Here is a 72089-nt window from a genome sequence, read left to right as displayed (position 1 = left end):
CTGCTTTATTTAAGGTGCTTAGTGAAGGTGGGTCATTTTTTACCCTTAGGACAAGTGTTGAATACACAAAGTTAAGACAACACAAGGGTTAAAGCAGCCAGAAGTAACTTTCATTGGGTGTTGACTTGAGCACTTTGATGTCTTTGCATTTTCTTCTTCATTGTTGGTTTCTTATTTTTGCAGGAGTTTTATTCACGCTTGTTCGGTCAAAGCACTTTGTGAACGTTGTTTTTAAAGGTGCTATATAAATAAAGGTATTATTATTATTATTATTGACAATATTACACTGAGACTATTTCATAATCAGTAAAAATAAAAATCCTTGGAGCTGCTTTTAACATATTCCACAACACATTGTTATTTTAAGGCTGGTATGTTGAGAAACCAGATCCTTCTTTGTTAGAGGAGGGGGTGTTTATTATGCTACGAGCTTGGAGGTTATTCTACATGTTCTCACTTGTAGAGTCAACTGCAACCGAGAGTTCCCACCCCCCCCCCCCCACCCCCCACACACACACACTTTTGGAGGACAACTTTATTTTTTATTTACAGAACAAGAAAAGGTCAAACAACTTAAACAGAAAATAAGGTAAATAAAAAAAATAAAAATACAGAGTAGATATTTACAACACCAGTTGTTTAAACGTTGATTTCTGATAGGTAGTTAATAGGTAGGAGGAGGGTTGTTGTGTGGCCAAAGAGCTGGATCTTTTAAGTTAAGATTAAAGTTAAGTTAAGAGACGTGACAATGACAGAAATAATATAATATAATATAATATAATATATAATTAGTCTTCCTCAATACCAATATGCCCTGAAAAAACTAATAAAAAATGACAGTTAGATAGATGATGGTGGTTAGTTCATAGAGACACCTAAAACTGTTGGATGCTACTGTTTTGCACATTATGTTTATTTTTATTTTGTTGTTTATTTATTATTATTTTTACTCTATACCAAAACTTTTTTTGTCCAGATGTCAGTAGTTGGCATTAATAAAGCACATTTATTTGATTGCTGTATTTTTTCAGTACTTTACTTGTTTTGTTAGGTGTGTGTGTGTGCTTAAAAAATAATAATTTCTATGCTTAGGTTTTTATAGGCATTTTCTATCTGCTTTGTGTAGCAGAGTGATTCTTCAAGCAGGTTAGAGAGTTAACAAGGGATTTTACAACTGTAAATACAATTGGCTACAGCAATTTGTTGAAATGTAAGTGATATATGTGTTAAGTGGTAAAATGAAGAGCCATTTGGGAGCCGAAAGAGCCGGATCTTCTTGGTGAGCTGAGCCAAATGATCCGGATCACTAAAAAGAGCCCAAATCCCCATCACTACTGTAGAGTCAACTTCACTGTTTACACCAAACAGCAGTCATTTCAGCAGCTTCTTTCTGCCAAACGGCCAGAGGAGGGCAATAGTGAGCAACATGAGTATAAATACAGTTCACAAGAAATCTATAATAATGATTTATATAATAGATGGTAGGTTATGCCGATTTAATCTACAGGTTCAGCTGATTCAGTAAAGCAATAAAAAATATAAATGTTTCATAGTGGCTGTGCGTGGAGAGGTATTACCTTTAAAAGTGAGATATTTTGAATCAGGTTTGGCGGGGTGATATGTGACCGCAGTGAGAAAACCACCAAGCATCTGACTCTATCACACTATGATGCATTCATGAACAGTGGTTAAAAACACATGCTGCAGCAGTGTGTGTGGTGTTTGCCACGGTGGCCGACAGATCCCGGTAGGTTCCTCTCTGCTGTCGCGGGGACGCGCTCGAGAGCGGCTGGCAGCTTCGTGAACGCGCGCCGTCCTTTTGCATGGATGGGATCAGCAAGAGGGACGCGAATGAAAGGTAACCAGCTTTACAGGCTTTTCCTCCGTCACAGCAGCAGCGAGACGGTGCAGCAGGCTCGTGTATGAGACAGCAGCGAGCATCGATTATTGATTTATATCGGCGTTTAGTTAAACGGAGGCCTGAAGGGCACTCAGACACACGGACCGCCCCATAAATCAGTTCGCCACGAGTCACTTTAAACTGTATTTTGCACCAGTGGAGGCAAGAATTCTCCTCTATTTATCAATGCATTGCTTTCTGTAATGTATGCATTATATCTGTCTCAGGCCTGAGTCTAACTTGTGGTGGCAGAAGTGTTTGCATACAGTCGAGCATGTATATAGGCTACCATCTAATGTTTCTGACTTCTGCCTGGAGAGGATACTTACCGGTCACTTGAGGTCCTCATACTTCCTCCTAACTTTAAACTAAATATTTCTAAAAATAGGCTCCAACATCTGATATATTCAGGGTTGCTGACTTGACTGGTGACCTCCAAACAGCCAATTTAAAGGGGCCACATGTATAAGTGAACTAAGCTGAGCTGCAGGTCCAGAATGTCACTATTATATATATTGAACCTGCACACAAATAAGCTAAAAACACTAAATCTGAAGGAAATTATCTTGCTGCATTTACAGATAATTTCACTTGAGAAGATTTCTTGAATTAAGATTGTTAAATCTAGAAAAAGGCATGTTAACTCTTAAAACAAGATACATTATCTAACGCTTAGTTATTTTATCTTGGTAAGAAACAAATAATTTGCAGTGCATTTATACAGACTATTAGAGCTGTAGTTTTTTATTTATTACAGAGCTTGATGAACATGATCTCAAAAATAGGCTCCAACATCTGATATATTCAGGGTTGCTGACTTGACTGGTGACCTCCAAACAGCCAATTTAAAGGGGCCACATTTACAAGTGAACTAAGCGGAGCTGCAGGTCCAGAATGTCCCTTTAATATATATTGATCCTGCACCAGGACTTGTGACAGTTGAGGGTCTTTGAGGTATTTCAGGTAAACTGACCAACACACATCTGCAGATATTGTTATGAGAAGGAAGTGTGTAGCCAAAAGTTTCTTCATAAAACTTGTCTCCACACACTGCAAAATGCATGAAGCTTACCAAGTATTTTCTTCTTATATATAGCAAAAGTATCTTAATTGTCTTGTTTTGGGTATATTTTACCTACTGACCATAGCTTCATGTACTTATTTTAAGAGCATGTGTCTTTTTGTAACAAAAATGAGTGAATAAACTCTTCACAGGGATTTCAGTCTTGTGTAAAGACTTATTTTTAGGATTGTCATTGTGAGCTTTTTCATGATTTTCAAGCTATTCAACTGTTGAATATGGTGAGTTGTTACCTAAAATATTGGCTCCAATAGAGAGTTTTAGTTGCTAGATGCTATTTCAAAAGCATTTTCTACCCACCAGTATCTACCCACAGATACTGAAATGAGAAAAATGAGCCCTACAGTTGGGCTTTTCAGGCCACAATTGCTTGAAATAAGTATTTTTGGACTTATTTTAAGACATCATTGATTTTCCAGTTTCTAGATATTTTTTACTTACTTAAAGAAGTCTTACTTCTTTAAGCATGCATTTGCTTACTTCTAGTTATTTCAAATTTTTTGTCAGTTGTTTTTTGCAGTGCATTAAATGTTACATACAGTATCAAGTTTCTCTGTCAAACATTATGTCATTATATTATTTTTATGTGTCCATTTAGCCAAGTGTCAACGTGCTAAATATTCTGACATTCTAGAATGAGCAGTAATTACTTCTGTTATTTATAATGTTGTTTTCATTTCCAGGTCGGTGTAAGGTTTCCTTCCTCTGTCCTCGTCCCTACAAGCCTCACAGATAGACACACCGCTCCTCCTGACACTCTGAGGACTCTGAGGTCTCCCTTCCCCTCGTCATCCCTGGAGTTCTGCTGCTTTTTCCTCTTCTTCTTCTCTGTTTTTATCCAACCTGAGAGCAACCATGGGGGCCACAGGATACGGCTACTATCGCACAGCGATCTTCCTGTGCATGTTCATCGGCTACTCGCTGTACTTCTTCAACAGGAAGACCTTCTCCTTCGTCATGCCGTCTGTGATGGAGGAGATCCACCTGGACAAAGATGACTTAGGTGAGGTTCATTTGTTTGGTTAAGCATATCCTTACATCAGGGATGGGCAATTGGAGGCTCGGGGGCCACATACGGCCCACACCCTCACTTGAAGTGGCCCTCAGTACAACTACATGCATTTCAGCATGAAATCTTAAAAGTGCAGTGTAAAAATGCACAAAATTACTTCTTGCAATTAATGTTGGTCTGCTGTTCATGCACTGAAAAAAAAGAAATCACAGTAAGTGGTTATTTTTTATTTGCTTCAAACCTTTTGTATTCCTGTTTATACTGTTATACATGCATTTGAGCATGAAATATGTTAAGTTACTGCACTGTAAACAAATAGACACAAAATAAACAAATACACACAAAATGACCAAAAAAGACACAAAATTAACAAAATGACCAAAAAAAGACACAAAATGACCAAAAAAAGACAAAGACACGCCAAAAAAATCCCCCCAATGTTACATTTTGTATTCCTATTTACACTGTTATACATGCATTTGAGCATGAAATAAGTTAAGTTACTGCACTGTAAACAAATAGACACAATATGACCAAAAAAGACAAAAAAATTACACAAAATGACCAAAAAAGACAAAAAATTACACAAAATGACCAAAAAAAGACACAAAATGACCAAAAAAGACACAAAATTAACAAAAAAAGACACAAAAAGACAAAAACACGCCAAAAAAATCCCCCCAATGTTACCTTTTGTATTCCTATTTATACTGTTATACATGTATTTGAGCATGAAATATGTTAAGTTACTGCACTGTAAACATATTTAAAATTCCAGTTACATCATATCTGATTAAGTGCACGGTCCTATATGTGGCCCTGTGGTCGTGTCCATGAAAAATTGTGGCCCCCTGCAGCATTTAAGTTGCCCATCCCTGGTCTACACATTCATTAGGTCTGTAATGAAGCTATTGTTTGACAAAGACATTGTGCAGTAAATCTTAAATCTGGCTCAGGTCGCTTGCCAAACATGCACAGTGAAGGCATTAGCATGCACTGTGGAAAACTGAACACTGCTTCAGTCTGTTTAAGCTTATTCACCCGCTCTTTGATGTTTTATATTGTGACCTGCACCCAGATCACCCCCACCACCTTCTGTCTGCACATGCACATGAGATGTGTTGGTGTCTAATACAACACTTTGCTATGTGAAGTGTCTGTTTAGTGTTACACCCCGCCTCCTCATGTTTCTCATCACCACACTTGACCTCAATGAATGGTTGCAGCATTTTTTCTAATAGCTCAACAGATGAATAGTCAAGTGTATACGCTGGTTTTTAACCCTCTGGGGTATGATGGTGCCGTCCTGATCAGATCATGTGACGTTTAACAAAAAAACGAGGTCACATGGAGTGCTGCTATCAACTTCACTCCAAAGAACAGACTTGAAACTTTCTCCCAGTTTTTGTTTGACATTCCTAAGTCATGTAAAACCAAAGATATGATTGTTTTATCTTGATAGTACAGAAATATTTGAGCGTTGGTGGAGCTCTCTGTGTAATTTCACACATAGTTTGTTTTGAAGAGTTGCAGCTAACAAGGGGAAAAAAGCCTATAAATAGACATGTTTTCATGGGACTTTTTGGTATATAGTTTTATTATATTTAAATTTTTACCTTTTTATATGTTCATATTTGTATCCTATGTTTACATTTTCAAGTTCCAAAACAGTTCATTGAGCACATTTGTGGTTTTATTGTAGTAAATAGTATAATTTTTCAACTCAATATGTTGATAAAGTAGGTTAAAGTTAAAATGGATACCAAATATGGGTATAGTAAACAATTTTTATGTGGTACATGAAGGGCAGAATCAAAAGTATTCAAAAACGGCCAAAATAGACTCAGACCCCAGAGGGTTGAACTGCCAAAGAAAAAGAGACAAAGAAACAAGACATAAGCTCTGTAAGCTCTTGCTGGCTTGCATGCTGCAAAATTTGATCAGATGCAGTAGGAAATCCTGATAATTTTTACATACTATGCCAAAAAAAACCTCCCAACACATAGTATGTCACATGCAGTATGCCAAAAAATACCAGGATGTCGTACTGCATCTGGTCACATTTTACAGTGTGCTAGCATGCTTTTCTGGTTATTCTGACTCCCAGTCCTCTGGAATGCTGTGTAAATGTAAATGAAAACATAAAATGCATCAAATTCCGAGTGTATATTTACAAAAACAAAAGTTTATCAGTTTGAACATAATATATATACTCTCTTTGTGCCATTTTCAACTAAATATATGTCAAAGTTTAGTTTTTTTATGGGTTAGACGACATCACAACTTTTTTGGAATCAGGGCTGTTCATGAGCCAGTGGGTCAAAGTTCAAGGCGCTATGTTATAATGAAATAGCATTTCCCAATTATATGCATCCTGCATCCTGCATACTGAACACTGCATGCAAAGGTACATACTCTTTAAAGGCAGTACATGCTGAAAGTTAGATTAGACACAGTGGTGCTGTTAGCTAAATGCTAAGGTCGGCGTGCTAACATGCTCATGTTAAAAATGCTAACATGTTGATGTTTAGCAGGTATAATATTTACTACATACATTTTCAAGTTCCAAACAGTTCATTGAGCACATTTTTGGTTTTTATTGTAATAAATTGTATACTTTTTCAACTCAATATGTTGATAAAGTACACTGTAAAAAAAGTTAAACAATAACTACTCAATAAAATTGAGGCAACAGATTGCATGCAATATTATTTATTAATTCTAACTACGTGACAAGTTGAGTTAATAACAACTTAACAGGAAGTGTTAAGTGTCAATTAAAAACAGACTAATTCTATTGTGTTGGATTCATTCAAAATTCTCTTGATTTAGAATTACATACACACAAAGATTATATTTAATATGATCAAAATAAGTAGATTCTTCTTCTTATTATTATTATTATTATCTCATTTTCATATTAAAGTTACTTGAACACCTGCCTCAAAATAAAGGACACATTTATATTTAATACATTTTATCAAATATATTAAGTAAAATGAAATGACTACAGAATAATGTATTACAGTGTAGGTTAAAGTTAAAATGGATACCAAATATGGGTATAGTAAACATTTTTTATGTGGTACATGAAGGGCAAAATCAAAAGTATTCAAAAATGGGCTCAGAGCCCAGAGGGTTAAGATAAGGCAGGGGTGTCAAACTCTGTTTGGCCCCCAGTGTAATTTTAGTTGGCCCGTGAGGCAATACCAAATTATTATATTATTATTGTAAATTAATGACATTGATGTGTTTTTTATTTGAAATTTGATTTTGCATGTCTGCACTATTTAGTTATATATTGTATGTTTATAAGCGTTGCTGGTTCCATATTTAAAGTTAAAGCAAAACATTTTTGTTTGGTATATGTTTGGTATATACAGTACAGGCCAAAAGTTTGGACACACCTTCTCATTCAATGTTTTTCCTTTATTTTCATGACTATTGACATTGTAAATTCATCAAAACTATTAATGAACACATGTGGAATTATGTACTTAACAAAAAAGTGTGAAATAACTGAAAACATGTCTTATATTCTAGTAAGCAAAGGGTGGTTACTTTGAGGAATCTAAAATACAAGACATGTTTTCAGTTATTTCACACTTTTTTTGTTAAGTACATAATTCCATATGTGTTCATTCATAGTTTTGATGCCTTCAGTGAGAATCTACAATGTCAATAGTCATGAAAATAAAGAAAACGCATTGAATGAGAAGGTGTGTCCAAACTTTTGGCCTGTACTGTATTAAAAAGTTTATTTGTTCAATGTTGGCCCGCAATTTTATTCAAGTTTTAAATTTTGGCCCATTGTGTATTTGAGTTTGACACCCCTGAGATAAGGTATTGATACTTTTGAAAATTAGTATCGTATCCGGATACTTTTTTGAGTATCGATACTTTTGACAACCCTACATTCTATATATTTGCTTTAATAGTGACTTCATGGTGTCGTTGCAGGTCTGATCACCAGCAGCCAGACTATGGCTTACGCCATCAGTAAGTTTATCAGCGGGGTTCTGTCGGATCAGATCAGCGCCCGCTGGCTCTTCTCCATCGGCCTGTTCGTGGTGGGGGGCATCAACGTGGCGTTCTCCTGGTCCTCCACGGTCCCCATGTTCTCCCTGCTCTGGTTCATCAACGGCCTGGGACAGGGTTGTGGCTGGCCGCCGTGTGGGAAAGTGCTGCGCAAGGTAACACCGTCCTGTCTGCCACCTCATGCAGGGTAACGTTCAGAGCTGGTGGGAGTCCCGCTCTCAGCACGCAGGCCGCTCGTGACGGGATTATTCTGGGCAGCCAGTGAAAGGGTGTAACCTCGGAGCGGGGCCACCTGCTGGGAGACATTTCTGTTTTTTTCCTCTGGACTGTGAGAGACGAGATGACCCGATCCTGTTTGGAGGAATCCTGTTTCTCTCTGTCACACCAACTGTAAAAACCAACTGACAAAAAATAAGAAATACATAACTAGGATTAAGCAAATACATGCTCGAAACAAGTAAAATTATCTGCCAGTGCAGAAAGTAAATTTTTCTTTGTAAGAATTATTGAAATAAGTAAAAAATATCTAGGCGCTGGAAAAACCAATGATGTCTTTTCAAAATATTTTTTATTGAAAAATACAATAAGGAAATTCCAATTACAGGAATAAAATTATCCTTTTCTTATTTTTTTATACATATTTTTTAATTTTTTAATGTTGTTTGCACTTAAAAAAAAGTCATACAATCATAAAGAAAGAACAGTACAAGAAACGGTTAAAAAAATGCAGGAAAGATAAAAAAGCCCAAAGGGCCTCCCTCTTAAACCTATAAATAACTATACTATATATATATATATATATATATATATATATATATATAAATTACATATACATATATACATATATGTACATGTAAACATATACACATACACAAACGAAAATGAACAAAAACACACTGATAAAATTGTTGAGGAAAAATAATTAAATTAAATTAAATTACAGAGTGCAGTGTAACCCCCCCCCCCCCCCCCCACCCCCACCCCAAACAAAAAAAACACACACAAAATAACAACAACACACCAATGATGTCTTGAAATAAATCCAAATATACTTATTTTTGACCAATTGTGGCTTGAATAGCCCGACTGTAGTGACATTAAAATAAGCCAGAAATACTTGAAACAAGCACGTTTTGGTGGTAGAAAATACTTTTGAAATAACATTCAAACTAAATGCAACTTAAAACTCTCAATTGGAGCCAATATTTTAGGTAAAAACTCACCATATTCAACAGTTGAACAGCTTGAAAAGCATGAAAAAGCTCACAATGACAATCCTAAAAACAAGTCTTTAAACAATAAGATAATTAAATAAGCATATAAAGCTATGGTCAGTAGGTAAATTATACTCAAAACAATATAATTAAGATACTATTGCTAGATATAAGAAGAAAATACTTGGTAGGCTTCATGTTTTTTGCAGTGCAGTGGTGACCTTTGGGCCAGAAGCAGCACGGCCTGGTTTGAGGAGTCCAAACTAGTGATACTGGCAGTGGTGGTAGTTTGAATTGGCATTTGGATCACAGCTGTCTGCTGAATGTTTTGCTTTACAAGCAGGACTTGGAAGGCACATTTCCTTTAGCTAACACGTTCTGCTTTCTATGCTCAAAGACTACTTGAGGCTTGTGAGAAGCTGCCTTAAAAGTAGCAAAGTGTTCCAAAGGTGGGGAATAAATAGGCTTTGGCATGTGTTGAGCGCACTGAAGGGGATCAGATTACAGGGGAAAGTATTTATAGGAAATCCTCAGTAGATCTTGCCAAAAGTAAAACAATGTTGACCAAAGATGTTTTCCTTGTCTTGAGAGTGTTTAAAGGTCCTCTATTAGAAAAAGCTGTTTTTACAAGCCTTTTTTTGATTATAAAAACAGGTCTAGCTGCCATATAAATACTGTCAAAGTATCAAAATGCTAAGTCCACAGAGAAATGCACACAGCCCATATTCAGAAGCTGTGACTTTAAACCATCAGGACTTCTGTAAGATAAACTACTACACTATATATAGATCAGGCGGCAACCTCCGGGTCTGAGCAGGGAGGCAAACCAGGAAGTCCTTTAAGCTGCATTCTACTGAAAATTCCAGCAGGGGGCACTAAGTTTAGCTGCAAAAGCATTTCTGTCCATTCATTTCAATGCAAAATGAGAAAACCTCACTTGGTGTATTACCTCATAATGTTTTTTAGGACAACACTATGTTCTCAATCACTAGTAAAAAAACTTCACAAAAAATTCGATGTTAATAGTTCTAATAATGGCCCCATTTAGAAGGAAATAGAAGATAAAGAATTGTCTGATTTGGGGCGTGGCTACCTTTGATTGACAGGTGGCTAACAAGGCGAGCCGTCATCAGGAGAGAAGCAGAACAATGTGTATCCATGGCAACGTGTCAATAAAGTTATATATAATGTTATATAGATATAAAAAAGGACGTTTAGCGGTTTGGTCTCATAACTTTGACCCTTTCACTGTATTTTCACTTAATGACAGTTTATTTGAACGTTTTGTTCACTAAAAATGTCTTGTTCAGCGGTTGGTTGGACTAACTAACAGATGTACATTTGGTTTGTAAATAATGCAGGTTAAGGATCTTCCACATTAGCTTCACTTTTCAGGTCTAGAACTTGCTGCTTTTGACCAATCAGAGCAGACTGGGCTTTTTGAGGAGGGGGGTCTTAAAGGTACAGGCGCTAAAATGAGGGTGTTTCAGACAAAGGTTGAGTCCAGGTATTCTATATGATTTTTTTAATAGCATAAAGCATGTAAACATCATCTAAACAACAGCTCCATGTGTTATCAGTCTGCTCCAGCTCTGTAGCTCCTGTTCCACAGCTGAGTTAACGTCCACACACTGAATCAACATGGTGCTGAATCAGCCTGTGGACTGCCTTAAGTGTTTGCCCAGTGGATTCTCAAGTTACTGGTTACTCTGTTGGGTGTGCTGGGTAAGGAATGCTTATAGTGGCATTACATCATGAAGGGTGTGTGGCTCTGATGGCATTCTTCAGCAGCAGTAAAATTTAAAAAAAGGATCTGAAAAGTGTTGTACTGTGGAAAAAGAAAAGTGCTCTACAGTCATGGGGAAAAAAATTAGACCACTGTTTTCTTCAATTTCTTGTTTATTTTAATGGCTGGTACAACTAAAGGTACATTTGTTTGGACAAATATAATGATAACAGCAAAGATATCACATAAGAGTTTAATTTCAGAGCTGATATCTAGACATTTTCCATGGTTTTCTTAATAATAACCAAAATCATTATGAATAAAACGAAGAAAAAATGTCTAGATATCAGCTCTTAAATTAAAGTCTTATCAGCTATTTTTGTTCTTATCATTATATTTGTCCAAACAAATGCACATTTAGTTGTACCAGGCATTAAATGAACAAGAATTCAAGGAGAAAACAAGGGTGGTCTAATCATTTTTTCCATGACTATAAATGCATTGTTAATTATAAGGACAAATTTCTGCAAACTTTCTGCTTTAAAAGATAATTAAATTATGTGGATACTAGGACCTGTGCTGATTGAGGAAGGTATAGAGCATGGGTCTCAAACTCGCGGCCCGCGGGCCAATTGCAGCCTTCGTGACGATATTTTGTGGCCCCCACCTTGATATGAAAGTTTACAAATGTCGTGTGTGGAAGGTCCCTTTAATTACTTTTTTTGGGTAATTTTGTGTCTTTTTTAAATAATTTTGTGTCTTTTTAAAAAAATAATTGTGTGTTATTTTTGCTAATTCTGTGTCTTTTTTGGTCATTTTGTGTCTTTTTTTAAATAATTTTGTGTCATTTTTGGTAACGGCTTTTTTCCATCTTTAGTCCCTTTGGCAGGTTGATGTCAATACCATAAACATAACAATAAAATCAATAAAACAACAGTAACAACAAGTAGAACAGTTGGCCTTCATGGCCAGAATGAGCAGGAGGAATAATTACCGAGAGAGAAAACACAATAGAACAGAAAATAAAAATAAAAGCAAGAAAAATGAAAAGTATAGTGGCTGATGGAACATACAGGCCAAGGGTCAGGGCTCATATTTCACTAGTGTTAAAGGCTGAATTTACATATCAAAGAGCTGATTAACCCATTTAAGCCGGGAAAGCGGATACGTCGTTTTGTAGTATTTTATTATTTTGTCGTTTTTTCCACCTATTTTCGGTCTCTTGGCCAGTGAAATGCATCAGAATACATGTGGGAGTGTCGCAATGCAACACCTTGATTTAAAAAAAAAAAAAAAAAAAAAAAAAAAAAAAAGTTTATTGAAGGTTTTGACAAATAAACTCAACTTCTTATAAAAGCCACATGTATAAGCTCCCAAATATAGGTTTTCCAGGCATTTTTCCAGGCATTTTAGGCCTAAATGGGTTAAAGTGCAGTTTATTCTCTGTCTGCATCGTTGAATTTTATAATATTGAATTTCTTTTCTCCCGTCTGTTCCCCATCAGTGGTTTGAGCCGTCCCAGTTTGGAACATGGTGGTCTGTGCTGTCCTGCAGCATGAACCTGGCTGGGAGTCTGGGGCCCATCCTGGTGACGGTGCTGCTGCAGTACTACGACTGGAGGACCATCCTCACCATGTCCGGCATCTTCTGCGCTTCCTTCTCATTCGTTTGTGTGGTGTTTGTGAAGAACGAGCCCAAGGATGTGGGCCTGCCCAGCATCGAGCCGGCAGCCAAGAAAGGAGCTAAGGGAGGTGAGTAAAGAGAGGAGGAGGTGAGTAAAGAGAGGAGGTGGTGAGTAAAGAGAGGAGGTGGTGAGTAGAGAGAGGAGGTGGTGAGTAGAGAGAGGAGGTGGTGAGTAAAGAGAGGAGGTGGTGAGTAAAGAGAGGAGGTGGTGAGCAGGGTTACAGTTGGTAGAGAGGCTCCACTTCCTGTCTAGCTCAACTTTCCTCAGAGCACATGGTGAGTCACGTGGTGCCGTTAGTTCCCTTTTGGTTATAACGTCCCAACAATTCGTCTGCCCCGACACACACACTTGTGATCTTTGATTAACCCTTTGATGCACAACATGGTCTAAATCAGGGGTGTCAAACTCAAATACACAATGGGCCAAAATTTAAAACTTGAATAAAATCACGGGCCAACATTGAACAAATAAACCTTTTAATATATACCAAACATGTTTTGCTTTAACATTAAATATGGAACCAGCAACGCTTATAAACATACAATATATAACTAAATAGTGCAGACATGCAAAATCAAATTTCAAATAAAAAACACATCAATGTCATTAATTTATAAAATAAAAATCGTATGCCTCTTTTCTATTTGCATCCTTCTGATTTAAATATCAAAATAAAGTTTTTCAACAGGTTAATACATTTAAAAATAAAATAACAATAATAAATCTAGTATAAGCGGTAAATGCGCCATATAGCTTTTATAGTACAATAATAATATAATAATTTGCTATTGCCTCGCGGGCCAAATAAAATTACACTGCGGGCCAAATTTGCCAGAGTTTGACATCCCTGGTCTAAAGTGACCCGACTGAGTTTTATATTCTATATCTTTGTAATAAATTAATTTCATCATTCAGAATTGCAGGTTTTCCTCAATTAACTTGATTTTAATCATCATATGTCCTAATTTTTTGTTTTAATTTCTTCTTTTTGAATAAAACCCCTTTTTTTTTTTATCACTACGCTTCTAATGCACGGTAATTAATCTAATGCAAGGTCATTTTTGACCCATGTGTGAAAACTTGATGTAATAATAGAAAAACTATTTTTCTTCATAAAGTATGAAAGGAAAAATGGATATATGATCTGTTGTAATAAAAAAAAAAGATATTCAAACACACATCATTTCACTTTTTGACCCATGTTGTGCATTAGAAGGTGTTTATATGTTGTGCATCAAAGGGTTAATGAGGACATCTGATGGCTCGCACTAGAACAAATACAGGCACAAGTGCTTGAGTATTGAGTATCAAGTGTTTTTAATTTAATCAACAAATAAGTAGGACTGATACTGCAGTACAGATACAATCAGATGAGAGAGAAAAACAAACATTCAGGAGCTGGGAGGAGTAGACTCATACAATCAGTGAAACAATTCAATCAAGTTATCTAGACGCAGGTTGGCCTTTTATACTGCCCTACAAAGTCTAACTGCAGTAACTACGCAAAAGGTAAAACTGAAAAAAAATGCTTTAAATATACAAGAGAAGACTGGGCCTATTCTCCCAAAAAGTAACCATGATGACTGTGTAACCACCTGAGTCAAAAGGATTAACAAATGAACGCACTCTGTTGTAGACCATTTGATTTGTTTAATTCACAGTCAAACTGTGGCTATTTTTAGGAGTGATAAAATACCACAGCACCACATGTTTTTATTTTCAGATGTAAAAATCACAAAAGCTCACCAGATGAAGTTCATAGTTTGGTTAGTTAATGTCAAGCTACTGGTAGAAATTGTGAAATTGAGGGAATCAGAATTTTAAATTATGAATATAGTGGAAAAAAAATGTCTAAATCACAACTGTGCACTGAGATCAGTCACTGCCATTTCTTCCATTAATACAGACATTTATTTTGTGTGCAGAATTCTCAAGTTATTGGTAAATGTTACGACCTTAGTGTCTGGGTGTCACAGGAAGTAACATACTTAGTAAACCCAAAACTATGCAGAAAAATGGCTATTGGGACTCTATGTTGAACAATTATCATATTTATTTACAGGCAAAGGAATAAACAGAGATAAGCCAACTGAGTAACACAGAAAAGGGAAGCAGCTAAATCTTCAGGGTCTTCAAAGCCAAAATAACAAAGTCAATCCCTATCTGGAAAATAAGATTCAGCTAAACCTACCAAACAAAACAGACAATGCTAAGCTCCCTAAATAAGCAAAAAAGAGGAGAAAAAATTCACTGGGAAAAAAATAAATGAAAACAAAATATAAAAGCTGTAAGAAGACAACATTGTAGTTACTGCACTCTGTTTCTGCATTACTATTAGAACCTTTTACAGCAAAACCAGAGTGCAGTAACTACATTTTTGGGGTCAAAGGTCAAATAAATCATCATGATTTTGAGCATAAAAATTACATCTTCAACACATGTAGAAATAAGTGTCATATCACTTATCTACATATAACCCATTTGGCTGGCCAATTAAAAAACCTTAAAAAACTTAAAAGCAGTTTTTCTCAGTTTTACCTTTTGCGTAGTTACTGCAGTTAGACTTTGGAGGACAGAATACATAAGACTTGTATTTGAGCACCTCTGTTCAAGAGTATGCCACCTCTGCATGTTCCTGAACACATCATAACTATCAGTTTTCAGTCTGTTGCCAGCAGAAGGTGGCTGTGTGGGCGGTTCGAGTTTTAACAGATCTGTGTGACCGGTGTCTCAGACTGGATCTTTTATAACTGTTGAATAGTCAGATAGCCACATTAGCATATACCTCCAGGACACCATCTATATATATAATACTGATTTACATGGGACTTGGCTGCACCAATTGATTAGCATGCTCTATAGAATAAGTCATTCAAATAGTTTTATAACTCATAGATTCTACTGCACTGTCTGTACACTGTGCTATACATGTTTACATATTATATATTATGTTATGTATGTATAGACACACAAGATATTATATAATATCTGGAAAATATAATATATACATATAAATACTTGACTATATACTAAGCCAGGGATGGGCAACTGGAGGCCCGGGGGCCACATACGGCCCGCACCCTCACTTGAAGTGGCCCTCAGTACAACTACATGCATTTGAGCATTAAATCTTAAAAGTGCAATATAAAAATGCGCAAAATTACTTCTTGCAATTAATGTTGGTCTGCTGTTCTTGCACTGAAAAAAAAAGAAATCACAGTAAGTGGTTATTTTTTATTTGCTTCAAACCTTTTGTATTCCTATTTATACTGTTCTACATGCATTTGAGCATGAAATATGTTAAGTTACTGCACTGTAAACATATTTAAAATAGCAGTTTCATCATATCTGGTTAAGTGCACGCTCCTATATGTGGCCCTGTGGTAGTGTCCATGAAAAATTGTGGCCCCCTCCAGCATTTAAGTTGCCCATCTCTGTACTAAGCCTTTTATTAGCCTAGTTAGTTAATTTGAGCATGTAACCGATCTCCCGTTTTGTCCTTGAACTCCTCAGGCAGCAGTGGGAGCACCCTGAGTGAGTTCCTGCTCTCCCCCTTCCTGTGGGTGCTGTCTCTGGGCTACTTGGTGGTGTTCGGGGTGAAGACGGCTGCCACCGACTGGGGACAGCTGTTCCTCATGCAGGAGAAAGGCCAGACTGTTCTCATGGGTATGCACTCGAATTGTCCATCACTTCTCACAGATGTTTTTTCAAACTTCTAGCACTTCTCACTGGTCATTGGTGCTGTGTTGTCCACAGGCAGTACCTACATGAGTGCCTTGGAGGTGGGAGGTTTCGTGGGCAGCCTCGCATCAGGCTTCATCTCTGACAGAGCCGTAGCTCGGGTGAGTAACAGGCAGGGAGATTAGACAAAAATGACTGGATTATTGAGGAGGGTTCAGTGTTAAAAATCTTTTTTTATTTTTTTATTTCCTCCAGCAAGGCTTGGGCACCCACGGGAACCCTCGCCATGGCCTGCTCATTGTCATGATGGCCGGTATGTACGTGTCCATGTACCTCTTCAGAGTCACCATCACACCCGAAATCCCAGAGGTAATGGCAACTGAAAAGTCCCATATTGTTAAAAGAAAAGTAAGCGGCTGTAGCTCAGTTGGTAGAACGGTCATCTTCTGATTGGATGGTTGGTAGTTCAATCCCTGACCATGGCAGCCTACATGTCGAAGTATCCTTGAGCAAGATACTGAACCCCAAATTGCTCCCGATGCTGCGTTCATCGGTGTGTGAATGAATTCCCAATGGTGGCAGGTGGCACCAGTGTGCCACCAGTATGAATGTGTGTGTGAACGGGTGAATGAACGTAGTGTGTAGTGTAAAGCGCTTTGGATGAAAGCGCTATATAACTGCACTCCATTTACCATAATCAGAATCAGAATCACCTTAATTCAAGTCATTGCACAGAGTACAACAAAATTAGCCATCAACCCGTCCAAACATATAGTTAAAACACACATACAATATGACAGAGGTGGACAGGACAGGGAGACAGGGATGAAAGAAAAAGAAAGACAGCAAAACGTGAGGAGAGGAAAGGAGGAAAAACCAATGAAGAAAACTTTGGCAACATAAGCACATACACAATACACTTCACAACATGAACAGACTTATGACATGTCACAGGGGAGGAGAAAGCTACATAGTCAAGCAGCCATCCGGTCCTGCAGTTATTACAGCAATGTTTGCATATCTGTGTATATGTGGGAGTTTGAGTGTGTAAGCCTGAGACCCGCCTTGCCCAGTACCTAATCAGTCCCCGTCTCAGCTCACTGGAATGTCAAAAAAGCGATAACATAGCGGTTGCTATGGAGACAACCTTGCTTAGGCCCCAGACAGCAGCAGACAGTCAACAGGTGTCTGTAGGAGGTTGAGGGGGGCAGGGGAAGTAGAGTTTGCTGCAGTGCTCATCCAGGGGAATTTAATTTTTAAATGTATTTTTATGATTATCAAAGGGGTTTATGTGCCATATAAATACTGTAAAAGTATTAAAACACTCAATCCACGGAGAAAGTTGCGATGTCACAGCTATACTATACAGGTGCATCTCAATAAATTAGAATATGATAGAAAAGTTTATTTATGTCAGTAATTCAATTCAAAAAGTGGAAATAACACATTATATAGATCCATTACACACAGAATGAAGCATTTCACGTCCTTATTTAATTTCTTCTAATTATAATGATTATGACTTACATTTAATGAAGACCTACAATTCAGTGTCAAAAGACCAATTTTAAAAAGTATTTTTTATATGGAAATGTTGGCCTCTGAAAAGTATGTCCATCTATAATGACTCAATACTCAGAGTGTGTGTGAGGCTTCTCTCATTGACATGCATGCACATGAATCATGGTCACATGCATGTGGCTTCTCTATTTCTACTGTAGCAGTCAGGTTGGGTTCCACAAGGGTGCAAAAGCATGCATAACATCCTCTGTTGAATATTTTGCACCCTCTTCTGAAATTTGAATAATAAATGCCAAGGGCAAGGCGGTAGGTCTCGGGCCCACGGACCGTGTGGGCGTCACAATGAACACCTTCTATTTTGGTTCACGTATGTGCAGCACAACAGTGTGTAAAAGGGCTGGGGGAAGGTGAGCATAGCTCAGCAGGTGTGGTGATTTTATTAAAAACTCAGCCAGTCACATCACTGCTCTCACAGCTCTGAATCACTGTTAAACGTGATAACGACACTTTACAAATGTAGAGCTTTTCCTCAGGAAACGTCTGGATGGTTACAACATGAATACCACAAATCGGCAGCTAAATACAGATGCAGTGTGATTTTCCATTAGGTAGTAATTACAAACTGAAATAAATAAAAATAAAGAATTGATCATTGAAACCATCAATATGATTAGATTGCACTATTTTTTAGCAGTACGTGTAATGCATCTCAAGTCGTACATTAACTCTTGTGCACCCCTAGGTACATTTTTTTGCACATTTCAATTTGAAATACTCAATAACTTTGCTAATGCTAGTGGGACAAAATTTTGCAGGACATATTTTGCACCATTGACTCCCATTCAAACTTTTGTTTCTAGTCTAATTTGAGCATAAAATTATGTTTTACAAATGAATACCTTTTCAATCTAAGCTTTTGGCTTGAAAACATTTTTTTTTTTCAATTATCCATCATTTGACGTCATTTTCCACTATATGGCTGAGGGCTCCATTATGTGCTGTTTCAATGAGGCTTTGTCCTGTTGCATTTCTGACTATTGCTTGGCAACAGAATACATGATTACAACTAAAATGGTCTGGATGTGTTGGTATTGATGTATAGAAGTATGGTATGAATGTGTGTATTGAGAAAACCACCAATATGATTAGATTGCACTATTTTTTAGAAGTAAGTGTAATGCATCTCAACTCGTACATTAACTCTTGTGCACCCCTAGGTACATTTTTTGCACATTTCTATTTTAAATACTCAATAATTTTGCCTGTGTTAATGCTAGTGGGACACAATTTTGCAAGGATATCAGTTTGCTATCAACTTTTAAAATTTCGACCTTGGATCAATTGATAGCGATATTTCACTGTGTAAAATAAATAGTTCCTTTGAGTACCCTTAGGACATTTTTTGCACCATTGACTCCCATTCAAACATACATTTTTGCTCCTAGTCTAATTTGAGCATACAATTATGTTTTACAAATGAATACCTTTTCAATCTAAGCTTTTGGCTTGGAAACATTTTTTCTTTCAATTATCCATCATATGACGTCATTTTCCACTATATGTCTGAGGGCTCCATTATATGCTGTTTCAATGAGGCTTTGTCCTGTTGAATATCTGACTATTGCTTGGCAACAGAATACATGATTACAACTAAAATGGTCTGGATGATGGTATTGATGTATAGAAGTATGGTATGAATGTGTGTATTGAGAAAAATATTTGTGTGTGTGTGTTCTTGTACTTCCTACATAGTGAGGACCAGAACACATTTTTTAACCAACTGAGTGAGGACATTTTTGCAAAGTGAGGACATTTCGGCCGGTCCTCACTTCTTTAAAGGCTCTTTTGAGAGTTCAGACTTTGTTTAAGGTTATATTAGGTTTTAGGAGAGTTTAAAAAAAAAAAAGATAACTAACTGAAACTGTATTGTGTAGTTACAAAACTAACTAAAAATAGCTAAAATTATAGGGAAAATGTCCTTCGTTTTCGTCTTTGTCAACTTTTTTCATACATAATGTGTTTGTTTCCAGGGAAACAGTCTTTTTTGCTCATCACATTTTCCACATCTCCGTCCCAATAAAATTATTTAAGAAATGCATGTAAATTTTATAGTTATGATCAGGACTGAAGTTGGTCAAAAGAATTAATGCATTGAAAGTGAAAAAAAAAATTCATATATAATATTTTTGTAGCACTTTTTAAGAAGTGAACATTATTTTGCACCAAGGGTACTTACATTAGCATTTTCTAAAGAGGTGCACAAGGGTTAAAGCATGCAGACATGTTCAAGTGGAAATCCAAAGTATAGAACTATAGAGAATAGGTATACAAGTAAAATATTAATGATTTGTCCTCTTTCATTTCTAAAATACTTTAAGTGAACGTGAATAGGTATCATAACTAGAGTTTATTTTCTTCACTCAGGAGGCTCCTCTTTGGGTCCAAGTCATTCATCCTGTCTCTGTCCTTATTGGTGTATCAGAAAAGGAGGTAAGTTAAAATGTTATGGTGTTCATGGGTATTAAAATGTCCTTTATTGAATCTTTGGAAAGCTTTTGAGAACACAGAGTTCCACGTTTCCTCCTTGTCGTACACAGATCTGGATCCTGTTCCTCGGTGCTATGTTTGGATTTTCTTCTTACGGACCAATTGCCTTGTTTGGGGTGATAGCCAGTGAAAGTGCTCCTTCAAATTTCTGTGGAACCTCTCATGCTGTTGTAGCTCTGATGGCAAACGGTAAGAGCAGATCCACAAGACCAGCAGAAACATGCATATATGAAGAAAAAAAACAATTAACCCTAAAAAAAACTCTAACAAAAGGTTTCTCAGCTGTTTTTGTAGTATTAGATGTACTTATTAACATACTTAAAGTTTACCAAAATCTGACCACTAGAAAGGTGTCATTTTCAAGATGGCGTCCAAGAAGCCACCAGCACTAGGCAACGCAATATGAAAAAGGAGAAATATGCAATATTGCATTACTTAAAGGACATTTTACTTATTTTTTGCATAGATATGCTTGTAACTAATTGCTTTAATATTTCAATATGATGATTCTTCAATATTTGTACTTGTAATCACTTATCTATCATGCAAATATGCTAATTAAAACTGTAAATGTATATAACTGTTAAATGTATCAGGCTCCAGCATTTCTGGTCTAGGAGGAACATAAAAGGCGTAATTAGGGCTGTTTCCACTACAGCCCAATACCCGGAATGAGTTGGGTTTCACTCTCCAAAACGCCCCTAATATGAATGTGAGTTGCTCTAGCGGTCTTTTGACTGGACTTTTTTAGTCCCTGTCGAGGAGCAGGTCTGTTTTTCTCCCCTGAAAAAGCCTGGTTGCTGATTGGATAGAACGCTAAGCAGGATGTGACGTAGTACTCGACGTCACAACAACACACGCCATTTGTAAAAGCCGGCGAAACAGTGTTGCCAACTTAGTAACTTTGCCACAGAGCCGGAGGGGATGTTAACCCCTTAGCGTCCAGTCTACAAATTGCTAACAGGCTAACAGTTATCTCTGTAGCAGTACAGTGTGTATGTGCTAACAGGCAAACAGTTAGCTCTGTAGCAGTACAGTGTGTATGTGCTGCTGCTGCAGGAGGTGTTCACTTAGTGATCTTTGTTTGTTTACAACAAGCACCGGACACTCTGTGCACAGTTAGTGATGCCGGTTAATTCACAATCACGATGTTTATGATCAGCGAAGACGCTGTGCATAATTAGCCATGCTGCTTTGTTTATGATCAGCTGCTGACATGCACAGTTAGCAACGGCGGCCACAGTTGCGTTTCCCGTGTTTAATTTGTTTACGCGACGACTGAAAACCATACGTCACCTCCAGAGTCTCATAAATCCCTCCGGGGGCTTTTTTGTCATGGAGACATGCAGAGTGAGCGCACATTTGAGAGGGCGTGGCCTGACACTTTCCTGGTGGCCACTCTTCCCTCTAAAGGAAACACGGCTATAGTCATTTTAAAGACATGGCGGCCACCATTTTGAAAATTGGGCATTTCTTGGAGTAAAAAATTGGTCAACTTTTAGTATGCTTTTAAGTACATCTGATACTACTATAAACCACTGAGAAACATTTTGTTATAATTTTTTTTAGGGTTAAACCATATATGCACCTGACTAATGACTGAACAAGCTTTCTTTTTGTTGCAGTGGGGGCTTTTATGGCGGGTCTTCCCTTCAGCACTATTGCCAAACAGCACAGCTGGGACATGGCGTTCTGGGTAGCTGAGGTGGTAATGGGCATCACCACCGTTGCATTCTTCCTGGTACGCAACATGCGCACCAAAATGGGACGGATCGCAGAGAAAATGGACTAATGCATCTTCTCGACATGAGCCAACTGATCTCCTGGCTCCTTATACAGAATACTGCACACTAGTGCAACGCCAATATGACCAAACATTACCACTGTCACAAATCTTTTTTTGACTAATCAGATTAATATAGATGCTCAGGGTGAGTCATGATTCATGAACACGTTTGATTCACAATCGGGAACTTTTCTCACGCACACTTAAGATTTTTCCTTATATTCAACCACACAAACATGAATAATTGTTTATTGCACGCTTACATTTGAATGCTTCCATTTAAAGGGATAGTGTGGATTTATTGAAGTGGCGTTCTACGAGATGCTTATCCATAGTCGGTGTATTATCTCCAGTAGCTGGAGGTCAGTTTGGAGAAACAGGTCGTAGGACAAGTACAGAAGCAAAGCAATGTATTGCTGTGAATGGGGGCAGCAGCAAAATGTATTTTAGCCACCTAAAAAAATCGATATCAGTTTAAGCGTATGCTATATTCTGAATCATTTTACCACTTTACATTGCCCTCAGAAAGCCCTGCACACATTTACACAGGGGGAAGTGAAACTGTTATCTATAAACTTGTTAAAGCCACTAGACTCTATTGACTCTATTACTAAAAATAGTAATTTCTACATAGCAGTAAACATGAGTTTCTGGTTTAGGACAGCCTTGGTTGTTTTTGTGTGTCCTTTAAAACACCAAAATCAAACAGTAACACAAATAAACTAACAGATTGTGGAAGCGGTTGACTAGCAACTCCAGTGTTCTGCAAGTTAAAATGAATGGAGTCTGGTGGACTTGACAAGAGAATAAATAACTGTGTCCGTTTCCTCTCTGTGATCTTAAACGAGGCTGGCTAACAGCAAGGTAAAGCAGTGAAAATATTCTAAATAAATATACTCTTGTCTGCTTCTGCAAACTGGGGACGTTATGACCCCCCTCCACTGTATGTATGTAATACACTGACTCTGGATTATTATACAACCCCACTTCAATAAGTCCAAACTATTCCTTTAACCCTAAGGTCTTTTTATGTAGATACATTTATGACAGCTATATACAGGTACATCTCAACAAATCAGAATATTGTGAAAAAGTTATTTTTTTTGTCAATTATTTCAGAAAGTGAAACTCATATATAATATGAAATATTTCATTTTGATGATTATGGCAGAGAGATAATGAAAACACAAAACTCAGCTTATCTCTAAACCAGAATCATCAAAATTACAAGAAATACAGGCTTGAAATATTTCCCTCTATGCGTAATGAATCTATATAATGTATGAGTTTCACTTTCTGAAAAAAAAATTGAACTTTTTCATGATATTCTAACTTTTTGATATGTACCTGTACTAAAAAGAACATGGACATGACAATATGTGAAGGTTTGAGTGGATTTAGTTGAGATAAAATAGATGCTCATTGCATACTTTGCCTTCAGTGGAGGTCAGTTCTATTTAACTTATTGAATGTTTACTGATGGGCCTGTATATTCTAGACATATGTGTCTAGGTATTTGCACAAATGTGGTAGCATGTAACATGGTCATTTTACTAATACCTCACGTATTTGTAAAAAAAAAAATGCAATAGGCTCATTATTTCACTGAAATGAAGTAATTGTAGAGCATGTTATTTTTATACACAGTTACATGATACAGAATGACTTCTTAGACCATGTCAGCTTTTGTGCTTTATCAGTCGTGTTTTTAAGGATCTATTACATCAAACCAGGTGATTTGTCACTGCCACTGTGTTACAGAGGTTACAAGACTAGATTGTATACTTTCTCATCTCAAATCTGAGATTTCTCAGCTCCAAATCCTGGGGTTGTACAATCAACTTGAAGAGTTAAAGACATCTAATAAATGTGAACTTTACTTTGTTTGATTCTTTTTGTCTGTAAACTGGTAACTTATTACCTGCAGTCTTATTGTGAGATTTTGTCTCTTGCATAAGTTAAGTCTACCTTAAAATGCACTTGCACTAAATATGCATAAACCTCCATAAAGCTGGAAGGAGAATGCCTGCTTATGATCGGTGCACATCATGTTTTTACTCTTTTAACAATACTCCACATACATATTGTAAAAGGAAATATTTCCATAGGAGTAAAGCAGTTCTGGTGTTGTATAAATGCACCAAAATGCTCAATCCACAGAGAAATACACAAACCTGTATTCACAAACTGACTTTAAACCAAGGTTATTATAGTTAATGAATAACAAACTATAATTGAAAAAATATTTTCGTTAACAAATAAAAATAAAAACAAGTTTAAAAAAAAACGATAATTAACTGAAACTGTATTTTGTGGTTACAAAACTAACTAAAATTATCATGAAAATGTCCTTCATTTTCATCTTTGTCAATTTTTTTTCATATGTAAACCTTTTTGGTTGATATAAAATCTATTTCATCTATCTGGTTTTATGACTTACTAAACTTATTGGGGCTGAGATGGATCAGACAAAGGAAATAAAGGAAACATTTATTGTGACCTTATTGAATCTGGCACCCAACAAATACCCCATTACAAAAAAACTAAAACTAACACTAAAACAATAAAAACGGAACTAAAACTAAGCATTTTCCAAAAAATAAAAACTGTTTTCTGTTGCATTTTTGTTTGGTTTAGGCAACATAAATACACGGTAAGGGTTGGGCAACAAAGTGAATGACTGAAGGATCTCAGGGTTTTGTTCAGATTGACCCGGCCACGGATAAGCAGATGAAAATGGATAGATGGCTGGATGGACAACGCTAAACACCTTTTATAACAGCTTTCTGGGAGAAAGATCTCTCCCAGGCTAATTTCCCCAGTGTGAAGGTACAGAACACCCTGGAAACAATAAACAAATCAGAAAAAAAGGCTTTTTCTGGATGGGGGCTTAAAGAAACAGGCATCAAAACGGAGCATTTCAAACAGATATATTCAGATGGGATACAAGTGTAAGTGTAAGAATACAAAAAATACAAGTGTGGGCCTGAACCTACAGTCATGGAAAAAAATATTAGATTTTATGAGAAAATTATTGTTCATTTAATGCCAGGTACATTTGTTTGGACAAATATCATGATAAGAACAAAAACAGCTGATAAGAGTTTAATTTAAGAGCTGATTTCTAGTAATTTTCCATGGTTTTCTTGATAATAACCAAAATCATTATTAAGAAAACCATGGAAAATGTCTAGATATCAGCTCTTAAATTAAACTCTTATCAGCTGTCATTGTTGTTATCATTAGATTTGTCTGAACAAATGTTCCTTTAGTTGTACCAGGCATTAAAATTAACAAGAAACTGAAGAAAATGGTGGTCTTATATATATATATATATATATATATATATATTTTTTTTTTTTTTTTTTTTTTCCCCCCCATGACTGTATAAAGGCTATAATATTGAGATTGCTATTCTCTCATGTCCCTCTAGCTGTAAAAAGATTGTTACTCGTGCAATTCCGGTGGAAGTGATAAGGACATTGACACTTACACAGTCTGAGTTACGCAAATCATGTGAGGATCTCCCGAAGTTATAAATACTTTTACTATGACGATTTATCTTTGCATCTCTCCCTCGGCTGCAGCTCAAAAGGGAAACAGCAACAACTGAGCCACCATCTTTACTGAAAATACTCAGAGAGCCTGATTATATTTATTCTTTGGTCTGGTGAATCCTGAGATCAGCTTCACTCGAACCACCAGAATGGATGTTTTTTGCCTGTGCCTTTTATCCTCCATCACTTGAATTCAATATTTTTTTAATATAACCTTTATTTCACATTAATTTATAGAACATATACAGCAGTTGTGCAGAAACAGAAGTAGCAGGGTAAACATTACATTAATACTATTTGAGAAACATCTAAATAATACAAAATAATCATAGTAAAATAATATATACATATATATATATATATATATATATATATATATATATATATAATCTTTCTTTCTTCTTTCTTGTTTTGAGCATTAGATATTGACTTGAAGTACATCTCCATAAAAACACAAAAGAAAGGTAATTTATGGATGTTAAACTTTGCAAGGACTGTAATTAGATTAATTAAATAAGATCCTTTTTCAACTGAAATGTTACTCATTTTAAAACCAAAAAGTACATCTTGCAAGAGGAGCCTGAAGTCGCAGGTGATATTATCTAAAATAAATCTGCAAATATCTTGCCACAGTTAACGGGTAGGCTATATTTACATTTCCAAAACATAAGAATAATAATAAAAGTCTCAGTATGGGAGTCACAAAAGGGACAATTTAGATCTAGATCAACATATTTGAATTTGATATATATATGTATAAAAAAAAAGATCTCACCGGATAACAACGATGAATAATATTAAATGACACTTTCACTTTAATTAACTAAGCATTATGAAGGGATCTCTCCGTGACGTTTTTCGCCAAGCAGTTAGCATTTTAGCAACGTAATCAAGTGATCGAGGTTCCACAGCTAAAAAATAATGTGAAGGAAACAAAGTGTGCTGTGTTTTAGTACCGAGTGAATCCGTGAAACCATCTGACAGCTTTGTAGAGAAGAGGTGAAGTGAATCTCACAGCAGCACCGGAAGGGAACGCCATTGCGTCACGATTACGTAAGGCTGCACGACATAAGCGGTTTGTTTACTAACACGGACAAAATCTGATTGTGTGAAAGTGTTTTAAATCATCAGGATTTATAAAGGAAAAGACAAAGGAGATGATGCAAAGACAGCATGAGCTGAACTGTCCTGTGAGAACTGTCCATGGTGCTGAAACTGTTCTTTCATCTGTTTTTAATCGGTTTTAACATTGTTTTCATATATGACTACGGACATTTTGTTTTTTGTGATCAATTTTTTATTGGTTTTTCCATTTAGTTTAAAACAAACAAACAAGCAGGTTTGGCAAGCATCAATTGGGCAATAATAGCAACAAAGAAGATAAAATAAATAATATATAAAAAAATAAATAAAAAACAAACAAACAAACAAATAAATAAATAAATAACAATGGCAATACTACCAACCAAACATATCAACAATATTGAGTGTTGAAAAATAAGAAAAAAGGACAAAAATAAATTAAAACACTAGGCTAGGGAAATTTTTTAATGATTTTACAGAAATTAAACAACGCAAGTTAGTTTATTTTTCAAAATGCTATGGAATAAAGTGCTTTTGTACTGCTTTTTACAGTCATGGAAAAAAATATTAGACACTTGTTTTCTTCAGTTTCATGTTCATTTTAATGCCTGGTACAACTAAAGGTACATTTGTTTGGACAAATATAATGATTACGACAAAAATAGCTCATAAGAGTTTATTTTAAGAGTTGATATCTAGACATTTTCCATGGTTCTCTTGATAATAACCAAAATCAGTATCAGTAATGTTGGTATTTTTTCAGCACAGCCTCACCTATATGATCTGACAATTATTTGTTTTCACTTTGACTTACTGGATCAACATTATTTTTTAATCCAAAAAACATAAAATCAGATTCTGAAAATTATATTTTTTTTGGTGTTTTTTTCTTTCAGTACACAGAAGTGCTCAATGAAGAATTTTAAATGTTGCATATTTAACATATAAGAGGTAAAATTATGGCTTTAGTCTTCTGTCAGCTTTTATATTTTGTTTTCAGTGAATAAACATTTCCACATTGATGTTGTTATAAGTCTGTTTTAGTGTTTAACAACTCTTTTCAAAGATTTGTGCATTTTAGACTTAATATTGTAAAGAAATGTTATATTTTAGTCTTAATATAATTTTATCTCACTTTTTACTTCATCACTATCTAGATAATAATTTCACTCTCAACTAAACTTATATTTTCTATTATTTTTATGTTTAAATTAGTACATATGTCCAAAGCAAACCATGGTAAGTGGGATTACTGTTTGGTCTTGAGTTGGATTTTGTGGTTTTTATATCATTATTTATTATAAATAAAGCAATCTAACCCTATATAAAACTTAGTCACAAGATAAAACAGACATCAAGGAGTTCATTTTTAGTTATAAATCAATTTTTACCAAAAATGTAGTTACTGCAGTTAGACTTTGTAGGGCAGTATTGTTCTCTTAAGCTTTTATTATTGTTATTTTACCTAAATTACCTTTACTCAACTTAATTACTAGTTTTGCATAGCCAGACCCATCATTTATATCAGGGATGGGCAACTGGAGGCCCGGGGGCCGCATACGGTCCGCACCCTCACTTGAAGTGGCCCTCAGTACAACTACATGTATTTGAGCATGAAATCTTAAAAGTGCAGTGTAAAAATGCACAAAATTACTTCTTGCAAGTAATGTTTACTGTTCTTGCACTAAAAAAAAAAGAAATCACAGTAAGTGGTTATTTTTTATTTGCTTCAAACCTTTTGTATTCCTATTTATACTGTTAAACATGCATTTGAGCATGAAATATGTTAAGTTACTGCACTGTAAACATATTTAAAATGTCAGTTTCATCATATCTGGTTAAGTACACGGTCCTATATGTGGCCCTGTGGTAGTGTCCATGAAAAAGTGTGGCCCCCTGCAGCATTTAAGTTAACACGTCTGTCTACATGGAATATTACCGTCATCATAGGAAGCACATACAGTCATGGAAATTAATATTAGACCACCCTTGTTTTCTTCAATTTCTTGTTCATTTTAAAGCCTGGCACAACTAAAGGTACATTTGTTTGGACAAATATCATGATAACAACAAAAATAGCTCGTAAGAGTTTAATTTAACTCTATAGAGTCTTGGGCTTTTTTGTCCATTTTTGAATCCTTTTCATGTCTTTGTAAGTCTTTTTTGGTCATTTTTTGTTCATTTTGTGCCTTTTTTGCTCATTTTGTGTATATTTTTGGTCATTTTGTGTCTTTTTTTGTCATTTTGTGTATTTTTTGTCATTTTGTGTCTTCTTCTGTGTCTTTTTTGGTCATTTTGTGTCTTCTTCTGGTCATTTTGTGTCTTTTTAGTTATTTTGTGCCTTTTTTTGCTCATTTGGTGTATTTTTTTTGTCATTTTGTGTCTTTTTTTAGTCATTTTGTCTTTTTTTGTCATTTTGTGTCTTTTTTAAGTCCTTTAGTCCAACATAAAATGTGATTTTGAATCTTTTTTTTTTTCAAAACACTATCACGCTCAATAAAAAAATGTAAATGTTGCCAATCTAACATATAAGAGGGTTACATCCAGTTCTTTTATTTTATACTGAATAAATATGAAAAACTGTAGCCCCCACCTGCATTTAAGTTGCCCATCCCTGATTTCTATGTATGAATATACAGGACATATATATACATACATAGATTTTATACAAAGCCTCATCAATCACCCAAATTTCTTTTAATACCTTTAAGAACAATGAGACACCCTCAAGCCTATGAATTAACCAGCCTTTCAGAATGAAACAGCATAACAACTACCAACCAAGTTTTATTGGTTCGTTGATAACAATCATTACACAGGTACATCTATAAACAAATAAAAAGAAACTGCACACTTGTACTTGATACAGATATCTAAAACCCACATGAATATTGCTACTGCTGGTATGCATTTGACATCTCAAATAAATGTACAGTTTGTCTGCCGGCCTTTAAGAAGCCAGTCTCAACAGTTGTTGTTTTTTTATGGTTACAGACCTCATTAGCTTGGCTAAGAAAACAAATTCCATTTTTACCATCCTTACAATGTACCATTACACACTGCATATAGAAAGATTGAAAACCCTTTTCACAGCAGCTATACAAATTTATTGCGATGCTATCACAGAACAGAGACACAACCAACACACGTGATGCACAGTTCTGATAAGGAGAGCTCCAGTACTAGGGATTTTAGCTTTATTGATCAGATTCATTAAGAAAACTGCATGAGTACAAGAGTTAACATATAGGAACAAAGCTTACAAACATTCTAAAACACTGTTCTTCATTATAAACAATAAAACAATGAGTTGCCCTGTGACTTTGTCCTTTCCCACCCCAGCACAGATTACATACACTGTCCCTTATAAAGCATATGGAATGTAATCCACGCAGACAAGCTCTTCCGGTTGTTGCCCCAGCTCCTGTGGACGTCGTGTTTGCGTGTTGACACGACAAACCTGTCCTGCACCCTCCCCCTTTCTTCACATTTAAAACTGAAATGAAATCCACTGACAGTAACAACAATGACCGCAATTTTTTTTTATGGCGATGCAAAATTGTGGGATGTGACGAAATTCCCGTCTCCAAATTGACTTTTTTCTTTCATTAAAAAAAAGTGTTCTCTACAATCAAACTACTAAAAAACCTGTATTTAGAAAATAGTTGATAAAAATATTCCCCTGAATTGTACAAGAAAAGAGGTACAGGGAGCACTGGTAAAAGATGTGGTTTGAGGGGTGTTATTCTGCTGCCTCATCTTTTTCTTCAGCTGCGTCTGTAGCTGGTGCCTGCAAACACAGATTATGTCAAAGTTTATTTACCGAAGAGATGGGATTTATTTTTGCAAGTATATATATGATGCACAAGCTTTACCTCTTCCTCAGCTTTGGCTTCGCCATTCTCAGCGGGGGCCTCTGGTGCTTTCTCCTCAGGCTTGGCCTTCTCTACCTCCTTGGTTTTCTTAGGCTTAGCAGCTGCCTTCTGCAAATAAAAAAAAAAATCAACCACATTAGACTAGAGCTGGGCGATATGGACCAAAAGTCATACCCCCATATATTTAAGCTGAATATCAATATATGATATATATATCCCGTTATTTTTATCACAAAGTGAGATATTTAGTCAAAGTCAAAGCCAAATATGACATGTCACAAGTAGTTTTATTGAAACTTTTTATTTAATTGAACATAAATACTGTATAACAACAGGAGTACCCTTTTTTTTTTTTTTTTTAAATCAAAGCTCCACAAAGTGCACATTTAAATCAATGTATAGATTTATGAGGATCTTAAACTCTACGCTATATTTATACAGGGTTTATTTATTTATTTTTTTCTCAGGGTAAATGTATATTGTAATTGGTTGTCATTTTATTCTATTTTGTAGATGGGGTAATTGTATATTGGATTTTTATAGTATTGTGATTTTGTATGTAGTTGTAAAAGCCCAACTAGGGACAGGAGTTGAAAATTAGCTGAAGCTATATCTCTGTATGCAGCACATCGGATGCATGTCCTGTATCTATGTTGACTGCATTGTCCATATCAAAAAAAAAAAATAAATAAATAAAAATAGACTATGCAATAAAATAGGCCATTCTTTTTCTGAAATAAACCTATTTATATGAGAAAAGAATAACGAACCTTACAAAATAATTAAATATGACAAACCCTAGTAAGGGCAGCATTTATTTATTTATTTTATATAAAGAAAGCTTTTTTTTCACTATATCGATATATGTGATATGGTCTAATTCCATGTCACATTTAAAAAAAATATATCGATATATCTTTTATATTGCTATATTGCCCAGCGCTACATTAGACACAAAGTCAACAGCTGAGAGTCTAATCTAATTTATATATTTTTTAGTCTAATTTATTATTATTATTATTACTAAATGACATGTAATGTATTACTATATTTATATATTATATATCATATTATTTTTTATTTTATTTATAATTATTTTATATTGTTACTATTTATTATTACATATTATATTATATACTGTACTATTATTATTATATACCGTCAAGTCACTATAGCATTGTTGCCATCATATCATCAGCATAATTACCATCAACCTACCAACTGATCTTTTTTTAACTTCTAAAGTGTTTTTTTCTATTGTTGTTTTATTTATTCTACCTCAGTATTTTATTCTATTGTATTTTATTGTACTTGAATACCGGACTACTGTGACAACCGAAGTTCTCTTTGGGGATGAATAAAGTAATCAATCAATCAATATATCTATCTATCTATCTATCTATCTATCTATCTATCTATCTATCTATCTATCTATCTATCTATCTATCTATCTAATTAGGAATAATCAAAAACAGGTCTCACCTTTGGCTTAGCTTTGGTTTCTGCCCTTGCAGGTGCAGGTCGCTGAAGGAAGAAAAAAGCATTATTAGCACTAAGAATGCAGATAACAGCATTATTAATGTATGTGTCGGTCTGGGATGGTCTGTACTTACATCTACCAACCTTAGAGATCTCCTCTTGGGCTGCAGAGAGAGCAAAACACACAGGGAGATTACTTTTGGCTCTCACTCATGGGGTGTTACTGACCCCTGGTGGGTGCACACACTCACTTCATTTAAAAAAAAAAAGATTAAAACAGACATGTTAAAAAAAAAAAAGTTTAATCATCCCTTACCTCCGACTCTCCTGCTGCTCCCTGTGAGGAAAAAAAAAGAAAGAAAAAATTATTTAGGGTTCAGGAAATTGCCTGCATTTTAATGTGCCTATGTGGGATTTAATTGGCGTTGGGGGAGAGGGTCATGGGCTTTAAGTATTAGTTATGTAACCAAAAAGTGGGCGTTTCCAGACAGAGCATTAGCCTATGGCTACACATCCAGCTTCATACATGATTTAGTTAAGACCAAGCACTGTGATTGGCTGTTCTAAAATCTTGAACAATGGAGCTGACAACCTGGAAAAAACCCCACAATCCTTATTCAAAATAAATTTTTAATCAGCATTATACTAATTAGGAAGGGACAAATCATAATAAATCCCCACAAAAAAATAACACAAGAAGTTGGGTGTCCTTTAACCTGCCTGGCTACAATAGCTGAAACATAATAGCCCAGTGGAGTTTATTTAAACAGCTTGGTGTGGTCGTGCTCTCCGTGCTCCTCCACTGATTTGTCTACAGTAAAACTCCGGTGGAGGAGGGAGCGGACTCCGCCTCCTCACGACACATCCATTCATTGGTAATAAATGGGATTGCCAGTGAACGGAGAAAACCGAGCAGTGTAGAGAGCGTTCCCGCCATAAATTTGAAAAGACTCACTCCGAGATGCTCAGCGACTCTGTCGATCTGGTAGCAGAATCTACTAGAACCCCCAGCAACAAGAGCAGCGCTTTGCTGACGGAGGCTCGCCATTGCATAACCTACGACTGGCCTGAGCCACAATACACAAAGACACGACGAACAACCTTCCAACAAATGCATTTTCAATAAGGACGGCCATGCATGAATAAAAAGCACACATGTACGCTCGGTTAATGAAAAATAAACGTCCTCATATTATCATAAAATTCGATTAAAAGTGTTTTTGTTGCAAAAGAAAACCGTGTGCACGCAAAAATAACATTAAAGCCAAACAAACACCGAATAACCCCCTATAATAACATTACATGTTTATATTATCGGTGCTATTTTCTCTCAGAGAAACTTTAGCGTATCCAGCGTGACGACCCCCATAGGAAACAATCAATATGCCGCCAACTTTCTCTGCAGAAAAGCAATACATCGACAAGAGAATACGACTATTGCTTTGTTCTACACTGCAATTAAATGTATTTATACTCAATTGCAACTGTGCATGTCACCATTTTGCGGTAAAAACCCTGCACACGGAAATCCACTTGGCACAAAGATAATCACTGCACGGAGAGATAGGACCAAGAATCAGCCACTTCACGAAATCAAAACAGACGCTACATAGCAACTAAACTCCTGGCTGCAAGCCGCAACATTGTTGACATGCACCCGGAACAGAAAACGAGACATTTGTAGCAACATTGTAACAACTCTAAGCTCCAAGCTGGAGCAAGCCCATTTTTACAAAACTGCAGTTTGGGGGTTATAAACGCTGTATTACTGCATGCATGAAAGATGTCGATTTACTCACCTTGCGACTTTTAGGCATGGTTGGTTTGTGTGTGTTGTTTTTTAAAACAGAAAAAAGCGCTAAATGTTACTCAATGCAGGAGGAAATACAGTGGTATATTGTGGATAAAGCTGTACCAGTACAGTCTATACAGCGAAGCGAGACGTTAATGTTCCAGTGGAAGAAGAACTAGCTCAAACCGGATTGGATTCTCCCCCTCCCTCCCTATTCAAACCGTTATGTTTCCTGCATGATCGACGGGGCTAAGTCCCGCCTCCGCTCGCTGCTGATTGGACGACGCGGTGGTCAGCAACGCGATTTCAAATCTGGACTCCTACCTGTGTGGGTGCGTCACACGTCAGTCAACAAACATGGCGAGCTATTTGTCTTTCTGTGCAGCCATCTGCTGTAACAAGGCAAAAGTGTCATTAAATCTGCCTTCCACCTTCTGAAATGCTTTTATTTCCCACCAGAATGCCCCCATTTCGATGCAAAAGCATGAGATATATGTTTTTAAAAATATATTTTTTTAAAAACACATTGTGCGTTATTAGCACGATAGAAAATGTAGCTTGTGTATTAGCAGGAGATTGAGAGAGGGGTGTGTGCTCCCCCAGCCAAGTCTTTTGTATTTTAGCTTGGGGAAAATGGCGACAGGATAAGTGAAGGCACAGCTTCTAGCATGTGTGCATGCAACCTTGCTCGCAGTCTTGTCGCCGTCCACTCGCTGCTTGCAGCATTGTGAGTGTGCATTGAAAACACGAGTGGAGAGGAAACAACCGCCGTCGCGCGTCCTGCAGCTTTGTGTTGAAGCCATTTCAGACATTTCAGCAGCACGGAGACATTCATTCATTTCCCCTGAGTGGACCATACAGACACTGTTCCCTCTTATTTCCCTTCTGCCTCGATGAAACCTCACTGTAAATGATCGCTGTGAGATCTACAGTCATTTTCTGGAGCTGTTATTCACAGTTCATCACTGTGTTTGATTTTTTTTTACAGTATAGTGCTGTATAATTTACAATTAAAAAATCGGTCCTTGTACACCATGAAAAACAAGCTTGACAAGTTTTGGAGAATCTGGAAGGTTTTCTGTCATTTCCTTGAGAAATATGATATTGAAGTAGATGGCTGGAATGATGAGCTGATCTGAAGATTTATTTCTCTTTTCATTTATCTTGATTTAGTATACACATTTAGAGCTTTGCAGACATGTATATGTATCTGTGTTTGTGCATATATATATATATATATATATATATTTACTTATTTTTCATTTATTTATCTTTCTACCGCCATGTTTTTTTTGTTTTTCCCCCCAGTTTATTTATTTATTGATTTTATTTTCATCATCATTATTGCTATCATTATTGTTGTTGTTTTCTTGTGTGTGCCTTCTTGTTCTATGTTGTTTGCCGTTTGTAAATTAACAAAATGTGCAATAAACATATGTTTATAAAAAAAATGGTCCTTGTGACAAAATTACTGTATTTTTCCATTTTTATCATTATTTTGATCATAATCAGTCCTATACAAATGCTGTTTAAATAATTAACTTAACCTCTTAATGCACAACATATAAACACCTTCTAATGCACAACATGGGTCAAAAATGACCCGCATTAATTTACCATGTTATTTCATGCTGGCTGTGTGTTTGAATATCTTTTTCTTTTTATTTTACAACAGATCATTATATCCATTTTTCCTTTCATACTTTATGACGAAAAATATTTTTTGTATTATAACATCAAGTTTTCACACATGGGTCAAAATGACCTTGTGCATTAGAAGTGTAATGATACAAAAAGTGATAATAATTTGAGTATATGTGTAACTATGTTTGTTGTTAGAACCACCAGATTACATTGGAAAATCACATACTTTAACATTTGAGACTTATTAGAGCCACCAAATAATAATTTCTTTTGGGAAAACACCAATTTAACAAAATAGGATAGTTAATATATACCACACAAGTTAAAAAGACCAACATCATGTCAATGCAAGTCTGTAAAAAATGTATTATATTAGACCTAAATAAAAAAAATCCCAACCTGCAAAACCATCACAGGTTAAATAATCAAATACAAAAATAAATAAATAAAAATAAACAAACAAACAAACAAACAAACAAACAAACAAACAAATAAATAAATAAATAAATAAATAAATAAATAAATAAATAAATAAATAAATAAATAAATAAATAAATAAATCCCCACAAATATAATTATTATTAAAATAATAATAATAATGAAAAAATTGATTTATTTAGGGCTTTTAAAGGTACTCAAAGTCCCTTTAACTGAGTGGACTTTTAAATGATCCCTCCCTGCCTCCTGGACAGCCCAACATCCTGTTTCAGCAGGAAATACATCACACTAAGGAGGCAACAATGAGCTTCTTCACTTCAACACAACGTCATCTACTATGTATTTGCATTGCAAAGCAGGCACAAACAAAACATGTTCAAGCAGACTACGCTTCCCAGCTCTTAAATATACCAAATGTGAACAACACAAATTCTTTGTCACTGAACCATGAATAGTTATTCTGCTTACTGGATGAAATATTGTGATATTTTAAAAAAAAACCATTATTGTTTAGTACTAGAACATCTATATTGCCTTATTTTATGTAATGTTTTCTGTTTTTTCCTGTTTGTTTTCTGTTGTTCTTGTCTTTTTTTATGATGTAATGATGTAAGTATGATTTTCTAGGGTATCTTATCTTTACCTGTACAATTTACTGTACACCTATTTAATGTATGATTATCTTATTTTTTTATATATATATTTTTTGTCCTTTATTAAGGCATTGGTCGTGTAGCAATACATTTTTAATTCTCAGTTTGGCAAAATAATCATGTCTTTAGCAAGACAAGACAAGCAGGCCAATGTAAAAAAAATCAAGTTAAAATGACAGATTTACAACTTAGAATAAACACTGCATTTGGCTTTCAGTCAGCAAATAAACTATCACCGTCAGTTGGTAATTATTGTCATGTAACTGTTTGTAGGCCATGTATTTCCCTCTCCTCACGTTATGCTGTATTTATTTTCTTTCATCCCTGTCTCCCTGTCCTGTCCACCTTACTGTCATATTGTATGTGTGTTAAGTATATGTTTGGACGGGTTGATGGCTAATTTCGTTGTCCTAGTACTTGTTACTCTGTGCAATGACAATAAAGGCGATTCTGATTCTGATTTTGAAGTAATTCAGACTGTGATTTAGAGGTTAGAGAATCGGGCATGTTCACTGGTGAAAAACAGTAAAAAACTATTAATTTACATATGAGGGATGAATATTTAACAGTATTTTAGTATTATTATAAAATACAGTAGGATTCTGTTCTAAATTCACCATAAATACACAGCAATTTGTTACAGTGAACAGTTGAATTTTCCCCATTGTGGGACGAATAAGGTGCGTTTTGACTATAGTCAACTACCCAGAATGAGGCAGGTCTACCTCGCTGAAACAGCCCTAATTTGTATGTGAGTCGCTCCAGTTTTACTTGGTATATCAGCATCAAACTGAAACTGGTCTCATGGAGTTTACAGCCAGAACTTTAGAGGTACATTTATGTTAGGTGGTCATTTTGTGTCTTTTTATGTCTTTTTTTAGTCATTTTGTGTCATTTTATGTCTTTTTTTTTATAATTTTGTGTCTTTTTTTTTGTCATTTTGTGTCTTTTTTTGGTCATTTTGTGTCGTTAGTCCTTTAGTCCAACATAAAATGTAATTTTGAATCTTTTTTTTAACTTTCAAAACACTATCATGGTTTATCATCATATTGGTATATCATCATCAAACTGAAACTGGCCTCATGGAGTTTACAGCCAGAACTTTAGAGGTAAATTTACAGTAGGGCTCCACGCTGCTTTGTTTTTACGCCTGGATGTCATGAAGAAGCCATACTTTGGCGCTTTTGGTGACTCCAGAGGGTTAATCTTCCTGAGAGGAGTGATTATAGTACATTTTAAGGTATCTTTGAGTTGTTGTGCTCTTCTATTTGGTGTCAACAGCATCAAACAAACACACCTGATTCACACTGAACCGGCATTTCCTGCAGAGTCGCATTCGACAGCAGTTTGTGAACACACCAAATGTATTTCTGTTTGGAGTATCCTTGCAGCCCACGTCACACACGTCTGTGACATTTCACTGCTAACAAATGGTCGAATACATACGGGTCAGATTTCAGGTGCTACTGGTATTGGGTTTTCATTGCTGGCACAAGAGCTTTCATCACATGTCATACCATGGCAGCTTGTATTAGTTATACATTTTATAGTTTAAATACATCTTTTGTTTTATTTACAACTTTGTGGGAGCACCTTTTGCTGTCTGCACCATTAGACTATTTACAACTGCCACTGTATTGTGTACAGTGGTGGTTGTAGACCAGTTTTTCTGTGGGGGCCAAAGAGGGGCCAGTGTTTAATCACATTAAAAAACAGCAAAGATGATATTTAAGCATTGAAAACCTTTATTTTAGCTTCTTTAAAAATCTCATTTAAGTATATTTGGAAGAAACAATGAGACTCACCAACAATTATTTTTCTACGACAATGACATTACTCATTTTTGTGCACAATTACTTTATTTTATTTTGAAAGTGCAGTACAGTGAGAATGATCCTTTTTTTATGTATACAAAAGCTTTTATTGCACAGTTATTATTATACCAAACTTAACATTCTGGATTCCTTTTGTGTACAATGAGATATTGTTTGAACAAAAAATAGGTAAGAATTGTTCCGTTCATCGTTATAAATTGATCTTTTTATTATTCATTTGACACAGGGGCCACAGCAGAACCACCAGTGTGTATTGTTGTTCTTATATATGCATTATATGCTGAAAAATACTTTTAAAAATTGCATTTTTATTGTACATCATAGTGAAATGTTTTTATTTACCTTGTCCAGCTTTAATGAACTCCACTCGCCCTTCCCTTTCCAAGCATGTTGGAGAACTTGTAAAACTGTAAAAATGTGAAAGGCCTTCTCTAGAGCATGGTACTGCAACATGGTGGAAGATGATGTGCTTTATATGTAGATAAAGTCATGGAAAAATATATATCACATTTTTAAGACACTTGTATGAGAGGGACCGTCTGGGGACCTTAAGGTGTAAAGCAGGGGTCTCAAACTCAAATTTCCTGGGGGCCACTGGAGGCAGTATCAAAATGACCAAAAAAAAGTCACAAATTACTAAAAAAAAAAAAAGGCACAAAATGACAGAAAATAAATAAATTACTTAAAAAAGACACAGAATTATTAAAAAAAAAGACAAAATTATAAAAAAAAAAAAAAGACACAAAATTATTAAAAAAGACACAAAATTATTTAAAAAAGACCCAAATTATTTTTAAAAAGACACAAAATTAGCCTATCACACACAACACGGTAAAGTGCCATTTATATAAAACTCACATTAAACTTTCATATCAAGGTGGGGGCCACAAAATATCGTCACGAGGGCCACAATCGGCCCGCGGGCCGCAAGTTTGAGGCCCCTGGTGTAAAGTGTAAGGCAATTTTAAAGAGGCCTCGGTGGTTAACATTGCAAGATATTGCATTTGTGTTGCATTCAAGTGGTGTCAGAATTTTTAAAAAATCTGAAAAATGTGTTTCCGAATCGGAAAATTCATATGAACACCCCCTCAAGTCTGGACATCAGTTTGGAAATAAAAAAATTTGGTGCACATTTCATGGCTCCCAGACCCGTTTCCTTTCGTTTAAACACTCTAACAGAGTAACAATACATTTAAATAAAGACGTCTGCTTTGTACCATAATTGTTGTTTTCTTCTGCATATGATGACCTAAAGTTCATTAACACAGCAAAGTTGGAACTATAGCTGCGTTTCCACACTTCAAGTGTCATTCTAGTTGAGCTTTGAGGATGATAATGCTGCAAGAATGGTTAAAGCACACAGTTTTGATTGTTTTATAGAGCCCATAGTCACATTACCTCATAAGGAAGCAGTCATGTGACTGTTGTGTTTTTACACAGATAAGATCTCTTTTAACTGAAACTAACGTGTGGCAACAGCAGCATACTCTCGTACTGTACATTCCTGCCCAAACTATATTGCCCTACAAAGCCTAACTGCAGTAACTATATTTTTGGTTGAAATTGTGTTATAACTAAAAAATGAACTCCTAGATGTTTGTTTTATCTTGTGACAAATATTTAGATTTCAATTTTACTTTATTTCAGAGAAAAAATGGTATAAAAATTGTAGTAACTACAAAATCCAACTCAAAACCAAAGCAGACCGCAATAATTGCACTTTCAACAGTCTGCGTTGGATAAATATACAAATTTAAACATAGATAAAAGCAGACAAAGTGGTCTTCTATTTCTCTATTGTGTTAAATAATGAAGACTAACAGAAATTATAAGTGTATATGATAGGGAAATTATTATCTAGATAGTGATTAAGTAAAAATGTGAGATAAAAATATATTAAGACTAAAATATAACATTACTTTATAATATTAAGTCTAAAATTCTGAAATCTTTGAATAGAGTTGTGAAACACTTTTAAATACACTGATAACAAATTCCATTTAAAAATGTTTATTCACTGAAAACTAAATATAGAAGCTGAAAGAAGACAACAACATTACTATTAGAACCTTTTACAGTAAAACCAGAGTGCAGTAACTACATTTTTGGGGTCAAAGGTCAAATAAATCAACATGATTTTTCCTCCTTTTTCATTTTATTTTAATTAACAAAGTATAAAGCTGCCAGGAACCCAAAATACAAACAAAAGACAGGTTTCTATGGAAATGTACCATTTATTTATTTTATTTTATTTTATTTTATTTTATTTTATTTTATTTTATTTTATTTTATTTTATTTTTTATTTTTTTTACCATTTATACACACAAAAACATGTATTTGCATGTAAATTAAAAATAGTAATAGTTTTTATTGTAGAAAGAAAAATCACATTTTAAAAACGGTCTAAACATAAATGGCACACTGTGAAAGCTCCTTTCAACTGGCTTTCTCAGCTTGTCTACATATCATATATAAATAAAGTTACTACTGTAAATAAAACATGTGTATTTTCAATAAATAGATGGACTCCAGAGGGTTAAAAAAAACTTTAACGCCCGTTTTTCTCAGTTTTACCCTTTACATAGTTACTGCAGTTAGACTTTGTACTGCTGCCCTCATATAAATACATTTCACAAGTGAACCAAAGCAACAATAGAATCAAACAGTCACAAATATCCAAAGACAATAGATAGGTGTCATGTAAAAATACATTCATCCTCTAAAAGTGGGATGCAAATTTTGCAACAGAGACAAGCAGCCCATCCCCCATGTGACACCCTGTCGATTCACCCAGTTTGTCCAAATAAAAGCTTTCTGTCTGCTCCCCCGTGGGCACAGAGGTGTAAACAATTAGGCCAAGTCACATGCTGATGCCTGCTAGTATTATTATGGTAATGACATCAGGAGTTTACTTCACCCCACTGGTCCACTTGACAAAACAAAGAGTGACTGGGGAAGGCATGAATTAGGTACCTGTATCTCTTGTTACCACTCAAAACAAGCAGCTTTAACGAAGAATCAGCAGTTTGCAGCAGAAGCATGTTCTTACGAGTGAAAACCTAAATAACAGCAACCAGTTCGGCAGGTTGTTTCTCTCTGTCTTTAGTTTAGACATACACAGGGTTTCTGTCCCTTCTTGTTCACAGCTTCAGGGGAAATACAGAGCTGAGCTTCTGTCGGTCACATTTGCATGCTATTTTGGCCCAATTTGACTGAGAAATAATCTTTTGTTTATGACACAGATGTGGTTTTTAGTGATACAGATATCTGATACGAACCAACCAGCAAGCCCAGGAATACTGTGTATTATATCATAAAAATAAACAGCCTTTTTGGGGTGGTTCATGAAAAATCACTGGTATAAACGTTATCTTCCAGCTTGTTTGTGGTGACGACAGGCTTCTTCATACGTCCTGGTGCAAGTTCCACAATGGCTGTAACATTTAAAGTACGCTGCAGTTCCAAGTCACTCGCCAACGTACTTATTCTAATTTAAATAAAGAAGCATATAGAAAAACTGTATTACAGTAAGAAAATTGTTTCTTTGGAAGTGGCTGTCTTACTGTGGAAGAATTATCTCCGGTTCTTATTTTTGTTGTCAGTACTTTATCCATTTTTCTTATCTAAATCTAGTAACAGTGGAGGTGGAATGTAATAACTAAGGCCGTTTTACTACCACTAACATTAGGGCTGTTTCAACCTGGTCTCACAGGAATCCGTGAAATAGCCATGGATTTGCTTAACTCAAAATCTGTGGAATAGCCACGGAATCACTCAAATTTCTGTGAAACTGACACGGATTTCGCTACAGCGCAAGTTAATGACAGTCATATCCCGTGGCTATTCCGTGGCTATTTTTTCCTATTGGTTTGTTCCAAGTTACGTGACTTTCAAGGTTCCCGCGGTCAGAACAAAAATCATGGCGGACAGTTCTCTCATTTTTAGTGAAAAAATCAATACTTTGAAAAATGGATTTTGATGACATTTCTAGCGAGAAATATATGTTTTATTTTCTAAATATTCACTCAGTGAATGTACATAATCACTTTGTCCAAAGATCTCGCCAGAAAAACACGATCCGCTGTGTTTTATTTTGAAATCTCCCTGATCCTCTGTGTATTTAACGGATCAAACCTTGGCCCATTACATGCCTTGTGTCTGAGGTTGATTTGCTGATCAACATATTATTCTGTTGCAGCGGGAGACACTAATGTTCTCCCCTGAAAAAAGCCTGGTTACTGATTGGATAGATCGCTAAGCGGGATGTGACGTACATGTGGCGTCGAGTACTCTACCCGACAACAACACGCGCCATTTGTAAAAGCCAGCGAAGCACTGTTGCCAACTTAGCGACTTTGTTGCTATATTTAGCGACTTTTCAGACCCCCTTAGCGACTATTTCAAGAAAGTGACTGGAGACAAATCAATCAACTTTTTCTGGTGTTATTGGAGACTCGTTCTTACTCTTCTTAACGAGCCACGGGGGCCAGGGCAGCAGCACAGTCCTCCTGCAGCAGTCTCTCCCAGCTGCAGAGCCGGAGGGGATGTTAACCCCTTAGTGTCCAGTCTGCAAATAGCTAATAGGCTAACAGTTAGCTCTGTAGCAGTACAGTGTGTATGTGCTGCTGCTGCAGGAGGTGTTCACTTAGCGATCTCTGTTTGTTTACAACAAGCACCGGACACTGTGTGCACAGTTAGCGATGCCGGAGACGCTGTGCATAATTAGCCATGCTGGTTTGTTTATGATCAGCTCCTGTGTTTAATCCGTCGCGTATGTGACATATGGTCGAAAACCATACGTCACCTCCGGAGTCTTTTTGACCCTCAGAGAATTTAACTATTAAAACAAGATAAATTAAAGCTGCAAGCAGCGATGAACTGGCCCGAGCAGAGTGACCTGCAAAATATTTGTTTCTTACCAAGATAAAAAAAAACCTTTAGATTTAGAAGTGTTAGATATTTATCTTGTTTTAAGAGTTAATTTCTTATTTTAAGTGTTCAACATGCTTATTTCTAGATTTAATAATCTTAATTTAAGAAATTTTATCAAGTGAAATTATCTGTCCATGCCGCAAGATAATTTCCCTCAGATTTAGTGTTTTTATCTTATTTTTAGACAGTGTGAGCTTACAGTAGTATAATGTTGATGCATTTCTACTTATTTTATTTCTACTAGTGACTCCATATTACTATACATGATCCATAACTTACTGCTCTTAAAACAGATGTCATCTAAAATGGTGAAATAAAGATACAATGGTAGAAGAAATGTGGCACAACGAGCTAAAATGCTAGAAATACTGTAGCAGCAAATGTTGGCAATCCCAGTAGAAGTACAGGACGTTGAGCAACTTTGTGCTCAGAACAACATGGAGGCTTAACAGCTTTAGGTTTTTCTTTATGGCAGGCCAAAAGGGTGCCAAGATAAGTGATTTAACTCTATGGAGTCTGGGGCTATTTTGTCCACTTTTTAATCCTTTGTTTAAATGCCATGCTGGTATTTTTTTTTTCAGCACAACCTCACCTATATGACCTAATAATAATAATTGATTCTTTATTCTGACTTACTGGATCAACATTTTGAACCAAAAAGAAACAAAGAAAAACCAACATAAATGTTATCTTGTGATTGTGTGTCATCCTGTCATCCAACTCTGGTTTTTATTCTAGGGGGACTCTTTTATTTGTGTCTTGTGTGTTTAGTGTAACAATTTTGATTATTTTGTGTCTTTTTTAGTCATGTTGTGTCTTTTTTGGTCATTTTGTGTCTTCTTCTGTGTCTTTTTTTGGTCATTTTGTGTCTTTTTTGGTCATTTTGTGTCTTCTTCTGTGTCTTTTTTGGTCATTTTGTGTCTTTTTTGGTCATTTTGTGTCTTTTATAGTCATTTTGTGTCTTTTTTTGGTCATTTTGTGGTCATTTTGTGTATTTTTTAGTCATTTTGTGTCTTCTTCTGTGTCTTTTTTGGTCATTTTGTGTCTTTTTTGGTCATTTTGTGTCTTTTATAGTCATTTTGTGTCTTTTTTTGGTCATTTTGTGGTCATTTTGTGTATTTTTTAGTCATTTTGTGTCTTCTTCTGTGTCTTTTTTGGTAATTTTGTGTCTTTTTTGGTAATTATGTGTCTTTTTTTAGTCATTTTTTGTCTTTTTTAGTCATTTTGTGTCTTTTTTGGTAATTTTGTGTCCTTTTTAGTCATTTTGTGTCTTCTTTTGGTCATTTTGTGTCTGTTTAGTTCTTTAGTCCAACATAAAATGTGATTTTGAATCTTTTTTTTACTTTCAAAACACTATCATGCTCAATGAAGAATTTTAAAGGTTGCAAATCTAACATATAAGAGGGTTCCATCCAGTTCTATCATTTTATACAAAATATATTTGTCCTTGTCTCCAGTTTTACTTGGTATATCATCATCAAACTGAAACTGGCCTGATTTGATCATGGAAGTTTTTACACGACCACTGACCTGAAAAGCAACGAGCAAAGCTGCGGTTTTGACTTTACATTTCTTTGTCCTTTCTTGTACAACTGGCTTTGCAGGACGTGAAAATCAGCATGTAGTAAAAGAATGTCCTGCAGCTCTCTGCGGGAGTGTCTCTGTAAAGACACTGTATTTACAGAGCAGAGGGGGGTTGGAAAGGCGTTAGGTAAGTCTCAGATAACAATGCTGTTGTTGTGTTGAGTATGGGGGAGCCCTTCCATCACAGCTGCTGCCTGTTGCTGCTCTTTTCCCTCCATTTCACTCTGTTGTTTTCCCTCTCGGGTCGTAAGAACGCTGGAGGAGAGAGCGGGGCCCAGAGGAGACCACTGGCACTGCAACAACTGCTCAGTCTTTGTTTTAATGCACACAGATATGCAATAATGCAATAATGCAAGGCAAGCTCATGCTTTTTGTGTGTAATAAAAATGATTAAGCCTCATGAAAGTATAGATAGATAGATAGATAGATAGATAGATAGATAGATAGATAGATAGATAGATAGATAGATAGATAGATAGATAGATAGCCCCAGCACGTCACAACATAAAAACGAAGCAGTATGGAGCCCTGCTGTCGCCTTCTCTCTAAAGTTTCCATGTCCAATTTAATGCATCAACCCTTTTTTTCAGCAAAGCTAAAAAAAAACACCTTCAAGTGTAGTTGGGTTTTTTTTTGCAGAGATTTTTCTAATTTTGCTGTGCGCATTCAGCATTTTTAATGCAATCTTTTGTGTTTACTGTTTTTTGTGTGTTTTTTTGTAATTTTTAAAAAATGTTTTAATGTGTTTTTTGTAATTATTTTGTGTGTTTTTATTTGTATTTTTGTGTGTTTTATTTATGTTTTTTGTATTTATTTTTTTTGTATTTTTTTGTATTTTTGTATTTTTATTTTTTTGTGTGTGTTTTCAAGAGTGTTTTTTGTAATTATTTTTGTGTTCAACATGTTGATCCAGTAAGTCAAAATGAAAATAATAATCAGGTCATATAGGTGAGGTTGTGCTGAAAACAATGATACCAAAAACTTCTAGTAAAGATCTTTAAGTGGTTTATACAGACAACATAGCCCCAGACTCCAAAGGGTTAAGGAGTAGTATTCCAGAGCAGAATAAATATGAATATACAGTATAAAATATTGGTGTCGTGAAACAAATAAGGTGCAATGAACAGAGTGCATAAAAAACACAGTGCATATAGTGACTGTATGTAATGCAGCAGACTTGTATCTGTTAGTGTACAGTGTGATGGCATGTGGCAGGAAATACTTTTTATATCTGTCCCGAGTGTCTCCGAGGTAACTGGAACAGAAACATTGGCATAATCCTCAGAGGAGGGAGACAGGATGAAGGTAAAGGTGACCTCATCCAAAGCCTCTTTGACAGACAGAGGGCAACTTGTTCATTTATCTTCAGTGTGATGCCACATGCCATCACACTGTCCAATAACACATAATAGTCTGGTTCACTACATACAGTCGCTATATGCACTTTATGTGTTTTTTATGCACACTGTTCATTGCACCTTATTTGTTTCACGGTACCAACATTTTTATACTGCATATTCATATTTATTCTGCACATACTCCTTCTTTAGACACTTTATTTTTTATTGTATTTTTATACTTTATTGCTGGAAGTATGCCTAGGTTGTTCTTTTTATTTAATTGTGCTGTTATTGTCTCTGTGTGTAATGATGCTGCTACATTGTAATTTCCCAGCTTGAGATAAATAAAGTCTATCTATCTATCTATCTATCTATCTATCTATCTATCTATCTATCTATCTATCTATCTATCTATCTATCTATCTATCTATCTATCTATCTATCTATCTATCTATCTATCTATCTATCTATCTATCTACGTTTGTGTTGTTTCAGTTAGAATATAAGATTATTAAACAGTATTTAGTGAAATATTTACGGGTCAAAGTTGACCCGTAACACCATAGATGTTACTATAGTTTTTTATTTATTTATTTATTTATTTATTATTGTTATTTTTTCTTCTTCATTGTTGGAATCTTATTTTTGAATGAGTTTTATTCATGCTTGTTCTTTCAAAGCACTTTGTGAACGCTGTTTTTAAAGGTGCTATACAAATAAAATGAATAATAAAAAATAGTTAATGTAAAAATAAAACATTAATTTGAGATGTCAGGTAACATAACAACCGGTTATCTATATTCTCCACTCACACATATGCAACTTGTCAGTGGCTGCTGGTTAAGTCCTGTAAACCAGGAAGCAGTGAGAGCGTCCCAGTAAAGCAGCCATGGGTCAAGGTGGTGCAGTATGTGCTGCAGCAGGTAGATGACGGAGATGACTGCCAATGGATCATCTCTCTCTCTTACTAAGTGGATTTCTCCCATGCAGTGAATGCAGTCTTCCCATATGGAGCAGCGGGTAAAGCCAGATTACACCAGTGTGTGTGAGTGTGTGTGTGTGTGTGTGTGAGGGGCTCCAGGAGCAGCAGAGTTCACAGCATGAACCTGCAGGAAAATGAAGGACAAATGTTACATTTCATCTCAGTACAGTATCAATAACAATAGAATATATTTTCTTTTATGTTAAATTATGATCTTCCATATTAATCTAAAGATTGTGAAGACGTTTTTGTCAGTTTTCCTTTTTTCACAGTTTAATATATTGTACTTCAATGACTTTTGTTCTGCAACTACACTTTGTCAAAAATGAAACTTAATTTAAAGCAAAAAAAAAAAAAGCAAAAAAATATGTTTTGCGTTTTTTATTATTTATTGAACTCAATAATCAGCCTCTTGTGCTGTTAGTTACACAGCAGCCACCTCTATAATGTTTACGTTATAGACTTATTAGATAGTGTATTCAACCTTCCTCTTGTGTTCGGGGCGCCACCGACTCGTTTTAGGTTTTAAATGCATAAAAGTACCACACAACTTTTGCTTATTGCATCAAGGCTTTTTGACGTTATCAGGAACTTATTTAGACAAAATTAAACAAAAAAATCTATTTCACTAAATTATAGAATGCCCTGGAGAAATTATTATAACATTTGTGTTGTTTCAGTTAGAATATAAGATTATTAAACAGTATTTATGAAATATATATATATTTATTTTATTTTATTTTATTTTATTTTATTTTATTTTATTTTATTTTATTTTATTTTATTATTTATTTATTTTTCCTCTTCATTGTTGGTTTCTTATTTTTGCATGAGTTTTATTCATGCTTGTTCTTTCAAAGCACTTTGTGAACGCTGTGCTATATAAATTTAAATAAAATGAATAATAAAAAATTGTTAATATTAAAATAAAACATTAATTTGAGATGTCAGGTAACATAACAACCTGTTATTTTATATAATTCTCCTGAGGATTTTTTTTAATGATTTTTTTTTTAAATATTGAAAACGAGAGGTAAACTGTCAAAAAGGCCCAGGGGGCCACACAAAAAATATTCAAACTAATCTTTTAATGTATGAGGAAGCCTATCGAGGTCACCAAGAGGTAAGAAACAAATTAGATTATAAATAATTGTTTTAAGGGTATTTTTGGATCATTTAACCGTTAACATAAGAGATAGTAACAGAAAGCAAACAGAAGAGAGAGGTTAACAGTTTAAAAGTTAATCTCTATCTATTCTGCAGGTTAGTGTACATGATTAAACCTACTTTCTTGGTAAGTAGCATTCTCTCGTCCAGGGGTCGGCAATTCATTTCCCCAAGGGGCCACATGAGATACTGCGGTTGCGGAGGGCCAGACAAATACTCTGAACTTAATTCTGCTCAATATTAGTTCCATCGCTTTATAAAAAGCAGTAAATTATCTGGTTTTGAGCTGCTACTGATAAGAATACATGTTATGATAAGACTGTTAATGTGGAGTAAATCAAATATAGCAGTAAAAACAGTAAAAACTCCAATCATTATCGCACATTTCCATTTATTTAAAACACAACATACATTCAAACCATAAAAACAATATAGAGCATGAATGTTTTGCAGTAAACCAGCAATTTATTAGTGTTTTTCAGTTCTTTTTTTAGTGAGAAAGCTCCAGTCTGTCTCATGCTTGAATGTCTTGAATTGTTAAAAACTCTACATTTTGCGTCAACTTTTCTTTCTTTTTTTTACCATGAGATGCCATTTTAGCAACAAGGTAATTCATATGCATGCACGCACATACGTAAATTCCCTACAAAATAAAAGCACTGCAATTGTATTGGTTTCTATGTCCTCACGCGGGCCAGGCAGGAACAGCCAACGGGCCGGATGTGGCCTCCGGGCCACCTATTGCCCAGGTCTGCCCTAGTCCCTGTGGCCTGTGGGTAATAAGCGGACTACAATTTCTCTTGTGGTAATCTTCTTTAATCTACACCAATATAGTAGGAGACACCGACGCTCAACTTCACTGTCTGCATTCTCAAAGCACTCTTCAATCAGCTGCTGCTCATGATGCACTCACCTGTCCTCATGCAAAACAATGCTAGGGAGGAACCTAAATGACTCCTGACCATGTTTACTCCATGTTTATTTGCATATAGAGCATCGAAGCGAGAGGCGATCACTAGTGGAGACGTATTGTGATGCAGGTGTGAACAGCAGACAGACTGAAAGCTGTGATGAGATCAACAGGACACATTTAACAGCAGCTCCAACAAGTCTGTGGAGGAGGAGACATCAGATAGTAATCTAACTGTTACACATGTGATTATATCTGTTAAATAAAAGTCAAAGGGCTAGCAAAAAAATGTAATAAAATAAATTTTAAAAATCCCTGAAATATATAAATGTGGAATTATAAAATGAAAGTCCCCCATAGAAAAATAAATGTGGAATTATGAAATTAAAATTGAATGATAAATAAATAAATAAATATAAAAAGGTCAGAGGAGTTTTTCAGACAATATATCAGGAATTTATTTAAAAAATTAAAAATAATAAATAAATGTGGAATTATGAAATTAAAATTGAAGAATGAAATAAATAAATAAATGAATAAATAAATGAATGAATGAATAAATAAATAAATAAATAAATGAATGAATGAATGAATGAATAAATAAAAACAATAAAAAAATAAATAAAAGGTTAAAAAGGTCAGAAGAGTTATTCAGACAATATATCAGGAATTTATTTTTTAAAAATAAATAAAAATAAATGGGGAATTATGAAATGAAAATTGAAAAATTAAATAAATTAAATAAATTAAATAAATAAATAAAGGTCAGAAGAGTTTTTCAGACAATATATCAGGAATTTATTCAACAATAATAATGAATTATATATAAATAAGAAACAAATGTGATAAATTAAATCTTGTGCCGTTTTTAGAGTAATCTATGGAGTAGTATTTGTAATGTATAGAGTAGTATTTGTAATGTATAGAGTAGTATTTGTAATGTATAGAGTAGTATTAGTCCAGTCAGCAGTGAGGAGTGTGTATCAGTGTGTATCAGTGTGAGGAGGGGCGTGCCCCTGACCTGCCTGCCTTTAACAGTCATTTACATGTGAGAGAGGCGGAGGGAGGCTTGCCCCTGTGGCAACACCGCTTAATAAGCTCAGTAACAATAAACCTTAGTCGGCTTGGAGCATTGATTAGCCAACAGCTGACACGACAAAAACAAATCCCACAATGACGATTAATGCACGCTCTGAAGGCGGGCCTTTTTTTGGTGGGGAAAGCATCACATTGTGAGGTCATATCTTCCTCTAAATAATAAAGGGCCAATGGAACGGAACTAATCTGTGGTGCACAGAACGAAATGAAACAAAAGGACGCCCAAGGAGTCAAAGAGGCGACACAAAGAGGAGCATGCACGATGAGTTATGAGCGATGATCTCTGACACAGGCTCTGGTGGCAGCAGAGGCCTCTGAATTACTCCATTACAGGCCATATGCAGGGGATCAGAGGGGCGGCTGGGCCCGACCCTCCCCCACTATCTACTTCCTGTTTTTCATGGTTGTCTGCTCGCTTCTCCCTATACAATACCAGCTGTGTCTGGAGACATTCCAGCTCATACTATACCGCTACCCTCATAAAACCATGACTGTGTGCCAGAGGAGCCTATACAGGGCGGAGCGGACACAGATCACACTGCCATCTTCTTCTCTGCTGCATCATAAGGAGATCTGCTAATCAGCAGGCTGACACACTAAAGGCCCTTTTGAAATGCTTCAGCTGCCAATTAGTTCCCCAGCTTCACTGGACGCTTTTTGTTATTCTTAACCAGCGTTTACACTGGAAAAGTGAGAGAAGAGCCAACGTGAAATCATGTGATATAGAATGGTTATTAGGGTAGCTACAGTGAAATAATATAAATATACCACAGGGCTGGTTGGAAAATACAAAATAAGACATTGATATTGGCTGCCAGTGAGAAATGAGAAGTACACAGTGTCCATAAAGTCTCTTTATAATTTAAAAGTGTGTCTACAGTATCAATAACAATAGAATAATTTTTATTTTATGTTAAATTATGATCTTCCAAATTAATCTAAAGATTGTGAAGATGTTTTTCTCAGTTTTTCTTTTTTCACAGTTTAATATATTGTACTTTTGTTCTGCAACTACACTTTGTCAAAAATGAAACTTAATTTAAAGCACAAAAAAATTTAAAAAAAAGACATTTCGCGTTTTTGATTATTTATTGTACTCAATAATCAGCCTGTTAGTCACACAGCAGCCACCTCTATAATGTTTAGGTTACTTATTAGATACTGTTTTCAACTTTCCTCTTGTGTTGTGTGTAGTTCAGTGCCTGTAGGAAGTACGTATTCTTATAGTGGGAGATTTAGTAGATTTTTCAATGATGGCCAAATGAGGTTGTGTGTGAAAGTGGGATGTACAATGAGGTGTAATACTCTTGCGTAGTGTTAATATACAAAGTGTATATTGGGTAATACATGGATGTACATTGAGATATAAAGAGACACAGAAATAGTTATTTTAAGAAAAAGAAACTTCATTCAACATGGTTAGACATATATACAGACACAGATATAGGAGGGAATAAGTTTACATGCAGCACAAACAGATGGATGTGAATAACAGGATTTGCACATTACATGCAGACCACTACAATGTCTGCAACTCCATAAAACAGTTACTTTTCATAAGGTACCACACCATCCAGCACATACACATCGAACATTGATATTCGCTGGTAAAATATTCAAATATTATGGAAAATCGAACCTTGTAGCCACTTTAAAACTCCTAAAGATAGGTAGGCTAAATAGACTTACAGATGAGATGAGTCAGGGTGTAAATCCAGAGTGAATTGTGTTACTGACCAGGTGTAGGCCTATCACACAATGGGGCGGAGCTCCCCTAAGAGGCGTCCGATCGGAAACAGTGCAATGCTGCAACACGTAATGATATTTTTAAAAATGGATTCAAAAATCTTCAAAATCGAGGATGCACACCTTCGTGCCATGCACAAGGCACATATGAAATCTGAGGTCAGTCTGACTAACGGTCAGAGAGATATGAACTAGACACACACACACACACAGACACTTCTTGCTTTATATATAGATTATTCCAAAAGGAAATTGATGATATATCTCAATTATATTTGATGTATGTACTCAGTGGTTATCAAAGTTTTTAATCACATTGCATTTATGTATTTCAGGTACTCTGCTCATGAAACAGGTAGTGTTGAATGAACCCCTATAAAAAGGGCTACTCCTCAAGAGATGTGTATTGAAATCTTTCTGTGGGGTTATGTTAAAGATATCGCACATCGAACAAATATACGGGACATCACTGACCTAAAGCAGAAGATCACTGATGCCATGGCAACCATTGATGATGAGGCTCTGCTACAGCGAACACGGCAAGAAATCGAGTGCTGTCTTGATGTGCTTCATGAAGCTAATGGTGCCCATGTAGAGGTGTCTTCAATGAGGCAGAAAACTTAAATATCTACTCCATTTTGGAATCATTTCCACATAATTGTCTGTTAATTTGCTTTTGCAATACATTTTTTAAGTTGTAAAGAGATTTTATACTATTTAACGTATAATTTCTATTATTTTTATGTTTAAATTAGTATATATATCCAAAGCAAATTAGTATATATATCCAAAGCAGACCATGGTAAGTACAATTACTGCTTTGGTTTTGAGTTGGATTTTGGAGTTACTGCAATTTTTATATAATCATTTCTTTGAAATAAAGCAAAATTTTAATCCAAAAACTTTCTCACAAGATAAAACAGACATCAAGGAGTTCATTTTTATCTAAAACTCAGTTTCGACCAAAAATATAGTTGCTGCAATTAGGCTTTGTAGGGCAGAATACGTGTCACAAAACCATCACAGGTTAACCCTTTATCAGTCAAAGAACTATATTTGGTAATTTCAGGTAATATTTTGAGAAAAAAGTTTACTAGATTAAAGTGGCAAATTTACAAGAAAAAAATCGCAGATTTAAGAGATTTAAAGTGGCAAATCTGTGCGAAAAAAGTTGCAGATTTACGAGAAAAAAGTGGGGGGAAAAAGCAACTTTTTTCTCCCAGATTCACCACTTTAAATCTCATAAATCTGCACATTTTTTTCTCGTAGATTTGCCACTTTAATCTCGTAAACTTTTTTCTCAAAATATTATTTTCGTATGTTTTTTTACACATTCTGGCAGTATGTAATATCCTCCAATATTCTCTAGGGTTGAAATGTGGAATTTGCAAGTATTTCAATGAGTGCCCTATTAAGGGTTAAAGTTGTTCACCGGGTTCATAAGTTCATACATAAAAACATGAACATGTATTTAAAATGTCTGAAATACAGCATGTTGTATTGAACATGGTCCTACAGTGACCTCTAGTGGTTCAGATGGAGAACATCACTCAGTCAGTAAATTTGCTTATTCTGTTGTTTTGATGTATTTTTCAGTTTAAAGGTGCAGAATGGTTTCGTCGTACAGTGACGTTGTTGTTATACAGCAGAGTCCAGATGACCTTGGTGGTGATGAGCGTGTTGCAGCCGTCCCACTGACTCTCATCAGTCTGTATCACAGGTCCACAGGCCACAGACCAGCAGGAGTGTGAACTCTGAGCTCCTTCACTCACCAAGCTGCTGCTGCTGCTGCAGGGCCACAGGAGGAGCTGGAGGTCTGCACCTCCACTCTGAGAGAGGAACAGACACAATGTTTGATCAACTTGTAAAGTAAATCCCCAACAGCCTATAAAGAAAAGAAAATTATATCTTCAGAAAAAAACAACAACAACAAAAAGATTGAATCCCCTAAAATAAATACATTTGTTGTCTTTGAAGTCTCTGAATAAATGCATGAGGAATTCTGAAATGAAAATTGGATTAAAAAAATAAAAATAAAAATAATAATAATAAAAAAATAAAAAATAAAATAAAAATAAATAAATAAATCAAATTCCCTGAAGTATATTGATGTGGAATTGTAAAATAAAAGTCACCCCCCCAAAAAAAAATGGAATTATGAAATGAAAATTGAACTATGAAGTAAAATAAAATAAATTAAATTAAAATAAAAAAATAGAATAAAAGTCCCTGAAATATATTGATGTTGAATTGTAAAATTAAAGTCCCCTAAAAAGATAAATGTGGAATTATGAAATGAAAATTGAACTATGAAGTAAAATAAAATAAAATAAATAAAATAAAATAAAACAAATTAAATGAAATAAATAAAATAAACAAAAGTCCCTGAAATATATAAATGTGGAATTATAAAATAAAAGTCCCCTGAAAATCAATAAAGAAACAAAATTACATTTATTTATGGGCAATATTTTTTTGCCTCTAAAAAAAATTTGCCTATAAAAAAAAAAATTCATATTGATTTTAATGGCATTCTATATCAATGAAGTTTTATATTTTTTTCTGTTAAAAATATCCATTTTGGTAGTAAGTTCTACAAAACCATTATAAAAAGATGAGATAAAGAGATTTCTCTGTTTAGGGTAAAACGTCACATGTACAGCCATCAGAAAGTCACTGTATAATAGCTTTGAGACCCACTTCTCTCTCCTGTCTCCAGGAGGAGGTCAAAGGTCACGTCACTGTCACACTATCTTCAGCAAGATGTTTGCCGTCTTCCTTTACAACATAGTGAACAGTGAATTGTTCTTATGTATGAAATTTAAATTGCTCTTTAAAGAGCGGAGGTTTAGTTTAGCTCTTGTTTTAAGTTAAGTTAAGTTCAGGATCACTCACTCAATTTGAAAACATCTTTAGAGGCAGCAGCTTACAACAGATTCTCCTGACTTGTAAATTCCTGAGGTGTAACAGGAATTTAAAGCCTCTGAAAACTTGGCTCCAAATCTTAAAGGTGCCCTCTGGAGTTTACTTGTACATGAACAAAAGCTAAGTTTATATTCAGTGTTTCTTATCAAAATGTGTCTTGAGGTCTAACATGTAAAAAAACGTGATACATTTTAATAAATATGTTGCATCCTGCACGTCTACATCCATCTTACTGCTTGAAACTCTTCTTTTGTGACACATTACTAGACTTTTGTGTGTATTACTGCCACCAGCTGTTGACAAGGGGAACAGCATGAGCACAGTGCACATATAAATACATTAAAAACATTGCTCCATAGCACTACTAGTGGTCAACACCTTCATGAGTACATTTATGTATTAGGACTAAAGCAACAACGTATCTATATAAAGTATTGTATCTGTAAAGAGTTTAACCCTGAAAAACTATGGTTTAATCAGATTTTTGAGGGGACACTAAGCAACCATCATCTGATTCTGATTTAAATGTTCCTTTCTGATTGGCCTAAATGACATCATTCAAACTTTAACTTCAAACCGTTAAGGTGAGCACAGCTGTGCACCCTACAGCTGCTCTACACAGAGCTTCCTGACAGATTGCCTCTCTGTGTGATCTCTCAGCTGCACAGCAGGAGACAGGAAGCTCTTCAGGGTCTCCAGAGTTCAGCAGATCACTGGGATACAGCCCTGGGGGACACCTTCACTGTAACAAAAAACAAAAAAAAAACAATTAAAAAAATCAGTAAAGAAAAGAAAAACAGTTTGGCAGTTGCCTAACACTTACCATCAATTAACATAATAATAATAATAATAATAATAATAATAATAATAATAATAATAATAAAAATAATAAACTTTATTTATAGAGCACTTTTCAAAACAAAATGTTACAAAGTGCTGAACAGCAAGTGAAACAAGCATACAAGACAGAAACAAGCACATACAAAAAAAAAAAAAAGTACACCCTTTCCCCTTTACCCCCAGCTGCCTGCCCCCAGTGCAAATTAGATAGGACAGTAAAGACATGTTAAAATGAGGTCGCCCTCGACAATGGGCAAACTAAAACTAAAGAAACAGATAAACAATGACATTTTGCCACTTGTGGTGCTGAGTCACGTGACGTGTGGTCATTGCCTTGCCCCCCTTTAGACAGTCAGATCACTGTCACAGAGGTCAGGTCCCGTCAAGTGACAGACACGTTATGTTTTGATATTTCGCAAGATGAAACGGCCGTCAAAGCTCTCCAGTGCTCAGTATCAAAAGAGAAGAAAAGAGGAGGAGGAGGAGTCCCAATCTTTTTCTAAATGACGTTTTGTGTGGAGACGTTTCATTTGTATTAGCTTGCTAGCTAGGTTAAAATAAAGCAATGCTAGCTTAACACAGTTCAGCATATTTTTTGCGTGGTTTGCACTTTCATTGTTTCTCTTGTCTCTAAATGTATTAACGGTCTCCAGCTGTGCTTCTTTGCAAATTTACTTGTAAGTTAATAATTCTATAGACAGACAGTTGTATTATATAGCCTGGTTGGCACCATGGGCAAACAAAAACGGGAGTTTCTACCCTCCGTGAAACAGCAAGCGGAGCTGCTCAACACCAATGGATCTCTCCTAGGGCACCAAATGGGCTAGAGCCGGCCCTGGTTGTACCAGGCATTAAAATGAACAAGAAATTGAAGAAATCAAGGACGGTCTAATCATTTTTCCATGACATTATGTGTCAGTATCAGGCAGTAAAAACTAGGGTTGTCAAAAGTATCAATACTCAAAAAAGTATCGATACTAAAACGTTGTATCCAGATACGATACTCATTTTCAAAAGTATCGATAGTATCTGAAGCTTGTTATCATAGTTGCAGTTTCTTTTTGCACAACCGTTTTTTATTATAAATATTTAACCTGTGGTTCTGTTAATTTTTACATGTTGCATTTTTCTTGTTAATAAAAATATTTCTGTTAAATTTTGGGGTCTTTGTTTTTATCCTTGCGGAATCGAAAATGGTAACAAGTATCGAATATTTTCCTGAGTATCGGTATCGAGTTAAATTTTTTTTAGTATTGTGACTCATTGACTCTGAACTATGAAATGATTGATGTGATAAGACGCACCTACCTGTCTGCTCCAGCAGCAGTCATAATGTCAGCCACACATTATGACTGTGGCTTGATAAAGGCTGGGCTTCAACGGTCGGACCTGAACTTTGCTCCCTGTGAGAGTTTCACAGCCTCAGGTAGAGTCCTGCTGCTCACCTGTTTCAGGAAGAGAAGCTTTGATCCGATCCACAGCGCAGCAGCAGGAGCACTCATGCAGTAAGTCTGTTTCACTAAATATGCTGTGAATTATACGTAATATTGAGTTATAGAGGTGGAGAGTTTCTCTACTCATATTATTTAAAGGAGTTTTGATGTGGAACAGCTATAAGGGTGTGGCGACAGTTTGTAGGGAGGAAGAAACACCTAACATGTCATATATGTTGGAATATGGAACCACTGACACATTTAAAAAAGGCCTAAAAACCTTTCTTTTTAAAAAGTTGTGCTATGGTTTTTAACCTGTTTTTAATGTTGTTGTACTCTGTAGCACTACACTGTAATAAATGATTCTGTAGTCATTTCATTTTACTTAATATATTTGATAAAATGTATTAAATATAAATGCGTCCTTGATTTTGAAGCAGTTGTTTAAGTAACTTTAATATAAAAATGTTTGAGATAGAATCTACTTATTTTGATCACATTAAATATAATCTTTATGTGTCTGTAATTCTGAATCAAGAGAATTTTGAATGAATCCAACACAATAGAATGACTCCGTTTTTAATTGACAGGCACTTCCTGTTAAGTTGTTCCTGTTTTTTTATAGTGTTTGCTTTTAACAATGAAAAGTGCTTTACAAATAAAATGTATTATTATTATTATTATTATTATTATTATTATTATTATCATCATTATTAACGATATAAACATGTGATTGCTACGTGAAAAACAGAAAGATTTAATTTATACTGAATTTCAAAGCAAAACAAAAAATGTAATCCTATCAGTCAGTATCTCAATCTGTTTTTTGGTCTTGTGTCATTAATTTGAGGTTTAACTCTCCACTATAGAGCTTTTCTTTCTTTTTCCTTGTTATTGTACCTGAAAAATCATTACAGTCTTTTGGAGATACAGTACAAGCATGTCTTATTATCTGGAGCCTTTTATGTTCTATGGTCCATATCCAATATAATGTTCACAAGGTTTTATTTTAATTTTGTTTAAATTGTTAATACCTTTTATATTTCTACTTGTTGATACAGTAAATTGTTAATACTTTTGATTTTTTTTACTTGTTTATTTGCTAATACCTCTTTTATGTCTAGTTTATACTGCTGTTTACTATTTTATCTTTTTTTGCTATCCACTTTGCTGCTGTAATTCTTGAAATTTCCCCGTTGTGGGACCAATTTAGGAAATATTAATCTTAATCTTTTCTGAACATTCAAGAGGACAACAGACAAACAGATTTTCTCTTAAGTGGCTTGTATTTTCCCTTAGACACAAACATAGTTTATGAGTGGTCCTCACCCTTTGGAGGACATATGTTTCTTATATAAATGACAAATTGTAAAGTGTTTTTTCATGAAGTCCAATGTGTTGCTGAAAATTCTCACAGCTGTCTCTCTTTGGATTTCCAGGATAAAAACTCTAATATGACTGTTTCCTGGAACTCACGGCCGAACCTCGTCCACATCTGTTTACTCCTGTGTGCAACTGGAGGTCAGCATTCATTTTTCAAATGATTATATAAAGTCTTTACCAACCAGGGGTGGAAAGAGTATTCAGATCTCTTACTTGACTATGATTGCCCATAAAGTTGGAATAGAATATTTTTTTTTACCTCTTTCCATGAAATGATTGTGACAATGTGATTTATTCTTGACAGATAAAGTGTATATTGTTATGGTCAGTGGTGGAAAAGTATTCAGATCTCTTCCTTACCATACCACACTGAAATTACTCCACTACAAGTAAAAGTTCCGCATTCAAAATTTTGAGGAAGTTATAGTACCAGCATAATAATACCAGCATGCTGATAAAAGTATCAGCATCAAAATGTACTTAAGTCACAAAAGTAAAAGTACCCGCTATGCAGAATGAACCCACTCAGATTGTATATATATATATATATATATATATATATATATATATACACACACACACACACACAGGCACACATTTAAACATAAAACAAAAGTATTGTGTGTAGTCTTGTATTTCTTCATTGTGTTGAATAGTGAAGACAAGAATATTTGAAATTATAAGTTTATTTGAAAGGGAAATCATTATCTAGATAGTGATTAAGTAAAAAAAGTGAGATAATATTATATTAAGACTATAACATAAGTCTAAAATACACAAATCTTTGAATAGAGTTGTTAAACACTTTTAAATACACTGATAGCAAAATCGATTTTAAAAATGTTTATTCACTGAAAAAAAATATAAAAGCTGAAAGAAGACATTGTAGTTACTGCACTCTGGTTTTGCATTACTATTAGAAGCTTTTACAGCAAAAAAAGAGTACAGTAACTACATTTTTGGGGTCAAATGTCAAATAAATCGTCATTATTTTTTAGCATAAAATTACATCATCAATACATGTAGAAATAAGTGTCACTTACCTACCTATTTGGCTGGCCAGTTAAAAAAACTTAAAGCAGTTTTTCTCAGTTTTACCCTTTGTTAGTTACTGCAGTTAGACTTTGTAGGGCAGAGCAGGTCAGACAGGTTTCTTGATAGTGATGAATTATTATTATGACCTTCTATTTTTACCTTATTAGCTGCTGCCTTGAAGAAAAACCCCGCCCCGGCCGAATCAAACTGTTGCAAATATTATCAGTCACGCTCATCAAAATGTAAACAGCCTCGCTCATTTTACACACACACACACACACACACACACACACACACACACACACACACACACACACACACACACAGTTGCTTACTCTTTAAGGATGCAACAAGAGAAAGGAACATAAGACGCAGATGAACTCGAGCTCAGCTTTAATGCTCGGCATGTGAAGGATCAGTCCAGATTAATGTTGTGTTTGAGTTTCAGCTGTCAGAAACCAACAACACTAAACCAGCCTCCTTTGTAGAAGTATTTACGTAGCTTGAGCAAAGTCAAACATGTCTCAAGCTCCAACAAAGAGAGTTATGTGCTTCCATTTCATTTAAGTCAGTGACACATGTTTGATTTGTATTTTCTCACATTGCATTGAATTGCATGATTAACTGACCTTGTTACTTTGCTTTTGCAGTAACTAGTGCAGTGCCCATAGGAAGTATGTATTCGTATAGTGGGAGATGCAACATAAGAAGTGAATAAAGCTAGGTTGAAAAAGTCTTGATTATAATGAAAAAAGGTTTCTTTGTGATAATGTAAATCTATGACAGGTATGGGTTTTTTTCACACAGCAATAAAGGTGTGTCCAACAACAAGATAAAAACACTAAATCTGAGGGAAATGATCTTGCTGCATGGACAGATAATTTCACTTGGCAAGATTTTCTTAAATTAAGATTATTAAATCTGGAAATAAGCATATTGTATGCTTAAAATAGGAAATTAACTCTTAAAATTAGATAAATTAAAGCTGCAAGCAGCGATGAACTGGCCCAAGCAGAGTGATCTGACAATTATTTGATTCTTACTAAGATAGAAAAAACTTTAGATTTAGAAGTGTTAGATAATCTATCTTGTTTTAAGAGTTAATTTCTTATTTTTAAGCATTCAACATGCTTATTTCTAGATTACTATGTTGGTTTAGCACAACAATTTCTAGATTTAATAATCTTAAGTCTTTATGCAAGTTTGAATGTCTGCTTTTTTCTAAAGTAAGTAATTTAGCAAATAAGTGTAAAAAAATGTTTTTCCAACACTATCTTTATATATTTTCAGACATAATAACACATATATACAACTACTGGGACTCCAAACATATGCCCCAAACCATGTAAAACAACACAAATAGTAAATATAAATCACTAACGAAAGAAGGAAACTTAAATACACAATTAAAAAAAACCCATTATAAATAAATATAAAATCAACCATACACTGCATATAAATGCATAAACAAATAAATTATAAAGTGGTCAGTCAACACCAGACAGACATTTTTCCAAAATGGGCTGCAGAGGGCTACTTATGGGTCATCCCCAGGTGTTTCCACCAAACCTGACAAGTCTTTGTTAGAAAAGAAAATTTCTAAAGGGGCCCCAGATGTTATCAAAAATATGTTGTTTACCCTTGATTGCATATGTGATCTTTTCTAAGGGCAGAGCTGCTGTTAATTCAGAAAGCCATTTACCTGTCCTTGGTCTATCCACCTCTTTCCAAGCTATTGCAATGACTCTTTTGGCCAACAACAGACCTATATCTAAAAATAATCGATGCCTCTTTCCTATGTTACAGTTAGCTGGGTAGATACCCAATAGGAATATTTTTGGATCTAAATGTAATTTTAAGTGTAAATTTAACCTCTTAAAACCAAAAGTCCACACAAACTTGGTGAAAGCAGTAACTACGCTGATTACAAAGATATGTGTCACATCACTGTGCGGCGAAAACTTGGCGAGCTAGCCCCCAAAGAGGGGGGGTCGCCAAAGTTTACAATGGTAAAAATGTGGGTCCCTCAAGACAAAGGTTGGGAACCACTGGTCTAACTGTCTGCCATGTTCTCTCGCCTCTTTTATATCCAGCGGTGTCAGGACAGTTCCAGCTGGAGCCGCAGAATCTAACGGTGCTACGAGGCTCTGATGCCCAGTTCAACGCCACGGTGCCAGGAGTCTGGGATGTCATGACCTGGAACGTCGGAGGATTTCTGGTCCTCACCATCCGTGTCTCCGGGGACGTAACGTCCTCCTCGGGACAGTTCTCTGCCGGGTTCTGCTCCATGGGGGACACCAGCTGTGTGGAGTTCACCATCCACAACGTGAGCCGCGGGGAGTCTGGGCCGGTCCTCTGCAGCGTGCTGGGAGACTTTGGATCAAAGACGGCACAGCTTTATGTTCAAGGTAGGGTCAATAACTTCTGTCACGCTGGAGCTAGATATATGTAATGACTTTGGGCAAAGTGGTGTTTGGTACTTTGAGAGACACGCGCTGCTTTGTGGCTCTTATTTGACCTCTGACCTCACTGTGGATGCAAAAAACACTGAAGGAAGTTCACTGCTGCAGAGTCTCAGTGATGCTGAGATTTATTCACACTGACTCTCATCCAGCCACCATCATGCTTAAAGCACCTATTTAACACGCCTGTGTTGTCTTATGCTACCTAAACATCAGAAGACTTTGAAAAGATTTGGAAACTATCAGCTCACACCTGCTCACATCTAAAGACAAGAGTTTAGAGTTTTTAGTCCCAGCCTAGTCTCACACTGAGATGATATATTTATAATATATATATATATATATATATATAAACACACACACACACACACACACACACACACACACACACACACAGAGTTGTGCTCATAATTTTACATACCCTGGCAGAATTTATGATTTCTTGGCCATTTTTCAGAGAATATGAATGATAACACAAAATTAAATTATTGTCAAACAACTGTGTTTACTCTTTTAAAATCATGAAATGAAACCATGAAACCAAGAAATCATACATTCTGCCAGGGTGTGTGTGTGTGTGTGTGTGTGTATATATGTATATATATGTGTGTATATATATGTATATATATGTATATATATAAAATCAGACGTGGTAAGTGAACTTACTGTGGTCTGCTTTAGTTTCGAGTTGGATTTTGCCGTTACTACAATTTTTATGTCATTATTTCTCTGAAATAAAGCAAAATTTCAATCTAAAATTTTGTCACAATATAAAACGGACATCAAGGAGTCTTAAAGGAGTTTTTAGTTATAACTCCATTTCGCCCCAAAAATATAGTTTCTGCAGTTAGGCTTTGTAGGGCAGTATACAGAAAGTTAAAAGGGTTAAAAATGTAGCTCAAAATATCTGAACACACTATAAAAAAGCTCCCAGTGTAGTTGTGGAGGAGCTGTAGTGACTATGGTGAACTCTGGAGGGCAGCAGTGAGCTCTGGCAGCAACATCTAATGAAAAATATTATCTGATGAACAAGATGCCAGGAAAGCTTTAAAGGCAGAATTAGAAAGGGGGAATAGTAAAACCTTCACACCAAGCCTCCTGGATGCCTTACACATATTCACAACACAAACTCACACACACTGTTCTGCCTGTCATCCACTAACTGGTACAGTGACAGCAGAAGGCCGGTCCAGGTCTCATTATCCATCTGTCTCCTTCACTGGGATGTTACATGGAGGAACTCTGTTCATTACAGTCAATGGAGAGGGACTTTTATCCATATTGACATAACATGCAGAAATATACAGGAAACACTACTTATGAGGGTGTGTGCGTGTGTGTGTGTGTGTGTGTGTGTGTGTGTGTTCTTGTACTTCCTACATAGTGAGGACCAGAACACGTTTTTAACCAATAGAGTGAGGACATTTTTGCAAAGTGAGGACATTTCGGCCAGTCCTCACTTCTTTAAAGGCTTTTTTGAGATTTCAGACTTTGTTTTAAGGGTTAAAGGTTACATGATAATGATAATTAACTGAAACTGTATTGTGTGGTTACAAAACTAACTAAAATTATAATGAAAATGTCCTTCATTTTCATCTTTGTCAACTTTTTTCATACATAATGAAGATGGATTAGACAAAGGAAATAAAGGCAAAATTAACTGTGACCTCTTTTAATCTCCCACCCAACAAATACCCCATTACAAAAAACTAAAACTAAAAGTAATAAAAACTAAACTAAAACTAAAGCATTTAAAAAAAATACTAAACTAAAACTAGCAAACTCACTCTAAAAACTAATTAAACTGAATTTGAACTGAATTTGAAAACAAAAATTCACAACCCAATTAAAACTAAAACTAATGAAAAATTCAAAAGTATTATAACCTTGCAAGGGAATTCACTATTATAATGAGGGCCCTCGCAAAGATAGAAGTACGAGTGTGTTTGTGTGTGTGTGTGTGTGTGTGTGTGTTCCATTAAATTAGTTTAGCACCCATTCCAGCTGATGCATTTCAACTGTTTGTTTGCAAGCTCAGCTCAGCTACTGAAGCTGTTAGCCGCCATGTTGATGCACCTCCAACTGTGTGTGTGTGTGTGTGTTAAACTTAAAATGTGTGTTTGTGCACTTGACGGTTGGATTAAAAGACTCTCCAAGGAGTCTCTGTTCAGTTTCTCTGGTAAAAGATGTAAAAATAACTAAAAAAAAGACACAAAATGACCACAAAAGACAGATTTACCATAATAAAGACAAAAAACTAACCAAAAAGTCATAAATAACCACCAACACATAAAATTACCAACAAAAGTCATAGGCATGTCTATGTGTCTGTGTGTGTGTGTGTGTGTGTGTGTGTGTGTGTGTGTGTGTGGCTCAGAGGATAACAACTTATTGTGCAGGGAGAAAGAGTAACTGCTGATGCGTCTATAAAGAGGGAAGGACAGCCTCATAAAACTTTTACAGCCTGCATCTCAAAACTGGAATTCAAATAAATATACAGGTGATTAAAAAGCAAATGCAACATTTTTTTCATTACTGAAACACATATTTGGTTTTAAAGCAGTGTGAGGTGAATACAAAAAGATGCATATACTGCACATTATAAAAATAAGATTAACTAAATAATGCATTTTATAAGCATTTCTTATAACAAAAAAACTTGCCTACAATATATCTATATATTTATAAATCATGTTACATAAGCTTCAGCACAGAGAGTTTGTAAAGGGTTTTTGTACATAAAGTTATCTTACTAACCCGGCCTGGTGCTGTGGGACTCTGTAGTTACAACATGATGTGTCATGAATATGTAATATATGACTGCAGGGATGCTTATCGTCGTGTTTATAAATGTAGTAGAAGTGGGACATGTTTTACATCAGAAGCTTAGAAATAAAGATGCAGGGCCCCGAGAGAAAAATGTCTGACAGCAATACTTTGAAAAGAGTTACTCTAATCTCTATAGACATGTTTCAAGTCAAGTCTACTTTATTTATCAATGCTGCCATATGTACAGAGGACATACTTATCTTATCCCCGTTGCAAACAGCAATAAACATGACATATAAAATATAAGTAAAAGATATAAAATATAAATGTAATATTAATATATACAAGCAAAAAGACATTGAAGAAAAGACAGTGGTAAATCTGCAAGATGTAAATAGTATAAATACAGTCACGGAAAAAATAATTAGACCACCCTTTTTCTTCAATTTCTTGTTAATTTTAATGCCTGGTACAACTAAAGGTACATTTATTTGGACAAATATAATGATAACAACAAAAATAGCTCATAAGAGTTTAATTTAAGAGCTGATATCTAGACATTTTCCATGGTTTTCTTGATAATGAGTTTGGTCATTATCAAGAAAAAAATTTAAAAATGCGTGCAATCTGTTGCCTCAATTTTATTGAGTAGCTATTGTTTATCTTTTTTTTACAGTGTACAAAGTATTACACAGGTACATTTATTTGGACAAATATAAAGATAACAACAAAAGTAGCTCATAAGAGATCATATCTAGCCATTTTCCATGGTTTTCTTGATAATAACCAAAATCATTATTATACTTATGATGATTTTCAGCCATTGTTTATAATTTCCCAGTGTTCACGTTTAGTATTGGAGCCAACCATCTAATGGGGACACTAGATGACTCAGTGCTGACTTCTCCTCTCCTCTGTCTTTATTTGTCAGAGAGCGGTTCGGTCAGCATCACAGGAGGAAACCTGACGGTGGTGCAGGACAAGCAGGTGGAGTTCCAGTGTGTCTCATCAGCCTGGTTCCCTGAACCGACGGTCACCTGGACCAGAAACGGTCGAGTGGTCAGCAGCGACCTGTACAACACCAGCAGCATGGCTGACGGAGACTCCTTCAACTCCACCAGCGTCCTCAAGTTCCAGGCAGTCAGCAACACCACGGTGGAGTGTCAGGCCACCGTGTCCACGCTGAGAAACCCAGAGTCCAGCTCCGTCTTCCTGGTGGTCGGTAAGAAGATCTCACACTATATATTATAGTATTTTTTTTTTATAATGTTGTGTCATGATTTTTCTTTTTGTTCCTTTTTTGGTAATTTTGTGACTTGTTTGTGTTCTTTATTTTTGGTAATTTTCTTCCATTTTTTGGTAATTCTGTGTCTTTTTAGTATTTTTTTGATAATATTGTGTCATGTTTTGTCTTTTGGTTCCTTTTTTGGTAATTTTGTTCCATTTTTTATAATGTGTCTTTTTTATATATTTTTTATAATATTGTGTTATGTTTTGTCCTTTTGTTCCTTTTTTGGTAATTTTGTGTCTTTTTTTGATGATTTTGTGTCTTTTTTTATTTATTTTTTTTATAATCATTTTGTGTCTTTTTTTTGTTTTGTTTTTTAGAATTTAGTGTCTTTTTTGTTGTATTTTTGTGTCCTTTGGGCATCTTTCAATCTGGACCTTATTTTGTGTTTCAGTTAATAAGTAACTAATGAGGACAACAATTTCTGAAATTGCTCCAGTATTGAGGGAGAGAGCTACAGTCAGCAGTGGTGAAACAAGCTAAAATGCAAACAGACACCACTGTGCACCAACAATGTACGCTCACTAAAAGTGTTGTTCTTGTCACTGACCAGTTCACACTCTCTGTGACCGCAAGGTACAACATCTTATTGAGGCCCATCCTCTATTCAGGCTGTAATGATGATTTAATGATCTTTCCCCACGCATTTCACATTTCAACATATGTATAAGAGAAATTAAATGTGCTGTTTCCATGGTGTTACAGTGAAAATTGTAATTGAATCTGCTGCTCTTGATGCTGGTCGTCCCTTCTGAAACAGTTCCCCAGCCCACTGACTGGACCGTGCTGATCGCTGTGGTTGTGTCCTTTGGAGGTTTTGCTCTGCTGGTTCTGCTCATCATTGGAATCATCTTCTGCTACAAACGCAGGAAAGAAAAAGGTGAGGCTCTGTTTTTTGAATCAGTCAAATACAACTTACACTGAACAGCAGTGATACTCAACGTACGGTTCAGGGGTCAAATCTGACCTTTAGACCTCTGAAGTCCAGGAGATTTTGTTGAAATTTGTCAGCTTCCTCTGCATTCGTTTCTGTCTCTGTTTAGCATCTTTCAGTCTGTCCTTACATCACATGCATGGCTCCTTTTTCTCCTCACAAACTTGGCTATCAGTCAGATTTTTCATTTTATTTTAATTAACAAAGTAAAAAGCTGCCAGGACCCAAAATACAAACAAAAGACACAGGTGTCTATGGAAATGTATGTTTTGTTTTTTAGCATTTATACACACAAAAATAGCAGAAAAAATAATAAATAATAAAACTACAAAACAGTCTATTTACATGTAAATTAAAAATAGTAATAGTTTTCATTGTAGAAAGAAAATTCACATTTTAAAAATGGTCTAGAAACATAAATGGCACACTGTGAAAGCTCCTATGATGAACTTTCAACTGGCTTTCTCAGCTTGTCTACATATTATATATCAATAAAGTTATTACTGTAAATACAACGTGTATTTTCAATAAATAGATGAACTCCAGAGGGTTAATAGGGTCCTCGTGGCCTTTCGACTGTTTTCTAGTTCACAGAGAAAATTAAAAAACACTGTTGCTCATAAAGTTGGAATAAAATATTTTTTACCTCTTTCCATGAAATGATTGTGACAATTTATTGTGTATCTTCTCAAAACTGTATTATTAACCTTTTGATTGTGATTACTGATGCATTTAAATAGGAATAAACAGAGGATTGTGTCTGAAAACAAAATTATTCCAACTTTATGGGCAACAGTGTAGATTCACAATGGCCAATATTTTTGTACTTTATGTAAATAAGCTGCCAGAATGCATAAAAAAACATTGAAATAGAGCTTGTTTATTAAGATGGCTGAGCCCAAAATGTCCTCATATCCTAGTAACACCGCTGCACACCTGGCCTGTGTGGGCCAGCTGCAACTGGATTATGAGCCTTTTAATGTATATTCATTTTATCTGACAAGAATGATTTATGTTTGTTCATTAATTGGCCCCTGGCTTCCTGTCACCTGTCGTTATGCAAAAGTGGCCCCAAGGCAAAGCAAGCTGAGTATCCCTGCTGTACGGTATATCACATATAAAATGAAACCACTGATCACAGTCTTCAGCAAGCAATTATTCACATTTACATGAGCTAATCTCTTATCTTACTATCCTCTCCAGAACCCAACTATCAAGATGAAATGAGGTAAGAAATCAAATATAAAAAATACATTACAGCATGTACACTGTAAAACCCAACTTGCTGTTTCAACTTAAATATTTGAGTGTCCATGCTGCAAAATAATTTTATGTAATGGAGTTAACTCAAATGAATCTTGCTATTTGACTCAATATTTAAGGTTAAAATTAGCCTGACTAACGCCAGACTAATCACAAATGAGATTAGTCTGGAAACCAGCCTTAAACCAGCCCAGTGGTTTACGATCCTCCAGAGCCGTTTATTGGGCACTACGAATGTCTATCATAAGCGTCTGTACGTAGCTCTTAGCCAATTGTATCAATTATACCAAATTACTTATGTAGAGCGTCAGAAATTGATGTTTACATAGCCAGACTAGCCCATCTCTACTTTGAAACTAAAATGCTCAATTCTGCTTCTGCAACGTTTTTCTGCAGCATGTTCCGACTCTGGCTGCTCTGTAGTTTCAGCTCACAGTCTACCGGCAGTGTTCAGCCACACATCCACTGATTTTATGGTCAATAGACGAGCTGCTGCGGGTCTCTGGGCGGCTCCGCTGTCCCCCGGCTCGTAGCCAGATCACCGTGGTTACAGCAGCGAGCGGTAGCGGGGCTAGTTGGTAAATTAGACTTTGGCCAAATCCTGTCGGAAGCAAGGCTAAACATCCTTTTAAAATAAACTTTCGCTCTTAGCTATTTAAAACGCCGCCTACAGCTAAATTGAAAGAGAGTTTCGCGTCTGCTGCAGCCATGTTGGATCCGTAAGAAAACTACAAAACTACAAGTTTCCGTCTGCCGAGTAGTATGCGCCATCGTCTTGCCGTCCCTCCCCGTTCTGTGATTGGATCCCTAAAACAGGGCTAAGAAACGGCCGTAGTTGCCAGACTGCCTGCAGGTTCAAAATGAAATTGAGCGCGCAAGGCAGTATGGGTATACCCAGGCTAGGTTAAAATGACTTTTTACACAAATCTTTGTTGTATTGAAAAGGGAAAAAAAGTTATAATAACACACAAGCAACATTGGGTTTTACAGTGTATTTTTTTACACATTAAAATCCTCTGTTTGTCATTCCTGTTTGTATGTAGCCGAAGAGTGAGGACACTGAGCCAGCTGAGTGCAGCTGGACAGAGACAGGGTCAAGTGAACGCAGCATATCTGCCGGAGGGTCAAACAAGTAAGACTCATAAACGCACGAACACAAACACACAAGCTCTAAATAAAAATCTTTGATACACTGACACTTGCTACAATGCTATACCAAGCTATTATCTACATCTTCGACAATGAAGTCATGGTCTTCTTCTCTGTTCACAGGTGTCCCTCCCAGTGAAAACACTGACAGCGGCTATTGCCCAACTGTTGCCTCCCAAGTTGTTGAGGTAGGGATGTTCAGTGATACACGATGATAAGAAATAGAAAATGTTGGCTTGCAGTGGTGGTCGGCAACCTTTAGAGCCACAAACCTTATTTTGCGCCTTGCAATGAAGGTGAAACAGTCTACTAAATCTAAATTAGCCTTCCAACATTACTAATAGGTCAGAATGAGCTTTCATTAATGTGTTTTTGACAGAATGCAGCAATGACCCAAGTGCAAATGTGCAATCAAAAGCAATCCTAGTTATAGAACAATTGAGGTTGGCAAAATGTAGAGGGTAAGGTGCTTGGCCGTAGGCTGTCTTAAGCTATAATGCATATTTTATGCATTATAGCTTAAGATATAGACAAAATAGACAAAATACATTTGAAGAATAACAAGTAGCCTTTCATACAAACAATAACTTATAAGACAATATATCACATCTTGAAAGAGTGAACAGTATTTTATATTTGGCACACAGACAAAAGCTTGGTTGTTAAATAACACCAAAGTATTGTCCAAAATGAGGCATATATAGTACAGAGTGTTGATAACTGGTTGGACTGGTATTACGTTTTTCTTTTTTTAAATTATGTATTATTATTATTATTATTATTATTATTATTATAAGGCAGTTCAGTTGCATTAGCTTCACTTTTCAGACCTGGATGTTGCCCGTTGAGGCAGATTGACAATAGATTTCCATCTCAAAAAGCTTTAATTTGTCATCTTTCAAAGGCACTTTAACATATAAAGAGTTTACCTCTTAATCATGTTACTGTTTACATGCCAGTTATGTATCATAAACAATAAATGCACTGTACCACATTGCACCCATTCTGCTATACTTCCTACATATTTCTCAGAAAATCAGACTTTTGCAAGAACAATTGGCACACAGTAGCCACATCAAATGTGCAAGTATAAATCAAAAAGCGGCCATCTGTCTAAGCTCATGCTAAATGCTGTTTCATTTAATAAATGTGAGAGGTTGTGATGTATATACATCACTTTGCATGGAGAAATGAATGAATGGAGAAATTACCAGCCACGTGAATTTATCACCTTTAATTATAAAGATGCTAATCGTTTTTCGTGCCATTTATCAGGCATTTATACACATGGGTTATTCATTGCTTGATAATTCGACCAATTTCAATAATGAATGAGGTACCTCATTAACAAATATGGTATATTATTCAAATCCACAATTACAGCCTGTTGAGTATGAGATGATTGCCTTTTCAGCAGAGCAATCTAGTTAAACAGTTTTATAAGGAAGGAAAGTCTGGTGAATTATGAGTCTAGACTGTTTAAACTGCAAACCTTGGCTATTAAAAGCAAATTAAATACATTATTGATGTTGAATGTGTTTTGCTTTTGCTTTGTAGATGCCTCATGTTGGGAACAGTAACCAGGAAGGAGATGGTTACAACAGGGCCTACAACACAGTGGATGACTCAGGCTTCAGGAAACACAGACATGTCACTATTGTTTGAGGACCAAGAAGTTTGACAACAAACGTGCACAATCACCTTTAAGCCTCACTGGTTTGGTTTCTGAACGTTGGAGAAAGGTGGGAAGAAGGACTGAACCGTCCCAGACCAAAGACTGATGAGCTGCAGTAGCAAAAAAGCTGTACACCTCGCTCGCTGCCTGTAGAAGCTGTATATATGCAGAATATAAACGTTGGAAATCATAAGAAATATGTTCAAGTGTAGCAGGGACTAACCTTACCAACACAAGCTGTTGTGGTTGTCCTCATATGGTTGAATAATGGGACAGAGGCTATATCTATCTGTAAAAGCAAGAAGAGTGTGTGTGTGTGTGTGTGTGTGTGTGTGTGACCGTTAGTCAGACTGACCTCAGATTTCGTATGTGGCTTGCTCATTGGCACAAAGGTGTGCATCCTCGATTTTGAAGATTTTTGAATTTATTTTTCTAAATATCATTATTTACGTAGGACGTGTTGCAGCATTGCACTGTTTCTGATTGGACGCCTTTTTGGGGAGCTCCGCCCCATTGTGTGATAGGCCTACACCTGGTCAGTAACACAGTTCACTCTGGATTTACACCCTGACTCATCTCATCTGTAAGTCTATTTAACCTACCTATCTTTAGGAGTTTTAAAGTGCG

The 72089-nt window shown here is 35.6% G+C and overlaps 3 protein-coding genes across 3 annotated transcripts; 2 read left to right on the top strand and 1 right to left on the bottom strand.

Annotated features, from left to right (window-relative positions):
- The first annotated feature begins 1734 nt into the window (after window positions 1–1734).
- On the top strand, window positions 1735–23278 carry slc37a4b (solute carrier family 37 member 4b). Its single transcript, XM_059352356.1, has 11 exons — window positions 1735–1858; window positions 3665–3984; window positions 7954–8186; window positions 12476–12722; window positions 12791–12802; window positions 16169–16321; window positions 16412–16497; window positions 16592–16705; window positions 20282–20347; window positions 20455–20593; window positions 22030–23278. Exons 2-11 carry the CDS (start codon window positions 3837–3839, stop codon window positions 22194–22196), a joined length of 1365 nt encoding a protein of 454 aa, XP_059208339.1. The 5' UTR covers window positions 1735–1858; window positions 3665–3836; the 3' UTR covers window positions 22197–23278.
- A 6319-nt stretch (window positions 23279–29597) lies between these two features.
- On the bottom strand, window positions 29598–34177 carry hmgn1b (high mobility group nucleosome binding domain 1b). The gene is made up of 6 exons (XM_059352350.1): window positions 33984–34177; window positions 32501–32521; window positions 32319–32348; window positions 32188–32229; window positions 30706–30813; window positions 29598–30620 (listed from the first exon to the last, which is right to left on the bottom strand). Exons 1-6 carry the CDS (start codon window positions 33999–34001, stop codon window positions 30573–30575), a joined length of 267 nt encoding a protein of 88 aa, XP_059208333.1. The 5' UTR covers window positions 34002–34177; the 3' UTR covers window positions 29598–30572.
- A 23226-nt stretch (window positions 34178–57403) lies between these two features.
- On the top strand, window positions 57404–71452 carry igsf5a (immunoglobulin superfamily, member 5a). Its single transcript, XM_059352123.1, has 9 exons — window positions 57404–57576; window positions 58922–59025; window positions 62016–62330; window positions 66085–66375; window positions 67202–67321; window positions 68579–68603; window positions 69682–69770; window positions 69911–69975; window positions 71345–71452. The coding sequence occupies exons 1-9, from the start codon at window positions 57404–57406 to the stop codon at window positions 71450–71452; spliced, it is 1290 nt and encodes a 429-aa protein (XP_059208106.1).
- The last annotated feature ends 637 nt before the right edge of the window (window positions 71453–72089 follow it).

Source organism: Centropristis striata, chromosome 15 (genome assembly GCF_030273125.1).
Source record: "Centropristis striata isolate RG_2023a ecotype Rhode Island chromosome 15, C.striata_1.0, whole genome shotgun sequence".
NCBI classification, from domain to species: Eukaryota; Metazoa; Chordata; class Actinopteri; order Perciformes; family Serranidae; genus Centropristis; species Centropristis striata.
This window is presented reverse-complemented; position numbering and strand designations above follow the sequence as displayed.

What these genes read in the sequence shown, in the direction of transcription:
- slc37a4b (XM_059352356.1), top strand. Translation starts at nt 3,837, where the DNA reads ATGGGGGCCACAGGATACGGCTACTATCGCACAGCGATCTTCCTGTGC. An exon ending in TCACACCCGAAATCCCAGAG is followed by an intron (nt 16,706 to 20,281) that starts GTAATGGCAACT and finishes TTCTTCACTCAG; the next exon opens with GAGGCTCCTCTTTGGGTCCA. An exon ending in TGTAGCTCTGATGGCAAACG is followed by an intron (nt 20,594 to 22,029) that starts GTAAGAGCAGAT and finishes TTTTTGTTGCAG; the next exon opens with TGGGGGCTTTTATGGCGGGT.
- hmgn1b (XM_059352350.1), bottom strand. An exon ending in GAGCAGCAGGAGAGTCGGAG is followed by an intron (nt 32,349 to 32,500) that starts GTAAGGGATGAT and finishes CTCTCTCTGCAG; the next exon opens with CCCAAGAGGAGATCTCTAAG. An exon ending in AAGCCAAAGCTGAGGAAGAG is followed by an intron (nt 30,621 to 30,705) that starts GTAAAGCTTGTG and finishes CTGTGTTTGCAG; the next exon opens with GCACCAGCTACAGACGCAGC.
- igsf5a (XM_059352123.1), top strand. Translation starts at nt 57,404, where the DNA reads ATGTCAGCCACACATTATGACTGTGGCTTGATAAAGGCTGGGCTTCAA. An exon ending in CTCCGTCTTCCTGGTGGTCG is followed by an intron (nt 66,376 to 67,201) that starts GTAAGAAGATCT and finishes CTTCTGAAACAG; the next exon opens with TTCCCCAGCCCACTGACTGG. An exon ending in TTGCCTCCCAAGTTGTTGAG is followed by an intron (nt 69,976 to 71,344) that starts GTAGGGATGTTC and finishes TTTGCTTTGTAG; the next exon opens with ATGCCTCATGTTGGGAACAG.